Here is a 70,039-nt window from a genome sequence, read left to right as displayed (position 1 = left end):
GGGTTTTTCAGGGTGCAGACGCTAAGAATGCAGAAGAGAATGAAGCATGAGAACCAAAACAGGTGTGATGTCCACTTTCAGAAATCCTTCTGGGTCAGCTACTGCCACGTGTTCGTCAGTTTTCCAGGCTGAGGATATCTCTTTTGCACTGGTTGTTAAACCTTTCTTATTCTAAAAACTTCGCCACAACCATTACCTTTTGAGTAACAGTGCATGGAAAAGTGAATAGTGCGAGTTTCTAACAGAAGTACTGCTGATCGCACGGGATTTAACCCATCCCAATGGCACGGTGGCCAATGTAGTCATAAATAAGGGCAACTGAGAAGTACAGCAAGGGCTAGAGGAAAGATGGGGTGACAACAGAAGAAGAATAATAATAAAAATGAAAAAACACCGTGCTCTGCCTGAGGAAGGCCCGGTGAGCCCGCCTGCAGGACCGTGGCACACGCAGTGCTTTGCAGCAGGTCGTGTGTGCTGAAGAAAGCCAGCCTCTGGCTGCCCTGGAGAGGCAGGAGTGACAAGTCACCGGTCAGCACCACGGTGCAGGAAAGGAGTCATCGCACCTGGCCTGCCGATGTGTAAACAGCCCAGCGTGGAGACGCGGCATTGCTGGTCACCTGTGGAGTCCTCCCTGCTCTGTGCCGATCTCCGACACAGGCGAGCAGAGAGCTGGTGCACGCTGTGAACAGCATGTCACCTGCTGGGAGGTCCCCGAGACGGCTCGTGTGGCTGGGACAGGCAGGAAGGGCCTCGGGAGGATTCCGGAGCTCCCACCCACAAGCCGACTTTCAGCTGAATGGACGCTGCCACGGCTCCCGCTCGGTTTTCATCTGGATCACCTCACCAGCGGTTCTGGAGTGGGCAGCCGTGAGAGCAGAAAGTGGCACAGGGATCCGTGAAGGGAGAGAAACGGGAGTGGGTGACGACACGGCGACGGCGACTAAGAGAAACAAAGTCTGTTTAAACTCATCCAGCTGCTGGGCTGCTCAGTGCCTGTCCTGGGGCCACGTTTATCCCATAATGGATTCTCCTGTCGGGTCCCTCCAGAGCCTTCTTAACGGTGCTGAGGGGCTTGTGTGTTTTCATTCTCCTTTCTCCTGAACTTCCTGTCACATGATTATCTCCTACAATGTGGTATCACTGGGTTTTTTGCTTTTTTAAAATTATTTAGGGGCCAGTGCCGTGGCGCAGTAGGTTAATCCTCCATCTGCAGTGCTGGCATCCCATATGGGCGCCGGTTCTAGTCCCGGCTGCTCCACTTCTGATCCAGCTCTCTGCTATGGCCTGGGAAAGCAGTGGAAGATGGCCCAATGGGAGACCTGGAAGAAGCTCCTGGCTCCTGGCTTCAGGTCAGTGCAGCTCCGGCTGTTGCGGCCACCTGGGGAGTGAACCACCGGAAGCAAGGTTAAATAAATTATTCATTTATTTATTTGAGGGGCAGAGAGTAAGAGTTCCTATCCACTGGTTCATTTCCCAAATGCCTGCTACAGCTTGGGGGCTGGGCCAGACTTGAATCAAGAACTTGGAACTCAATCCACGTCTCCCATGCAGGTGGCAGGGACCCAATGTTTGAATCATCGTTGCTGCCTCTCAGGGTGCCCATTAGCAGGAAGCTGGACGTGGGAGCAGGGCTGGGGCTCCCAGGACACCGTTAGGAACATAAGTGCACCTGACTCATCTCAGAGCACTCCGATGTGGGCATCCCAAAGGGCGCCTTAACCACCAGCCCCAACAACTGTTTAAGGCTTCTTTTGTATTTGGTATACATATATGCTGTGTAAGGATCAGCACGCCATGCTGTAATGAGATCCCCAGAACTTGTTCATCTTATAAGGGAAAGTGTCTCTTTGATCAGCCTCTCCCGAGCCCCCAGCAGTCACCATTCTACTCTGTTCCTCCTTAGATGCTGCACATGAGTGCTGTAGGATCTTTCTGCCTGGTTTATTTCACTTGTCATAGTGCCCTCCGGCTCACCGGGGGCTGCCACACGTGGCAAGATTCCTCTCCTTTTCATCAATAACACGCATTTTCTGCATCCATGCATTCATCAGTGGGCCCTTGAGCCATTTCCGGATGTCGGTATCGTGAACAATGCTGTTCGAGGTGCCGATTCATTTTCTTTGGGAATATTCCCGGAAGAGGGATTGCTGACTCAGCTGGTAGTTCATTTTTTTTTTTTCTTCAAAGAGTTTTTCACCCTTCTCATGGGTCCCTCTGAGAAAGAAATTAATGATGTGTATTAAAGACACCTAAACAGAAACACATTTTTAACAAAAAAAGCATTTTTTAAGGTAATCAAAATCTGCTTAAATGTGTTATTGATCTTTTGAGCTCTTCTTTTCTCAGTTTAAAATTCCGATCAATTCCCTGGAAGTTTTAACTGCTAATGCCAGGTTGAAGGAGGATGCCTGAATTAGGGCAGGTGTGTTTGGCAAAGATCTGAGGTGTGTCTCTCTCAGGGATATGAAGCTCCAGCCAAGACATGTTAGAGGCTGTTTAAGGATCATTATGATATCCAGGTGATGCTGGATTGTAAGTACCTGCTGTTAGCCATTAGGTAGGTGAGGACGGTGCTATTTATAAATGGCAGGTGTAAAAGAGTGAGACTGAGTTCTTTCCAACAACGAGCTTGGTCCCAAATTGGCAAATGGGTGTTCTTAAAGCTGTGCTAAATGAAAGGAATTCCACTATCTCACTAGCACATGGGTGCAGGGAGGCTCTGTGGGGGCCCAGAGAGTTCTATACATAAACTGGGTTTAATTGCTCAAAGAGTTACTGGAGCTGTCTTTAATCAGAATGGAAATAGGATAAGGTGAGGCCTTACAGATGCTAGTACTTAAGGGAGAGAATGAACAGCGTGTCTCAGAGCTGTTAGCTGGTAGAGAGAAAGGCAGGCTGGAGCTGCGGAACTTGCTGGTTAAATTCTTTGGGCCTCCTTCCTGCCTTCTGTGGCTTCACAGCGTTTCCTTCCATCAGTCCTGCTGCCTGTGTTGTAAAGCTCTGTGGCTGAGATGGATGACAAGGGGAGTGACCAAGAGCCAGTTCAGAGATTAAGCTTTTCCCTTGGTGAAGAAGAGACTGAGAACAAGGAGCAGAAGGAAGCGGGAGAGAGCAAGGAGGCCCAGAGCCAGACGCCAGAGAAGAGCGGGGGTCGGGACTCAGAGTCTCCCAGGACACCCGTTAGGAACGTAAGCGAACTTGACACATCGCAGGAAAAGGACAAATCAAGTCCAGATCCGGTTTTGTGCACTCCAAAGTCGGCCCCTCCCAAATGTCTTGTGACACCCGCGCAGTCGGACAAGAGGAGCAAGATGCAGTCTGGCGGCAGCCCCTCTACTCCCAAAGTAAGTTGTGCGGAAGTGGGACTCGGTGGCCAAGACCTGTTTCTCTTTGATTCAGTGGATAGAGAGGACTTAGTTGTTTACACATAGGCTGTGGATATCTTCAATGACATCAGTGTCTACTGGTGAAAATGATGTTTGAAGTTACCAGAAAACATATAAAGTTAGATATCTTCCCATTGTCTTCTCAAACCCACTGGCACCAGTAACTATTTGGTACTGGTGAAAATGATGTTTAAAGTTACCAGAAAACATATAAAGTTAGATATCTTCCCATTGTCTTCTCAAACCCACTGGCACCAGTAACTATTTGGTACTGGTGAAAATGATGTTTAAAGTTACCAGAAAACATATAAAGTTAGATATCTTCCCATTGTCTTCTCAAACCCGCTGGCACCAGTAACTATTTGGTACTGGCCGCAAATAAATCTTGGGTGGGAAAAGGTTCCTAGTTAAAGAATGATAGAACTAGAAGGAATACTGAGATCCGGAGCCCAACCTAGAACTTTAAGTATGAGAAAATGGAGGTTCCAAGAGAAACTGGCTTCCAGCTCGGGGAACTCCTGTTCCCTCCCCGGTCTGGTGGAGCACAGGCTCCTCTGGCCCATGAGGAGTCTTCTAAACTGAAGACGGCAAGTGAACAAAGGTCCCCTAAGAGCGTATTCTCTTATCCTTACTGCGGCTAGGGTCCGGTCACATTGTTCACGGCATTGAAGCCAGGGTGGGGCAGGCTCTTGCTGTGTGATCCTCTGCTTCCTGCTGGCTCTGCTGGAGGTACTTAAGATCATCCTAATTACATCTGTAATCCTGCCTGCAGCACAGCCTCTCTCAGCGGGTTGCTTTGGTACCTGCTGGGTGTGTGTACCACGTCCACCAGGAAACCTTGAGCTGCTCTTCTGAACTGCAGGCACGTGAACATGGCTGGATGTCCAGCTGTGGGTTTCTCAACGGTCCCAGTAACAACCAATCACTCTGAGTACTTTTGAGTACACTGTGCATAAGGAACATAACAGTGTTTGCCTTCAAAGAGCTTACAGTCTAGCTGAGAGAGAGATTTTGACTGATTGTGCCATTAGACGCTATGTGATAAGTGCTTCAAGAATGGCCAGTGCTCTGGGAAGATTGTTCTTAGTGGTGTGATCAAGGAAGAAATAAAGGTGAAGGAAGCATTGACGGGCAGTGGAAGTTTATAGGTTTTTAAGAAGTTAGGCGGCTTGACCCACTGTACCAAGCCCTGACCTCAGGTCATACTGTTGTGCTATGATGGAGAATGTGACTGAGCAGGAGCGACAGGCAAGAAAATGACACGTTTCCGGGGGCAATAAATCCCCTGTGATTCAAGGCACTGAACACTAGTTGGGATCACATGGAAGGAGCGTTAGAGAAGGGACTCGGGGGTTGGGACTAACTGGACCCAACTGGACCTTCAAGTCCTTCCCTGTGATGCTGTATCTTTATGGGGGCTGCCTTCTCACTTCTTCAGAAGCCGGGGAGTTCCTCTCATTTCCCTTAACTGCCCAGAGCTCTTACAGACCCACTTTGTGTCAGCTTTCCAGACACTTGCACCCTGCTTTGTTTCCAGGAAGAATTTCCCAAGACTTGTCTTAAGCTATATTCTTCGAGATTTCAGAAGGATAACACAATTATTTCATTCTGGCAAGAACATCCATATTAGTGGATGTTACTAAGAGCCTTCCCTACATTGTAGGTGAAGCTCATAGAATCTATTGGCCTTCATATTACCAAGCTAAAAGTTCTGAAAATTCTGTGCTGATATGAATGCTTTTTTTTCACCTGAACATTTAAATTTTTTAAAAAACATTCATTTGCAAGAGTTAGAGTGAGAGGGAGAGGCAGAAGGAGAGGGAGATCTTCCATCTGCTGGTTCACTGTCTAAATGGCTTAATAGCCAGGGCTGGGCCAGGCCAACACCAAAAGCCTGGAACTCCATCCAGGTCTCCCACGTGGGCAGTGGGGACCCAAGTACTTGGGCCGTCTTCCACTGCTTTCCTAGGTACATTGGCAGGGAGCTGGATCAGAAGTGCAGCAGCCAGGAATGAGACTGGTGCTCATGTGGGATGCTGGCAATGTAGTTGCTGGCTCAGTCTGCTGCAACACAACGCTGACCCCTAAGCATGTTTATAACTCATAGAATGGTGACTAGCACATTGCCCAATGTGTCTTCTGAGCAGAGTTGAAATTAATTTCTGGTTCACTTTATTTTTTAAAGATTTATTTATTTGAAAGAGTTAGAGGAGAGGCAGAGAGAGACAGAGGTCTTCTACCCAATGGTTCACTCCCCAGTGGGCTGCAATGGCTGGAGCTGTGCTGATCTGAAGCCAGGAGTTTCCTCCAGGTCTCCCATGCAGGTGGGAATCAGACAGCAATTATCTCTCCAGGTTGACAGTTCCATCCTGTGAGATTTCCAGGAGTCCAAGTGGAAATCTCAAAGTCGAAATACTCCTTTCAGACCCTTAAGTCTAATGAATTGTCAGATGTTCAAACCCTTTGGTCAAAATAAAAGTAGTAATTTATGTAATCTAGGCATCTTGACCAAAGCTGTGGGCCAGATCTAATCAGAGTTGAGCTGATCACTCAAACATTTTTAAAAGCGGCAAATAATGTTAACTCCTTTAGACTCACTTCTCCCCAAGCAATCAAGACTCAATGAAAGCAACAGAAAACATAAGAAACTTTCTCCCCAAGACACATAAAATTCTTGCTACGTAGGGTCGGTTACAAAAACGGAAAAATCTTGAGTGAAAGGATTAGCATGTGACATCAACATTTGAACCCATTACTTAGGACAGTTAAATACGGTATGGAACAAAGAAGTAAGAATCGGGTAATACTGATATGTGGACTTCTAAGATATAGGAGCTAACTTTAAAATAATTTTCCTTCTAACCTCATCTCAACTAATTTTTCACAAGCCTTTTACAAAGTACTTCCTTCAGTTCCTCTTATTGAAATTCTGTTCTCAACCTTTGTCACCAAAAACACATTCTCATGCTCATGCCTCCCTCTACATCTTTCTTTCCTACCTACGGTTTCCTTCAGTTCACATCCTGAAACAATTGTCAGTACCTCTAAATGAAAAAGAAAACCATCCTTTAATAAAAGGACACACAGAATTTTCACCCATAATTACACTTTCTCTTTGTTTACACAAACCCTAGAAATCTCTGGAAAAATCTTCAAACCTATAGGACAAAACATCACCTTTATAAATATAACTGCAAATATTTTCAGAGACTCACAATGGTCACAATGACAAGCTGGCAGTGTAAAGCGGTTCAGGACGCACAGCAGGGGTTCACAGGCGGTTTCCTGCTTTCGGCTCAGGACTGATGGGAGAGGCAGTGGCTACTGGCTAGTTGAGTTTAACGAGGCATATATTGGCACCAACTGTACACAGAGGGATCTTAAATAGGTGGGCAGAGAAACTTCCATAATTTAGCGAGGAAGAAAATGGGAACCCTTTGTGTAAGAGGGACCAGGGTCCTGCTCTTGTTAGCCTGGAAAAAACATGGCCCTGCCAGGGGCCTGCGCTGGTGGTAAAAATAGTAGCTTAAGGGAAACTATCGTAAGACCAGTTCTTGCTAGAGCTTCTTAAAACGGTGGCAAAGCAGAGTGGGGAAATGGGGCACGTGGCATCCTTCAGTAGGGAGGGCTGACTGGGACCAGGCGTTGGGCCTTGCCTGGACACGCACAACATTCCCCCTACTTCACGACATCTGGGCGAAGGAAGGGGCTACAGAACAGATGCTGAGCAGGTCAGGCAAGACAAGAGTGCCAGGAGGGCCCAGGTGGAGTTTGCAACAGTAAATAGGTTTGTGTCTCTTGCAGGATACTTCTCCTGCATGAGTATGGTAAAGAATCTTCGAGAGAGACAGGGCAGGGGAGGCCGAGGTGGCTAGGTTAAGAGAATGGGCAAGCCTCTGTGTCCACGGAACACTGGCCTCCCTCCGGTAGACCTGGCAGGGGAAGGACAGAAGGGGGGAGACGTGGGGCTTCCAGAGAATAAGGCCGCTGAGTCCACCACTACTCTCATCCTCTCCTGGCTGGCTCTGTGAAACCTGTTAGAGATGGCTGCTCAGGGGATCTTGTCTTCGTGTAGGGATTTCTGATGTGGGACAGAGTATGGCAAGCCAAGTACCAAAGTTTAATGAGAAGAAGTGTACCTGGTAGACCACGCAGGTGTCTTAGGAAGCAGCTAAGTCAGTTGTGCTTATTTTGAACCAAAACTCAATCTTCATCCTAAATTCACAAGAAAATCATGAGGTTTCCCAGTGATGGCTTTGTCTGGCCACAGCCCCCAGGATTATTCACTCTATGATCTCTAAGACATACAAAAAACTCTCGATTTGGTAATATTTTCCTCATTTAAGAAAAAGGGGCCGGTGCTGTGGTGCAGCCGGTTAAGCCATGGCCTGTAGCACCAGCATAACATACAGGCCCCAGTCTGAGTCCCTGCTGCTCCACTCCTGATCCAGCTCCCTGCTAATTGCCTGGGAAAGCAGAGGATGGCCCACATCCTGGGGCCCCTGCATTCATGTGGGAGACCCAGAGGAAGCTCCTGGCTTTGGCCTGGCCCAGCTCTGGTTGTTGCAGCCATTTGGGGAATGAACCAGCAGAGGGAAGATAACTCTCCTCTCTGTCTCTCCTCCTCTCTCTGTAACTATTCCTTTCAAATAAATAAATCTTTAAAAAACTAAAGGCCATGTGTATACTGCAGCTTGCTCCATATCTGCTTATTCGATGCTTTATTACTAAGTCCAATATTCATTCTGTGTAACTCATTCTTTCATGTGTGGTCTGCTTTCTGCTTTTACGATGAGAAGTCACGGGCAGTGACTACTGCAAAGGTAGAAAGTTTGTGGAAGATCCTCAGTGCAATGGCAACCTGAGGCTCCATCATGACCCCAGGTACGCTACTGGACACTTGGATCCATGATGCAGGATTGCTCTGGCCCCTACACTCAAGGGCATGATGGCATTCTGCTCTCTGACAACTCTTTGCCCTGTGGTGTAGTTCTGGTCAGGTTTAGACCTGTTTCCTCTTAGGATTCCCAACATGGAGTGGTTCATCCTGCATATTTTCCTGCTTACTGGCACCTAATCATAAGGCCCTGAATCTTAAGGGTTTTATTTTATTTTTTTTACACTTAAAAAGATTTATTTATTTGAAAGGAAGAGGGAGACAGGCAGAGACAGAGCGCTTCCATCTGCTGGTTCACTGCCCAGATGGCTGCCAGGGCTGGACCACACCAGGCTAGGCTGAAGTCGGGAGCCTGGAACTTCATCTGGGTCTCCCAGGTGTGTGGCAGGCAGGGGCTGGGTAATTGGGCCATCTTCCGCCGCCCTCCCAGGTGCATTAGCAGGGAGCTGGACTGGAAGGAAGTGTGACTGCAGGGAACCACAGCTTAACTGGTTTGAATGGGTTCCCTTTATCTCAAGGGTCCTTACTATCTAATTAGATGATAATTCTGAATATCAGCTCGAATCAAACAGGCAACATGACGTGGCTTTAGCATTTATTTAGTGAGAAATATACAGGAAAGTGAGGGCTTTTTTTAAGTGAGAAAGGAGTTTAAAAGCGTGAGCTGAGGAGTCCACACTGGCAGAGAGCAGGCTGTGAGCCACGTGGGAGAATCCACGGGCCATAGCCATGTGCAGCAAAGTGTGTAGTTAGGAGTAGCCACAGGTAGCATAGCAAACAGGCAGGAAAGAGGTGACCAGAAGGCCGTGAGCCCAGGACAACACTCCTCCACATCTTTTATCTGCTTCCAAAAGGGGCGCAGTTATGTAATGCAATCAACAGGTGGGCATATACAGGTAGGAGCATGAGATCATGAAAGGGGGCAGGGGGCGTGGTTTTCCAGCTCATGAATCTAATTTAATCCTATCTGCCTGCCCAGACCAGTTGTACCACAGTACCAGCCCCAAAGGACTTATTTTAGAGTACTGGTCTTCGGTCACTTTACTCCATTCACAGAGCTCCGAGAGGAGTGAAATTGAACACTTATTTTTTCATGTTTAGTTTGAAATCTTTCTGAAACACTGAACTGCTGATTAATAATGCTGTATGCCTTAAAAGCTAGAATTCATCTCTGTACCCATCCTTATCTCGTCCAGAAAAATGGTACTTAGCAGGCACCAAACACACACATGGAATGAGTAATTGAGAAGTTAATGTACAAACCACGAAAGCACGAGACAAGGTATTTGCGTGGTCCTTTTGAAGTCCTCATCTTCGAAAACTGGAAGGAGGACTAAAATTCTTTTCTTTTCATAGCCAGTTAACTGAACATCCCAGGAAAAAGGGGAGAATTAATAAAAGTAGAGATTCTTGGGGTGATCTCTTGAGTGAGAACATTTAGAGGTAGACACTGGGATTCTGTATCTTTTGTGACAGCACCAGTTACAATGCAGCTAGTTTGCAGGGAACCAGATAATCTCTAGAGCCCCTTTCAGGGAAACATTGTTTGGTTCAAGTATTAGCTGGCTAACCTCTGCAACTCTTCTTGACTGTTCTGCCTCCCTCTTGTCCTCTTCACTCAGAACCTGCAGAGCCAGCCTCCGGTGATCTCCTCCACGGGCAAGCTCTCCTCTCGAAGCTCTAAGAGGCTCACACCTGTTTCCTTCAGGGATGAGATGACCTCACTGGCTCTGGTCAATATTAATCCCTTCACCCCCGAGTCTTACAGAAAGTTATTCCTTAAAAACAATGGCAAGAGAAAAACCCGAGGAGATCTGTAAGTACATAGATAACTACAATTTTGAACTGACTTTCCTTAGTTGATGGGTAACAAGAGTGTTAAAGTAGGAACAAGAATTCTATCTGGATGGAACTGAGATAATGTTTACACATTCCCCCTCCCTGAATGCCAATGTTGGTTTTAATCTGCTTGTCACAGAGATTCTAGAATCTTCCCATTCTGAAGTGCACTGTAGATACCTTCTCTTTAAAAGAGCAGGGCAGAGTAAGCAATAGATCTTGGATTTCCATTAGGAAGTTGAAATGGCTAAGGAATTGCATTCAAAGGGTGCATCTCTGACTTCCATTAGGAGGAAGTTGAATTGGCTATGGAATTGCATTCAAAGGGTCTCTTCAGGTTAATACAAGGCTAGCTGTTGGGGAAGGCATAGCTACACTTCGGAGAGCATATTGCGGCCTTGGCTGGAGCTTGTGTGACAGATAGTGAGGGTCACAGAAAGGATTTGGATTTTTCTGCAGGTAATGGAAGATTGAAGAGAAAGATAAGTGTTGCTTTCAGAGGTGCTACAAAGTGGAAAGCCAAACTTCGCTGATTCACAATGGCCACTTAATGTTAGAAATCCAAATAGATCGTATATGTTACTCAGAGACATTTCTTTCTTGAATACTTTTTAATGGAAGAGAAGTGCTTCTAAAAGATGGCAATCTTTTGGCTCACAAAATAAATGCGCGGCTACCAGCACAACATTTGCAGATCACTTAATGTGTGGGCTGTTTCTTTGGAATCGGTGACTCTATTAATATGAGATTGGAGGCCAGAATGTTTGCTCATCACCATCTTCTGAATCTCAAGTGAACATCAGCACAGCTACATTCAGCCTACTTGGTTTCCAAAACTTCTATTGGTTTTAGCTCTTTGGGAATCTTTGTAAACCACCAAGAAGAAAAGACAGCTCACTCGAATTCCTGGCAATTAAAGTGGTGACAGTTTAGTAATGTTTAACACTTCAGAGAAGGTATTTTTATCCCTCATTTTATAGAAGTATTACAACGTAGCATTAAAGTAACAAGTGTCCCCCTTTTCTAACCGCCTTTCCTTCCCTCTCCCCCCCCTCTCCTTTTCTGTTCCTCTCCCTCCCTCCCTCCATCTCTCCCCTCCACCCCATCACTCAATAGATTCTCTTTTTAAAAGAAAGATGGTTGTCACTGACTTGAGCTCTTTGAAAAGCAATTGAAAATATCTTAGCTAGGGTTAGAGGTCATTTTGTTCTACTTACTATCTGAGTGAATAAGGCCCAGGAAGGAAAGGGTGCTGGAAAGACAGAGCAGTGTGGCCGTTAGCGGTAAATTCTCTGGGTTAGACTGGTTTCAATTCCCAGTTACGCCACGTACCAATTACAGTACCCAAAGTTATCTTACCTCTCTGTGCCTTGGTTTCCTCATTTGGGGATAAAAATATCCACTCCATAGCTGCATATATGTTCTATGCTATTTCTTCCTGTTCTAAGTGTATAGGGTTCTACTTGCCTAAAACCCCATTCCTTTCATTCTTTATCTCCGCTTACAAATCTCTGTTCTAGGAAAGGTTTTAACTCTCTGACTTACGGGGTGCTGTCCATGGTGTCTCTTAATGCCTTGTTCTAATCCTTCCCTAGATTCTTATATTAAATTCTTGATGATCCCTGCCCCCAAGTATAAGTTGAAGAGGGGGGAGGAATTCCCTACAACCTAGAATAGAAACAAGTTCGTAGTTCATAAGTGCTAATCATACATTGATATAACTTTTTTTTTTTTTTTAAAGTGAGGAAGCTGGTCCGGAGGAAGCCAAGTTAGAGCAAGGGTTACCTGCCAAGGTGAGCATTGTTCTTCGGCCCTGCTGTCATAACAGATACTTAATCATGTTTTCCTCTCTCCCATCCTCTTTATTTCCTCTTGCCAAGCATTTATAGCTTTGTAAATGTGCATTGCAGATGAACTTATCTGGACTCTAGTCAAGGTCTATATTCTTAGCCAGTTCTTACTCTGCCAGGCAATGTCTGATATATATTGCTGAATCATTACCTTAAAGCATTTTTAAATTAATGGCTTCTGCTTGTATCTTTTTAAGTAAAAACTTTGTGTGGTATAGAAGTGAGGGTATGATCCACATATGGAAAATGGAGAAACATTGCATAGAGCTGCGTATTTACATGTAAAACTTTAGCTCTTAAATATCCATATTTATTGGCTTTTATAATATTTACCATCTTTGATCTAGTATCCTTCACCTGATAATCTAAGAAAACAGTATTGTAAATATTTCCCCTAGAGATGTTCATTGCATCATAACTGCAATCTCTAAAAAAAGGGTGGGAAGTGTTGAATGCCTAGTAATAGAGCGATAGCTAAGGTCATTATGGCTTTAAGTCAGTGTAAATTTAAAATTTAAGTCAGTGAATTGCCATTATAATGTTAATAAAATGAAAATATGCCTATGTTCCATTTCAATGTTTATTAAACTAAAAATTTAATATGTTGAATGATTACAATGATGTACTTCACATGAAGCATAGTATAACTACTGTTTCTTCAACAACTTGAATGCTGGGAATTTGGTGGTTTTGCCTTTTAGCTTCTGAAGTTTTTTGAAGCAAGTTTTATTTTATTTGAATAAATAAAATTGGTTAAACTTAAATATCTGCATTTGGCTTCTTTTTTTGTAAAGATTTATTTTATTTGAAAGACAGTTACAGAAAGAGGTAGAGCCAGAGAGAGAGGTCTTCCATCCCCTGGTTCACTCCCCAAATGACCACAATGGCCAGAGCTGAGCTGATCTGAAGCCAGGAGCCAGAGCTTCTTCCAGGTCTCCCACATGGGTTCAGAGGCCCAAGGACTTGGGCATCTTCTACTGCTTTCCCAGACTGTAGCAGAGAGCTGGGCCACCAGAGGAGCAGCCAGGACTTGAACCGGCGCCCATAGAGGATGCTGGCGCTGCAGGCCGGGGCTTTCACCTGCTGCGCCACAGCACCAGCAGCATTTGGCTTCTATGATTACCACTGATATAGAGGCCAGGGCGGGGCAGTTTTCCTTCATACACAAATGTTTGACTCATGGCTTCACTCCTTTACCCTTGAATTTTATTCCTAACTTATAAGTTGTCTCCTGGTTTTAGATAGAAATGCCAACAATATTTATTGAACATTCAGTTGTTCAAAGCATTGATTGTGTTTAGGTCCTTTAAGGTAAAAAAATTACACAAAAGTAATTAAGAACTTTATAATTTCAACATAATCTATACATAAATATGAAGCTAAAAGATGTGTACATGTGTATGTATATTTGGGCAAACATGATGTATATATACATACTCATACATGTATATTTAAAACATAATGGTTCTAGTGAAAAGAAAGATGTGGGTAGAAAAGATAGTATCTTAATATAGTTCTAGGCAAAGGAAGTAAGTGACTTAATGCTATGAAGGCAGGGAATAGTTTACGCATGTGAAAAGGGTGGGGTAGGTGGGTAAGTGGTTGGAGTTGGATTATTTGGTATCAGAGATAAAGGTGGTAGGTGGTGGATGTGCAACTGGTAGAAGGTCTTGAGTTCTGTTGCCATAAGTTTGAATTTTTCATGGGAAACAATTATGTGTCTGTGAAACTATGGTATAATTTTGCAAAAATAATTCGTACTGTTAAAGGAATTTGAGAGAAGACTAATAGCTGTGGCAAGTCCATACGTGGAGGGAAAAGAGACTTTCTAAGGGTAATGAAAATTACAGATCTTGCTGATGAAGTGATTATATTTGGATGCTGAAAATGAAGAACTAGTTAGTATCAAGGTTTTAAACTCTTACAGAAAAATTCTTGCTAATTAGAACATTGGGAGAATAAGAGTTTGGAAGATAAGTCAGCATGGATTTAGATTCATATAAATTTTGGAGATTTTGGTCAGATTTGTTTAAGAACTTCCTATGTGGTGGACATTACACTAAGATGTATAACATAATGTGTAATACATAATTATAATATACTTTACAAACATATTTATCCTCATGTAAGATTTTAAAGTATCTGGAGGCATAGCTGCTAATGAGAAAACTGATGGGAGGTCAGTGATTTGCCTGGGTTATTTCCATTCGGGGAGAAGAATGAGGTTGCTAGTTGGCCAGTATGGGGAGTGGCTGCTATGCTTCAGCACACGCTGAGTTAACCAGTTCAACGATTCTCTTCCACACACTCAGATTTTATTTCTTGAACCAGTAAGTTTATTAAGCTTGAGGTGGAAAAGCATCTCGACCTTGAAACGGGCGGGTAAGTGTCAAACAGGCAGAGAAGAGGTGGTCTTTGGTCTTAAACCTGACTCGCCCTGCTCCCTGCCATTCTTTCAGAGGGCATAAACTGCGTGTGAGAGGCATCCCTGTGGGAACGCACAGGAAAGAATAGTATGGCCAGAGGAAGATGCAAAGAAAATGTGAGAAATGCCATACAGAGTTGTGCGTAAGGTTACGAAGAACACACAGTGGTCAGCGATTAGACGGTGCTGCCATGGATGTTGACTCTACATTTGCCTCAAGAGTCTGAATTTAGAAACATTTAGGAGTGTAATTTGTTTCATGTTATTGCTCACAACACGTTTGGAAGAATTAAACTTCCTTTTTATTAAAATGTTTTAGAGATGCGTCCTGCGAGAAACCAACATGGATGCCCGTTATGAAAAGGAGTTCTTGGAGGTAGAAAAAATTGGGGTTGGGGCATTCGGTACAGTCTACAAATGTATTAAGAGGCTGGATGGATGTGTGTATGCAATAAAGCGTGCTACAAAACCATCTGCAGCATCTTCAAATGAGTGAGTACCTTTGAAATGTGTCAGAAATACAGACTTGGATTTGGAGAGATGTTTCTTGTCAAGATATTTAAAATAACACTGATATTAAAACATGACATTGCTTCTTTCTAAAAGTTTCCTGCTCTTTCCCACTACATGATGTTTCACTTTCATAACCTTTGAGTTTTTCAGATCAAAGTTGGTATTTTCTGAAATGTAGCATTTCAGATCATGTTTCATTTTGGGTGATTTCTTTGGCTTTTGCTCTGTATCACTTGGATTTTATTGCTTTGTAAATACAGATTTGCAGAATGAACTTCTGGTGCCTGTAGAGTTCACCAGGGATATTGCCAAATGGGAAGTTATTATTTATTTTGACAGAGTTAGAAAGACAGAAAGGTCTTCCTTCCGTTGGTTCGCCCCCCAAATGGCCACTACAGACAGCGTGCTGCACCGATCCGAAGCCAGGAACCAGGTGCTTCCTCCTGGTCTCCTATGTGGGTGCAGGGCCCAAGCACTTGGGCCATCCTCCACTGCCCTCCCGGGTCACAGCAGAGAGCTGGCCTTCAAGAGGAGCAGCCGGGACAGAACCGGCGCCCCAACCAGGACTAGAACCCGGGGTGCTGGCGCCTCAGAGGATTAGCCTGGTGAGCCGTGGCGCCGGCCTGGAAGTTATTGTTAAATCACTGGTCTTTCTCTACTTTGCATAAATAATAAATTCAATAGTTAAGTTTCAGAGGCAAGAGCAATTATTAGTGGAAGTTTTTATATCATTCCCAGAATTAAATGTTCAAAAGTTCTTTGTTGTAAGGATTCAGCCAATGCTTTTTATGAACTGACGTAATATTGAGCATGTTGAATCTGAAATTACATTATAGCTTTGGAATTCATTTTTATACTGAAATTCATCCAGTACTATATTTTACCTTTCTCTGGGGCTTTCCTAATCCATACTCGATTTCTCTACTTAATGTTGTTCCTGTGACTACATTTTGTTTAATAGTGAACCTCATGACTGTATAACCCTCACAGAAGAGACACAGACCCTGTTACACAATGTCCACAATCATGCTTGTTATGCCCATTAAGGTTTTTTGATTATTTTATAGTGAAATTAAGACCCAAAGTTTGCTTGCCATTGAGGCAGTGACCACTCAAGGCTTCTCTACATATGTTAGAGTCAGAAGAATGGTACACTTTGGTACCAGCTCAACCAAGGTTCTGGTCATTGATGCAATGTTAGCAGTGTGACTTTGGGCTGGTCACTTACTTTCTACAAACCTCATTTTTTCCATGGTTTTAAAATAGATAGCTATGAAGACTAGAGAGTAAGCAAGCAGTAAGCACTTGATGAATGTTCTGCCATTGTTAGTAATGCCCCACAGATTGTCCTTTAAAACATTTAATGTGTATTATCTTGCTTGGTTTTCTCAGTGCTTTTCTGTCTCCTAGGAATTCGGATCTGCGGGAAGTGTATGCCCATGCAGTGCTTGGGCATCACCCCCATGTGGTGCGCTACTACTCTGCATGGTCAGAAGATGACCACATGATCATTCAGAACGAATACTGCAATGGTGAGTATGGTGACCCTCTATCAACAAAGAGGGAGATGAGCTTCCCAGGTCTTCAGAGATAAGCTTTGCCTCCCCCAAATCTTATGACAAGTATAGCAGAGTCATACCTTAAAGTCTGTGCTACAATCTTGAGTGGACAGCTGGAGAAAATCTGAGTTGAAAAGGAATTTCCAGGCTTATACTCTTATCAAATTTCTTTCAGATATATGAAGCTGAAGAATAATATCACTCTTTTCACACTTAATACTTAGAAAACTTCTTATGCTAGTATTTAAATGGCAAATCTTTTTTTAACCATTTGCTGCATATTCTGAGTGATACACACATAGGTACATTGAAGGTAAACTGCCTTCATCATGCTTTGGTTTGCACAGAAAGCTTTTGAATAATTTTCAGATAGACTCTTAAATAGGAGGATTCTTCCTGGTTCTTACCTTTGAGCTCTGGTGTTCCCACCAGAGTAGGTGCACGGGCTGGGAAGCTGGAGAAGACTTCATATATTCTGTCCTTGAGAGACACGCATACCGAGTACCTGGTAACCCTTTTCTCTCTACTTGGATCATAAAGAGCAGTCCTTCGGTTTATCACATTTATAATTTGTTAAACAGTCAATACAACAGTAGAATAGAAAGTGCTACAAACTGAGTAGAAGTGTGCTCTTGTTCTAGAAGGAGCAACGCATACTCTGGCCACAGTAATATTTCATCACCACACCCCTCTCCCCCAGGCACATTCACACGGTTCCTTTCATGATGCAGTTTGTTTTAGCAACTGCTGTAACCACCAGGTGATCTGAATTTCCAGCCTGGCTTGTGAGGACACTGATTACAGTTCATTACACAAATGAAGTAAGTTACTGAATAATACTGTACAATGCTAGAAACATGGAGAATAGTGCATACGTTCTACATAATCTGGAATTTTTCTTATTCCTTATTCTCTTGTAGCCTTGTAATTTTATAGTATTTTTTCTTATAAGCATACCAAAAATTCCTTTTGCTTATGATAGTCTCTCTGAGGAAACATGGATCACTTATGCTGATGATTGGAAATTTGAGACTTTTCTTAATCTCTTCGTAATTCCTACTTATTGCAACCTGAGATTGCTCTTTTTTCCCCTCCCCTCTCTATGGGCAAGATCGATTTCCGTACCTTTTAGCTATTAACAACTATTGCATGAAATAAAAATTAATGAAGAGAATTGATTTTTAACCTGATCTGGGACAATGTTTCAATATTTTCCAAAAGAATAAGATGGGGTGATTGCTACTACTGAAATCACCTCTTCATCCATTTGGGCGTTTGAGGCGCATCTATAGGCTTGACTCTGTATGAGACCGAAAGGTAAACACTCTGGAAGGGAGACAAGTCCAGGGACGTTTACTTGTTCTGCAACAGCAAGTACACAAGGGACAATGTGGTGCAAAGCTGGCTGGCATGAGTGGATAAAAAGCAGAAGACACTGGGAGCAGGAGGTGGTGCGGCGAGCTGCAAGCAGCTGGGCTACACTCCAAGTCCAGCAGACCTTGCTTCAAAGCCCAGCTGTGCCACTTACTAGTTGTGTATCTGCTGAGACCCCACTTAACTCCACTGAGCTATGGGACAGCCATACTTACCTAAGGGAATAGTTTCAGGGGTAGTCTAGGCCAAATGTCAGCACAGTGTCAGTATCTCATACATAGTAAAAACTCAGTAACAGTTGTTATTAGAGGAGCCTAAGAAAGCTACATAAATGAGGCAAGACTTGATCTACACTTGGCAGAAGGATTTCTATTCATTTTATTAAAAATGGCAAGATCTTGGCCAGCACTGTGGCTCATTAGGCTAATCCTTCGCCTGCGGCGCCGGCACTCCAGGTTCTAGTCCCAATTGGGGCGCCGGTTCTGTCCCGGTTGCTCCTCTTCCAGTCCAGCTCTCTGCTGTGGCCTGGGAAGGCAGTGGAGGATGGGAGACCAGGAGGAAGCACCTGGCTCCTGACTTTGGATCGGCGCAGTACACTGGCCGTAGCAGCCATTTGAGGGGTGAACCAACGGAAGGAAGACCTTTCTCTTTCTCATTGTCTAACTCTGCCTGTCAAAAGAAAAAAAAGACAAGATCTCGCCCCATTTGCAGCTGAATAGTATTCCACTGTGTTAATGTACCACAGTATTTTTCCTCCACTCATCAGCTGATGGACACTTGGGTAGTTTCCATTTTTTGGCTATCATGAACAGTGTTAAAAAACATGGGCATATAGATAGCTTCAAGTATGACTTTTCATTTCCTTTTTTTTAAGATTTATTATTTGAGAGGTAGAATTAGAGGGAGAGACAGATCTTCTGTCTGCTGGTTCACTCCCCAAATGGCCGCAATGGCTGGAACTGGGCCAATCTAAAACCAGGAGCCAGGAGCTTCTTCCGGGTTTCCCAAGGGTGTGTACAGGCCCAAGCACTTGGGCCATCTACTTTCCCAGGCCATATCAGAGAGCTGGACTGGAGCAGAAGCTGGAACTTGAACTGGCACCCATCTGGGATGCCAGCGCCACAGGCAGCAGCTTTATCCACTAGGCCACAGCACTGGCCCCTGATGTCCATTTTTGGCTGCAGCATATAGTAGTTCTAGTTTTTTTTTTTTTTTTTTTTTTTTTTAAGGGAAACTCCATGTTTTCCGCAATGACTATGCCAATTTACAATCCCATCAACAGTGTAAAAGGGCTCCCTTTCCTATACATCCTCTCCACCTACTGTTAGCTTCACTCCAGTTAGATTGGCTCTTAGGAAAAAGATATATCCATTGTTCTTCCTGATTTGCATTTCTGATTAATGATTTTCTTTTTTTTAAAGATTTATTTATTTGAAAGCATTACAGAGGCAGAGAGGGGAGAGAGGCAGAGGCAGGGGGGGAGAGGCGGAGAGGTTGGTTCACCCTCCAATGGCCGCCGCGCTGATCCGATGGCAGGAGCCAGGTGCTTTTCCTGGTCTCCCATGGGGTGCAGGGCCCAAGCACCTGGGCCATCCTCCACTGCACTCCTGGGCCACAGCAGAGAGCTGGCCTGGAAGAGGGGCAACCGGGACAGAATCCGGCGCCCTGACCGGGACTAGAACCCGGTGTGCCGGTGCCGCAAGGTGGAGGATTAGCCTAGTGAGCTGTGGCGCCTGCCCCATGTTATGTTCTTAATGGAATTAGACTTAGAATCAATTTTACTATAATTACTAACGACCTATAACTACTAGCTTGACACGGAAATGGAAATAATCACCATTACAATATTAGCTATACAATAGGGCTTATTGGCCATCTGGTTAATATTAGGTAAAACTTGAAATGTTAGTTGGTACATCCTCAAGGTAGAACAGCCACTTACTGGATACTTGAGATACTCATTTTCTTTTCCTTTTTAAAAGCCCTTTAATTCTTCATATTTGTAATACAGACAGCAGATAATATCATGCTTTGTAATAACACTGAAGTAATCTAGTTTCAAGACTTCAGTCCAATTAATAAGGAATTTGAATATTTGTCATGTTTTCACCTGTAAGACTTATGTGTTTTTTTTTCATTTCGTGGGTCTCTTTTTTTTTTTTTTCCCCAGGTGGGAGTTTGCAGTCTGCCATATCTGAAAATGCTAAGTCTGGTAATCATTTCCAAGAGCCAAATCTCAGAGACATTCTTCTACAGGTTTCTATGGGACTCAGATACATCCATAACTCTGGCATGGTACACCTGGACATCAAACCTAGTGAGTGTGGTCCCTTCTGCTCTTCCTGTCACATTTTTTTTAAAGATTTTTTATTTGAAAGGCACAGTTAGAGACGAGATGGGACAAGAAGAGACGACACAGATCTTCCACGGCTCCAATGGCCAGGGCTGTGCCAGGCTGAAGCCAGTATCCCAGAGCTGCTTCTGGGTCACCCACATGGGTGCAGGGGTTCAACCACCTGGGCCATCTTCTGCTTTCCCAGGGACACTAGCAGGGACATGGATCAGAAGTGGAGCAACCAGGACTTGAACTGGCATCACAGGTGGTGGCTGAACCTGCTACACCACAACGCCGGCCCCTATTTTGTTCTTGCCCATCATCAACACCTGTGCCTGAGGGTCTGTTGATTGTCACAGGTAGTATCTGCTGGCAGAACCCCTTTCTTCCATTTGTGTCCCTTACAGAAATCCAGTCAAACAGCTATTAACAAGTCCCTGTTTGGGCCTAGAGGTCAGAGAGGGAAAGACTGTTTCCTATGTAGTGAGGCAAAAATCAGAAAATGGATACGTCATGTACTACATAGATAACAGATTGAATGTTGTGTTGATGACTAGTGCTATACTTTCTGATTTCAATGATCAAAGTAAGCAGAAACGAGTGGTTTTGTCATTTGCTGATTTGAGACTACAGTGCCCTGCTACCAGCCTGTTAGGGTGGGGAACCTTTGCAGTTCAGCGTAAACAGATGTTATATTAACCACTTGCTGTTCTGCAGTGATACAAGAAAAAAGAATCTTAGGGGTGTAAAACCTGAGGAATCATTACTTTTTGTCTATTCTGTATTTTCAGGTAACATCTTCATTTGTCATAAGGCGCAAAGTGACTCCACTGAAGTCCCAGAGGAGGTTGAAAACGAAGCTGACTGGTTTCTCTCTGCCAGTGTGATATATAAAATTGGTGGGTTTGCCTTATACCCCACCAGTAACTGTCAACACTTACTCCAATTCTAAGAAAGACGTGCTTTTAAAGAACTCTTTTCTTTTTCTTGTTAGGTGACCTGGGCCATGTAACATCCATAAGTGAACCGAAAGTGGAAGAAGGAGATATCCGCTTCCTGGCTAATGAGATTTTACAAGAGGTACAGATGAGGGGAATGGAGAGGAGTTTGTAGTCCACTGACACTTTTGACTCTAAAACCAAGGCTCACAGTGCAAAACATGAAAAGTATACATCCACCACTTCAACTTGTAACATAGACCAGACAGGAGAGAGATTCCCAAGTCGAGGGGAAATCTGACTCAGTCAAGGATGAAACAGTATCTGTGCAGTGCTTTCTAAGAGTCCTTTGCTGCTTCTACTTTTTCTGGGAGTTGCTAACCCCGTGGATTGCCTACATGAACAAAGCCTGTCCTTCAAGTCCACGCTGTCCCAGCCCATCTTTAGTCACTGTCCTTCTCCTGGGATGTCTGTTCAATCACACTGTGAAAGATTAACTTCCTCGTAGGTGATAATTAGGAAAAGAAACGAGTCTGTTCTTTCTGTGATCAACCAATTTATGCATCAAGCCTTTTCACGTCTGACGGAGCAAGACAGTGCTAGGATTCTGCCTTGGACTCTCCGAGCACGTCAGTGTTAATTGGGTAGATCTGTGCTCCCTCTCTTTTCTATAAATAAACCACCAAGTACAGTGAATGTAACCTTCTCCGCAGTATTTGCTTAGAGCTTATAAACATTCAAGTGGACCTCTCCTACCAGGTATATTTTAGTTTAGGCTCGCTCTGCTTGGAAAACTAACTGGCCTTCCTATCTTCTGTTTTGAAGGATTATAAAAACCTCCCCAAAGCAGACATATTTGCCTTGGGATTAACGATCGCAGTCGCTGCAGGAGCAGAGTCGCTGCCTGCCAACGGAGCTGCGTGGCATCACATCCGCGAGGGTAACCTTCCAGACATCCCTCAGAAACTCTCTGAAGACTTCCAAGATCTGCTTAAGGTGACAGCTCGTGAGATGGAGACGAGGAAACGCCTCTTTTTTTTTTTTTTTTTTAATTGTGCCAGCAAGTAGTCAGAGAAAGGAAAAAGGAGATGTTGCTAGTATCATTAATGGAAGGAATAAAGAGGCAAGACCATGACTAGGAATACCAGAAGATACAGGATGGATTTTTAAAAACTTAAGGAAACAATGTAACAAAGTCCTTCATGTTAGACTAAAAATCTTGCTGTGTTTTCTCCTTTTCCCTATCTAACTACCCTGTGAAATGGGAAGCTGACATGTCATTCTGCAGTTGAGGAAATCAAGGCTTAGTCACTCCTTGACTCTTGCATTTGCTTAACTCCAAAATCAAAAGTACTACTCCAGAGTTCTAGCTACTGCCAATGGTACTGGCCACTATATTTCTAAAAGAATGAGTTTTGAGTGTATATAGGAAAGTGTAAGCTTCTTTGTTGGTAACTGACAATGCCACCAATTATTTCTTCCTGAAAGAAAGGCATAATGTCAATTCAGAAATATGTATGCTATTTGTACATATTTGAGTATCTGTAGGGACAAAATGGGAGGGTATTATGTGGAAACAAAGATTATCAAAGCTAATACTGTCAAGAAGCTGAGAATCATACCAAGAAAGTAAAATATGACTTACTTCCTAACTTAGGGAATAGGATTGGTTAGGATGCCTAAAATCTTATATCTACTGACTTGAATTTCACTGTTTAGTGGAACACTTCAAATGCAGCTATGACCTTGTTTTCCTTCCTGTTTCTGTTTGCTTTCCTGGAAGAAGGAAAGCCTCTCCTTACAGTCATCTTTGGTTCATAATTTTTCATCTACTCCTACGTGGAGCTGCTCATAGAATGAGCTGGTACCTACTGAGTACCTGTATGCTGGCCCTGTGCTAGACAACACTGTACATATATTAATTCATTTAATTCTCACCATCATCCCAGAAGGTAAACATAACTGTCACAAATTTCAGGAAAGGGAAACTGAACTTCAGCAAAGTTTAGAAATTAAAGGGCAGAGCTGGCTCTAAACTTGGTCACCAAAACAAAGATTTTTCTCATGTGACATTATTAATTGCTATACATAGTGAGATTTTCTACATTCAAATCATCGTGGGTTACAGACATCTGATACCATGAGGTAAATGCTTTAGGAATATTGCCATGGTAGGTGTGAAAAAGGAGCATGAGGTAGCAGAAAATGGGTTGAAATAAGAGTTGGGAAAAGAAGGGTTTGGTTTTGGTCCTTCCAATAACTTGGATAAGTCACTTTCTACCTCAGGCCTCAGTTTCTTCCCCTGTTAAAATTAAAGCATTAGAATAGTTATACAGCCATTCAGCTCTAAAACAGGATACTTAGAGACAAGTTAAAGATGTAGACAACTGATGCTACCAGACACGGAATATCCTCTTGTCCAAGGTAGAGCTAAATTTTCATCTGTTTCCTCTGCCTATTTCTCCCACAAAATCCACTCACAGAACCTGGGTTGGAATGGGCTTGAGTGGGAAGGCTTTCCCAGTAATGAAGCTTCTGTGTTCTTTTTGGCCACCTGACATCAGGAAATGATCCATCCTGATCCAGAAAAGAGACCTTCTGCGGCCGTTCTGGTCAAAAACCGAGTTCTGCGGCCGTCCCTGGGGAAAGCGGAAGAGCTCCAGAAGCAGCTGAACTTGGAAAAGTTCAAGATAGCCACACTGGAAAGGTAGTCTCGGTGTTCAGTCTCAGGTCTGCTGTGCCTTCTCTAGGGACCCGAGCTTGCATGCAAGGGGACCTCAACAGTTGTGTGGAATTAGAAGATAAGTTAGGGGTGGGCATTTGGTGCAGCAGTTAAGACATCACTTGGGATGGCTGCATGGCTGTATCCCATGTCAGTACTTATGTTCTAGTCCTGGCTGCATTCCCAATTCTAGCTTCCTGCTGCTGTGCACCCTGGGATGCAGCCAGGGATGGCCCAAGTAGCTGAGTCCCTGCTACTCCTGTGGGAGAGCTGGACTGGGTTTCCCTGTCAGCCTGGCCCAGCCCTGGCTACTGAGGGAATTTAAGGAGCGGGCCAGCAGGTGATAGCAGTCCCTGTGTTTGTCTGCTTCTCTGCCTTTTAAGTACATTTTTCAAATAAATTAAATTTTTTTTTTTTTTTTTTTTTTTTTTTTTTTTTTTGACAGGCAGAGTGGACAGTGAGAGAGAGAGACAGAGAAAGGTCTTCCTTTGCCGTTGGTTCACCCTCCAATGGCCGCCGCTGCAGCCGGCGCACCGCGCTGATCCGATGGCAGGAGCCAGGATCCAGGTGCTTTTCCTGGTCTCCCATGGGGTGCAGGGCCCAAGCACCTGGGCCATCCTCCACTGTACTCCCTGGCCATAGCAGAGAGCTGGCCTGGAAGAGGGGCAACCGGGACAGAATCCGGCGCCCCGACCGGGACTAGAACCCGGTGTGCCGGCGCCGCAAGGTGGAGGATTAGCCTATTGAGCCACGGCGCCGGCTCAAATAAATTAAATTTTAAAATTTAAAAAGATAAGTTTATTGTGATCAACTTTGAAATCTATGCATAGATTTTTCATGACACCTATATTCCATGCACTTAAAATGTTTTAAAGAAACATTTATTTGAGAGGCAGAGTGAGAGAGTGAGTTCCTATCCACTGGTTAACTTCCCAAATGTTGGCAGTGGCTAAGACCGGGCCAGTCTGAAGCTAGGAGCCTGGAACCCAACCACCCGAGCCATTACTGCTGCCTACCAGAGTCTTGCGTTAGCAGGAAGCTGGAGCCAGCTACTGAATCTACATATTCTGATATTGGGTGTGGTTGTCTTAATTCCTAGGCTAAATGTTTTTGCCTCCATGAATTTTTTTTTAAAAATTCTTGTATTTATTTGAAAGAGTTAGAGAGGAGTGGGGGCCTGGGGGAGAGAAGGAGAGAATTTCCCATCTGCTGGTTCACTCCCCAAATGGCTGCAAAGCCAGGGCTGGGCCAGACCAAAGCCAGGAGCCAGGAGCTTCTTTCAGGTCTCCCACATGGGTGCAGGGGCCCAAGCACTTGCACCATCTTCTTCTGATTTTCCCAGGGCATTATCAGGGAGCTGGATCAGAAGTGGAGCAGCTGGGGCTCAAAGCAGTGCCCATATGGGATGCTACAGGCAGTGACTTTACCTGCTACACCACAGTGCCAGCCCCTCCTCCATGAATTCTTTGAAGATCCTTTATGCATGGATTTCAAAATCCTTTTGCACCAAAACAAGCTTATTTTAATTCCATTTCCCACAGACCTTCTGGAAAGACCCTCATATTCAGCTCTATAATACATAGGTCCCTGCTCATGAGGAGGCTGGCAGCACAAGACTCTTTAAGTATGAGACTAGGAGGCTCTGTGACTAAGCTGCTTGAGAGAGAATCCCAGCTGACGCACAGGAAGCAAAGTGAGGACTACAAAGAACTTTGACTATAACTGGTAGAGAAAAACTAGGATTCTGAGTGACAGCAGGTAACATAATGTAGGAGAACCAAAGGATAGGTGGATAGACCCCCGTTAGAAACCTGTTACATTTCAGGGGTGAGCAGGATAGACCCCTGTTAGGAACCTGTAACATTTCAGGGGTGAGCAGACAGATACTGTCCTGGCACACAGTTAGAGAAAAAGAACTTCTGAGCAAAGAAAGCAAGTCAATCTCTTATTCACGGAGGCTTGTTTTTATGCATGCCTCCATTGATTAATCCAGTCCTCCATTAAACCACTGGGTATCAATTAAATGGGGTGAGGTTGGGGAAAAGGTACAGGTAGTGATGTCTGAGCAGCATCTGAAGGAAAGTTTACAAGATCATATTTTCAGTAATGTACAGTATGTAATAAAAGGAGGGAAAGAAAAACGGTCTTTGCTTAAATTAAGCTTTGAGGTACAACTTACTATGGGTACGTAACCCACCTTGGAAAAGTTAGCATGAAGAGTCCCAAGCTGCTTGGCTGGCCATAAGGCTGCTGAGATTCTGGGCATCCAGTGAGGTCTTGCTAGTAAGCCAGAGGCAATGTTTTTGCTCCAGGTTTGAGTCCTACTCTCCCATGTAATAAGGTATGGTTGTATGCACATATACTTGTGTGCAAAGAATGTAAGCTCCTCTTAATGTCTGGCATGTACATCCTGTGAAGCCAGCTACGGAGGCACAGGTGCTGTCAGCCAGTGCCAGTGCTGGGCCTATGGCACTTTGAGGTTGTGTGAATCGTGGGTTGACACTTATTCTGGAAGGGGCTGGCTAGTAAAATTGTTCTTGTAGGCCATACGATCTAATGTAATGACTCAGCTTTGTAGTTGAGTTTGCTGTTTTAGTGTGCATGTGCTGTTCTAATGTGAAAACAGCCATTGACAATATATATCTGATTATATATAAGAACCAATGGCAGGCCAGATTTGACCTGCAGCCTGTGGTTTGTTGATTGCTGTAGCTTCTCAGTTAGCCTGAGGAGTTGTTCACTTAAAGACCACTTATGCTGCAATCAGTGAGATCTGGAAACGGAACCCAGCATGTGTCATGACATGGGTGAGCCCGCCTTTCTATGAAGCTTGCATTCAGAACTGAATTTTATACAGCTCAGACTTCCTTCTACAATACTGAAATAAGAACATCTATGTGCTAGTTTTGGTCTGTGGTTGGATGTGAAGTAACATATGCTTTCCCACTTTCACGGCAGGGAACTGAGAGAAGTGCAACAAGTCCAGTCCCCCCAGGGAAACAGCTCCCACAGTGACCCTGAGGTCTCTGGGACGCCTACAGGATCAAGAAGCACAAAACGCCTGGTGGGAAGAAACAGTGCCAAGTCTTCAAGCTTTACCCTAGGGGAATCTTCCCCATAGGAGCTCCTTCAATACCAACCATATAGCCTCCAGTAGATAGATGCTGACCATCTCAGCCTTCCTCTCACACGTGGAAAAACTAATCAACTTGAATGCCCAAAGATCACGGAAGTCATCCTAGTTTACCACTTGTAGCCAAGATCTTTAAGCTTTTAAGGCTTCCTATTACTCATGGTCCCTGGGGCTATAATTGGTAGCCATTTGCCTTATCTACTGCCATATTCCAAACACCACTTATCAACTTATTTGGTTCTCAAATTTTTTGGATGAGCAATGGGAAACATGGGCTTTGAGTTGCAAAACGAAAAGGAAATGGCTCTTGAGGCTGGCTTATGGACGACTAAACGGTTGTTGTTGCTCATTCCCCCCACATCCCAGGATGTGGTTTTGGTTTGCAGGGATGGGGTACAGGAAAACGTGCCTGGGTTTCAACAGTGCTTCCCGGTTATGTGATACTGCTTCTGAAAGAATTCCTAGTCCCTTCGAGCAAGTAGTCCTGATATTTTCTGGGTGGAGAGAAATCCCTTTCTCTGATACTGTATTTACTAAACGAAGGCCTCACCGTTGTGTGAGGTGGTAGAAGTCAAACTCCTTGAGCTGGTGGCTGTGGACAAGAGCCGGCAGGCAGAGCTTCCGTGGTTTACCGTGGCTGTTACCCCTCACTGTCTGCCCTGACCCTCCCCTGGGTGTTCTTAGTGGCTCTGACTTTCTAGGTGTGACCAATGCCTCCTGGTTTTATCAGAATTTGACTTTTTTCCCCTGTAATTTTATCATTTTATTCAGATTCTTTTCTGTTTTTAAAGAAATAGGGTACTTGTAAATAAAGGTTTTTATCTTGTTCAAAGCGGAACATGGGTAAAAGACTTTTCTTGGTAATACATAACAAGAGACTGAAAGTTTATATTGGCAAATGCTCTGGGAGTGAATTGGAGTGAGAATCAAGTAGGTCAGCAGTAACATGTCTGGCAGCAATGCAGCTTCAGAGGGGCCAAAGCAAGTGGTGGTCAGGCTTTGCCATAAAAAATGTTGGTCATAAAAGTACTCTAATTCCTCTTTGTCATCTTTCAAATTTTATTTTTTGAAAAGGGATGGGGAGGGGGGTGAGATCTCATCTGCTGTTGTATTCCCCAAATGCTTGCCACAACTGGGATTGGACTGACACCAGAAGACGGGAACTCAATCCAGGTCTTTTTTTAAGATTTTATTTATTTACTTGAGAGGTAGAGTTACAGTGAGAGGGAGAGACAAAGGTCTTCTGTCCACTGGTTTACTCCCCAAGTGGCCACAATGGCCGGAGCTATGCTGATCCAAAGCCAGGAGCCAGGAACTTCCTCCCGGCCTCCCACGAGGGTACAGGGGCCCAAGGACTTGGGCCATCTTCCACTGCTTTCCCAGGCCACAGCAGAGAGCTGGATTGGAAGAGGAGCAGCTGAGACCAGAACCAGCCCCCATATGGGATGCCGGCACTGCAGGCGTAGGATTAACCCACTGCATCATGGTGCTGGCCCTTCAATCCAGGTCTAGTGTGTGGCACGGACCCGACCACTTAAGCCACTACCTGATGCCTTCCAAGGGGGCACAGCATCAGGAAGCCGGACTTGGAGTAGAGCCAGGACTCAAACGCAGGTGTAGCAACAGGGGATCTGGGTGTCCCATTACTGCTGTGCCATCTTAACTGAGGTAATCTTTTAGTGATTAAGAGCTTTTCTGCTACCTTATTTCTCTTCCCTTCACTTTTAAAGATGGTTTCCAAAAACTGAATAATCATATAAATTGTCAGAACAGCAATTTTTTCCATGCAACTAAGTGTAATATGGCTCCACAGCCCATTCTTGTTTACTGCTATTTCTGTTTACTGGACGTCATTCGAGTTTTAAAATGAGTTTAGTGTGGAGTGAGCGTTTGGTGTTAGATGCCCCTGGCCCATACTGGAGTGTCTAGGTTTGACAAGGAGCTCTAGCTCCTGCCTCCAGCTTCCTGCCAGTGCAGACCCTGCAAAAGTAGTGATGATGGCTCAAGAAACTGGGTTCTTGCCACCCACGTGGCAGATCCGAATTGCACTCTCGGCTCCAGCCCTGGCTGTTGTGAGCATTGGAGAGAGAATTAGTGGTGCTGGAGTATCCTCCTCTCTCACACACCCTTTCAGCTCTTACCAGCCCCCTAGCTCACATACCCAGGCCATTTCTTCTACAGTAGAGTGAAAGGTCAACCACGAAGTCTAAGCTGGAAAATGCACATTATTGGCCGGCGCCACTGGCGCCGCCATAGCTCACTAGGCTAATCCTCCACCTGCGGTACCGGCACCCCGGGTTCTAGTCCCGGTCGGGGCGCTGGATTCTGTCCCGGTTGCCCCTCTTCCAGGCCAGCTCTCTGCTGTGGCCAGGGAGTGCAGTGGAGGATGGCCCAAGTGCTTGGGCCCTGCACCCCATGGGAGACCAGGAGAAGCACCTGGCTCCTGCCATCGGATCAGCGCGGTGCGCCGGCCGCGGCGGCCACCGGGAGGGCGAACCAACGGCAAAGGAAGACCTTTCTCTCTGTCTCTCTCTCTCACTGTCCACTCTGCCTGTCAAAAAAAAAAAAAAAAAAAAAAAAAAAAAAAAAACCCACAATGAGCAAACTACCAGCATGTTAAGGTCACTAAGCTCAATTTGTAGTATTTGACTGTCGCTTGGCCACGGAAAGTCAGACACGGCAGCTCTCAGCGGAAACGCGAAGGGACCACGACTGGACTGCAGGCCTCTGCGTGTTCTGCAACGTCGCGGGTTTCTCTAGGTGGCCAGCCCTCGGCCCTGGCTCATCCCGGCAGCATTAGGAGGCCGGGGCGGGGCTACGCTCGCATTCGCGTTCTCCGCCGCCTCCTGGCGTTGTGCTGGGAACGCTATCGCAATTGCATTAAACACTTGAAGTCGGCCGAACTCGCCACCGGGCGGCGTCGATCCAGCGCCCGGAACGCCCGAGTTCCGGAAACGCGTTTGCAGCGGTTGTGGCCGGCACCATTTCCACGGAGCACGCCTGTGACTTCCTGTTTCCTCTTTCGCGAGCAGAGCTTCCTGCGTGCACCGGAAGTAATCCTAGGGCTGGAGGCCGTCGGCTGGAGCGCCGGGTGAGGGCGGGCGGAAGCGAGGACGCGCGCCGTGTGCGGGGCCGGGTGCGGGGCCGCGTCCGTGTCTGGCTGTTCCCGCGCGGGCGGACGCGCGTGCGGGGTGTTCCCAGCCCACGTGCGTTGCTGGGTGGGAGCGCAGCCCTCGGGAGAGCGCGCGGGCACCGTGGTGGGGCGCCCGGGGTCCCCGCGGCGCCTTGCCCTGTGCTGACGGGAATGGACCGGACTTGAGTCTGATGACAGCAGCAGCCGTCGCGTCTCGCTGTGCACGGGCGACGGCCTCGGGGCTGGGGAGGCTCGGCAGTGAGTGGGTGGGGTCTCGTCTCTGCCCCGAGCTCGCGTGTTAGTGGGATTTGAGAAGCCCGCGGGTTGAGGTGGAACTGACCACTTTTTGGACGGGTTGGAGGAAAAGGAAGTTAAGTGGGCTCAGAGAGACTCGCAGGTGTGTATGTTAGTGGGGGGGGGCGCTGCCGGACGCGCGGGATGGCGCGCGGGTGCGGGGTGCGGGTGCGGGCGGGGATGACGCGCGGGTGCGGGGTGCAGGCGGGGATGGGGCACCGGGCAGGGATGGGGCTCCGGGCAGCGCGGGAGGGGGGGGGGGTGGAGCGCCGGGCAGCGCGGGGTGGGGGGGAGGGTTGGGGCACCAGGCAGGGATGGGGCACCCGGCAGGGGTGGCGCCCCGGGCGGCGCGGGGACAGGGGTGGAGCACTGGGCAGTGCGGGGTGGGGGGGATGGCGCCCCGGTCAGGGATGGCGCCCCGGGCAGGGATGGGGCACCCGGCAGGGGTGGCGGCGCGGGGAAAGGGGTGGAGCGCCGGGCAGCGCGCGGGGGGGGGGGGGGGGGCGGGGATGGCGCCCCAGGCAGTGCGGGGACAGGGGTGGAGCACCGGGCAGGGATGGCGCCCCGGGCGGCGCGGGGACAGGGGTGGAGCACCGGACAGTGCGGGGACAGGGGTGGAGCGCCGGGCAGCGCGGGGTGGGGGGGATGGCACCCCGGGCAGGGATGGCGCCCCGGGCAGGGATGGGGCACGGGCAGCGCGGGGGCGAGGATGGCGCGCGGTTGCGGGGTGCGGGCAGGGGTGGGGCACCGGGCAGGGGTGGCGTCCCGGGCAGGGATGGGGCACCGGGCAGCGCGGGGGCGGGGTGCGGGCAGGGGTGGAGCGCCGGGCAGCGCGGGGGCGGGGTGCGGGCAGGGATGGGGCACCGGGCAGCGTGGGGGCGGGGATGGCGCGCGGGGGCGGGGTGCGGGCGGGGATGGCACCCCGGGCGGGGCGGGGACAGGGGTGGAGCACCGGGCAGTGCGGGCAGGGATGGGGCACGGGCAGCGCGGGGGGGGGGGGGGATGGCGCCCCGGGCAGGGATGGGGCACGGGCAGGGGTGGCGTCCCGGGCGGCGCGGTTGCGGGGTGCGGGCAGGGATGGGGCACAGGCAGCGCGGGGTGCGGGCAGGGGTGGCGCCCCGGGCGGCGCGGCCCTTGCCCTTGCCGTGGGATGTAATGCGCGCTCTTCTTTCCCTTCAGGACCGGCAGAGGTAGACTGAGAAGAGCAGCCATGTTTCGGAGGCCTGCGTTACAGGTAGCCGCTGCCGTCGCCCGGCGCGGAGATGGTCCTTGTCAGCGCTGGGGGAGGCCCCGGGAGCTCACTGTCCCCTCCTGACGGGGCGCGGAGGGACTTGGCCGCAGGTGTTGCAGTCTGTCCGCGATATGGGGATCCGTGTGTAAGACGTGTGCTTGCGCCCGCGTCAGCGACCGGCGTCCTGTGAGGGCGGTGGGTCCCGCCCCGACCCGTCCTCCTTAGCGATGCGCCCTCATCTCCCTGGGCGAGGCGCTCGCTGTGTCCACTTCCCTCTCGGCACCGCCGGCCCCGTCAGCAGCCATGCGGCCAGCCTGTGCCGGCCTGTGCCGGCCACACTGCAGGCCCGTGGTCTCCCTCACAGCACCTCCTGACGAAGAACCCGCCTTCCGTGGAATTGTTGTCACCTTGTACCCACTTCTCACCCACTCTCGTGGGCTGAACGTGAAACACAGAAAGTCACTGTTGTCAGTAGTGGTGCAACTACGAAGTCCTTAGCTCCAAATAGGAGTTAACACTTCAATGTAAAAAGTATCGGGTTCAATAATGCTTGCCCTAGTTTTGTTTTTCTAATAGGCCTTGATTTTTATGTGCACAAAATAAGACTTTTCTATTTTATGAGACTTACAAACTTGGGCTTGTTAGAACAAATCAGTACGTTTCTGAAATTACGGCACAGGTACTGGTGACAGTTTGATTCTGTAGTATGCCATAACCTGCATCTTTTTTCTTTTTTCTTACCCATCCTTCACCCCTCATGTTGAATGACAGCATTGTACGGAGTCAGCAGTGCCCAGAACAGCTGTGTATTCCTGCCTCTGCGTAACCGTTTCTCTGGTGAAGTGGTTGGCTCTGAGTTCTGAGTGCAGATATGTGTCCTCGTATTGACAGTTCTGGAACGCAGTGTCCCTGAAGAGGCAGCAGAGGGCAGGGGGAAAACAGCTCGCAGTGTCAGGCAGCCAGGTTTCCAGTCATGGCTTCCTGCTGTTTCCTGCAAGCTCACGGGCAGGCTTTCCCTCTCTGAACTTCAGTGTCTTTAGCTTTAGAGTGGGTGATTTCATATCCCTTCTAGGTTTAGTCTGAGGATTAGTTGTTAACAGATACAGCACTTAGCAGCTGCTTAGTGATGATAGCTGATTAAGTGCTGTTATTATGAGGCCGTGACAGCCACATCTTTGTACTGAAAGGACCACATTTATTTATGGTAGACTATTATTCATTGATCCTTTGAAAGCACAGAATTCCCCATCAAATAATTATGGAACTCTACTGGGCTAAACTCAATACAGAGGCTCTTTAATTTTTTGCAATAGCCTTGTCTAGAGTATATGTTACTCAACACTTTTACTCATTTTGCTTTTTTTAAAGATTTATGTATGTATTTGAAAGGCAGAGAAAGATCTTCCCATCCACTGGTTCCCTCCCAAAATGGAAACAACAGCTGGGGCTGGGCCAGGCCAAAGCCACAAGCCAGGAGCTTCTAGGTCTCCCACAAGAGTTCAAGGGACCAAGCGCTTGGACCATCTCCCACTGCTTTTCTCAGGCACATTAGCAGAGAATTGGATTGGAAGTTAAGCTGCTGGGTCTTGAACCAGTGCCAGTATGGGGTGCCAGCCCTAGAGGTGGAGGCTTAACCTACATCACAGCCCTGGCCCTTCTTTTTTATTTATTTATTTTTTAAAATATTTATTTATTTGAAAGAGTGACAGAGAGAGGGAGAGACATCTGCTGGTTTACTTCCCAGATGGCCACAATGGCCAGGCCTGGGCCAGACCAAAGCCAGGATCCAAATTCCTTTCTAGTCTCCCATGTTGGGGGGCAAGGGCCCGAGTACTGGGACCATCATCTGCTGCTTTCCTGGGTTCATTGTTGGGTAGCTGGACTGGAAGTAGGGCAGCTAGGACTTTAATTGGAACTCAGATTTGGGATGTCGGCCTTGCAGGAAGTTGCTTAACCTGCTTTGCCTCAAGTCCAGCCAGTACTCATTTTTAGATGAAATGGGTTAATCATATTTGAGGTATCCCTAATTCCTTGTGAGCTCAAAAGGAGCAACCAGGGGAAGGGAGCCTCTTAGACTCTGCAGGTTTTACCCATAGGGACTCTGACTTTGGTATCTGTGTCGGAAAAGTTGTTTATGTAATGAATATAAGGAATGTGTTTTCCTTGGAATTTAGCCCATTTCTCATTCTCTGTCACGTATGACTGAGAGGGAGGCTTAAGCAGTGGCTTTGCATTTATTCTATATATTCTAACAGTTGTTTGATCGTTGTTCTTTATGTTAGTGAATGTGTTTAACATTGTTCTAATGATGGACTGAATGTGTACACACCTTAGGTAAATCTAAATTTCTTAATTTTTAAAGTCTCCTATAACTGAAATATAGTAGTAAGATATCAGCTGTTTATGTTTAGAATAAGATAGCAGCTTGTCTGTTCTACTGAATGTGTGTAGTCCTTGCTTCTTCCTGTGTCTTGGGCTAATGAAAACTGTATTTTTTAATCCTTGGCAGCAGTTCTTAAGCGCAGTGGTTTAAATGCACTGTCATATACTCTATTGTAAAGCTAGTACCATTTTGATTTTACCTTTTGTGTGCAAATATAAAAATGTCGTAATTGGAAGCGGAGCAAGAGAAAACTGTTCCTTTGTTCCTTGTTCCACAAAGGGAACAAGAGAAAATGGTAGATTATCTCTTGTGCTTGTTCCTTAATACTTCTTGTACCTTTGGGCCTCTGCAGTAGGCTACTTCTAAAGCGTTTTCCTGGTTGTCCAGGCACTGTGTGCTGGGAGAACTTGGGGAGGGTTTTGCTCCTCTGGAGCCCAGGGGAACTACCGACTGAATGCTGCATGAATAACAGAAGGGCTTCACTTGCGTTTGCCTTTGCTAAACAGTTAAAGCCATGATGATCATGTGTTCTCTTCTAGGTGCTTCGTCAGTTTGTAAGACATGAGTCGGAAATAGCTAGCAGTTTGGTTCTTGAAAGATGTAAGTATCTAATTTCCAAGTTTGAAATGTTACTTTTAGTAATGTGCTATGCTCTCAGGTGTGCTGGAGCAGAGGTGTTCTGGTTTAATCGTGTTAGACGTCGTGTCTTTGGCTTGTCTTGGCCTCGCTGCAGTAGGCTGCAGGTCCTAGTATAAATGAGGCCTTTCTCCTCATTAGCCAGACACTGCTCATTCTTCTCCTTGAACCATTTCTGATATTAGAATCTTTCCAGGTTATGTTATGTGAGGCTGAGATTGTGAAAAATATTGTTGCACAGAGATATTTCAATAGTCTTAAAAAGATTTTTGGAGCTCATATTTGTTGTTATAGTTTCACAGACATTGTTAAAAAAGATATTGTGAAAAATAATTTAAGATAGGGGCTGGCATTGTCGTGTAGCTGCCTGTGATGCCAGCATCCCACACAGGTGCTGGTTCTTGTCCTAGCTGCTCTACTTCCGATCCAGCTCCTTGGGATGGCCTGGGGAAGCAGTGGAAGATGGCCCAAGTGTTTGGCACCCTGCTACCCATGTGGGAGATCCACGTGGAACTCCTGGCTTCAGCCTGTTTCAGCCCTGGCTTTTGTGGTCATCTGAGGTATGAACCAGGAGATGGAAGATTTCTCTCTCCCCCATCTTCTCTGTAACTCTGACTTTCAAATAAATAAACCTTAGAAAATTTTAGATAACATAATAAGTTTGTTTTGTGGGGCTCCTTTCTTATGACTGTTTCCTCCTTTCTTGGTAACCCTCATTTTTCCTCCCAATCTCCATTTATTTACCCCATTTACTTATTTCTGATTTTATAGAATTTTTTCTGATTTTATAGAACTGGCTTTTGCTTAACACAGAGGTTAAAGTTGAAGTAGTGTTTGTAGCTATTCCTTTTCTGGATGTTTCTCTGAATCTCGGGTATGGATTTTTTTTCTTTATGATTTATTTGAAAGGCAGAGTGACAGAGAGAGGGAAAGACAAAGATCTTCCATCTGTTCCTTTACTCCCTGAATCACTAATGATCGGGGCTGGGCAAGCCGGATGGCAGGAGCCAGGAACTTCATCCTAGTCTCCCACGTGGGTGGCAGGGACGCAAGTACTTGCCACTTCCCAGGTACATTAACAGGAAGCTGGATTGGAAGTGGAGCAGCTGGGACTCGAACCATCACTCAAGGGATTCTGGTGTCACAGGCATCAGCTTAACCCACCACAGCACAACACCGGCCCCATCAAATGTGAATTTCTTAAATAGGCAATATGAGCTGCTGTAACAAAATGCCATAAACTGGGTGGCTTAAATAGCAGACGTTTGTTTCTCATAGTTCTAGAGGCTAAGACCAAGACGTGAGAGTCAGCGTTGGGCTCTTGGGCAGGGCTCTCTTCCTGATATCTTACTGTGTCTTCACATGGAGAAAAACCTGGCCTCCTCCTCTTGTTACAAGACACCAATTCCAACATAGGGCCCTCGGGACCTCATCCAAACTCAGCACCCCTGAAGGCCCCATGTCACATTAGAGCTTAGGGATTTTCAGGGGATAGCTAGTTCATAGCAGGTCCTCAGTCTCATTGTATCTTCACATTGCATTTCAGCTCTGAATCGTGTGCAGTTACTGGGGCGAGTGGGTCAGGACCCTGTCATGAGACAGGTGGAAGGAAAAAATCCAGTCACAATATTTTCCCTAGCAACAAATGAGATGTGGCGATCCGGGGATAATGAAACATACCAGATGGGTGAGTATAAACGGCTGGGGTCTTAATTTTATCAGCAGGGACTAGACATTGTTGCCAGTTATCTGAGTAAAGATAAACCACTTTTGGACAGGTCTGTCCTCTTAGAAATTACGATACTGGTTTTTGCTCGGCATGTCACCTGCTGCATTTGTGACCATGTCTCCTATTCTTGTGATTTAGGTGATGTTAGTCAAAAAACAACATGGCACAGGATATCAGTATTCCGGCCAGGCCTCAGAGATGTGGCGTATCAGTATGTGAAAAAGGGGTAAGTTGAAGGGAGTCCTTGCGATTGAACGATCGAAAGGACTGATACCAGTGTTCTCATAGCAAGGGCCGTGTGCCTACTCCTTTGTCCCTCAGCACTGCCAGTTATATTCAGAGGGACACTAAGTTTACAGTAACAAACGCGTGACCTGTTGCTGTGTGTGTGACTGATTCAAAGATGTATAAGACAAGGCAAGAAGTTGTAATTTAGTTTGAGTAACCTGTGTGCATATAGAAGTAGGTGAGGCACGAAGGAAGGCCGTGTGTGCTAAGTACCATTTGAGCAAGGAGAACACATGCGTCTCCGGAGTTCTGTGCCTCCTTGACCAGGAACTTGTCCTCCATGTCGCGCCCTTATCAGTGGATCTGGAATGTTTGAAACCTGCTACGCTGAGTTATGGTAAAATCCATAGTAGAGCTCGTTCGCTTTGGGAATATTTGGATGGCTCATGAGTAAAGGTGTCTTTTCCAGACTCCTAGAAGGGCAACAGTGTGTGTTTAACAGCACTTGCATTAATAGTTACACATTTAGAACTGTGATATTTTGTAGAAATAATCAAAGGCCGGTGCTGTGGTGTAGTGGGTTAAAGCCCCGGACTACAGCGTAGGTATCCCATGTGGGCGCCAGTTCCACTCCCGACTGCTCCATTTTCTTTTCTCTTTTTTTTAAAATATTTATTTATTTGAAAGAGTCACACACACACCCACACACACACACAAGGGGGGAGGTATTCCATCTGCTGGTTCAGTCCCCAATTGGCTGCAACGTCCGGAGCTGTGCTGATCTGGAGCCAGGAGCTTCTTCCGGGTCTCCCATGTGGGTGCAGGGTTCAAGGACTTGGGCCATCTTCTACTGCTTTCCCAGGGCATAGCAGAGAGCTGGATCAGAAGTGGAGCAGCTGGAACTGGCGACCATATGGGATGCCGGCACTGCAGGCGGTGGCTTAACTCGCTGCGCCACAGCACCTGCCCCCTGCTCCACTTTCAGTCCAACTCTCTGCTATGGCTTGGGAAAGCAGAAGATGCCCAAGTCCTTGGGCCCCTGAACCTGTGTGGGAGACCTAGGGGAAGCTCCTGGCTCCTGGATTCACATTGGCCCAGCTCCAGCCATTGCAGCCACTTGGGAAATGAACCAGCAGATGGAAGATCTTTCTCTCTCTGCCTCTACTCTCTGTAGCCTTGCCTTTCAAATAAATAAATAAATCTTTAAAAAAATCCAAACAGTTCATTAAATATAATTTCCACAATGACTAAAATTTCTATTTCTTTTCAATATCTCCATACGTTTTTTCAGATATATCCCGATTACCTTTTGCATATGAGTATGTTCGTATATGAGGGGGTCTTCATTTTTGGAAAATGCATATTATGAAAAACTAATGTATGTATTTCAGAAATGCACCAAAGTAAACATTTGAATTCCATTTTCCATGAACCTTTTTGAGATAGACTGGTATAATCTATTGATTGATCTGTATGTTTTCTTAGTACCTGATCATTTCATTAGTTTGTATTTTTTTAAAGATTTATAAAAATTTATTTCTTTGAAAGGCAGTTTCGAAGACAGAGGAGGAGAGAGTGAGATCTTACATCTGCTGGTTCACCCCTAGATGGCTACAATGACTAGGGGACCCCAGAACACCATCATGGTCTCCCACATGTGTGGCAGGGATACCACTGCTTTCTGGGAGCACATTAGCAGGGAGCTGGATCAGAAGTGGAGCAGCCAGGATTCAAACTGGCACTCATATGGGATGTCACTGTCCGGGGCAGCAGCTTAACCTGTTGCACCACAACACTGGCCCAGTTTGTCTTCTCTTGTCTCCCCTCCCTTCCCCTCCCTTCCCCTCCCTTCCCCTCCTTTCCCTTCCCCTCCCTTCCCCTCCTTTCCCTTCCCCTCCTTTCCCCTCCCCTCCCTTCCCCTCCCCTCCCCTCCCTTCCCCTCCTTTCCCTTCCCCTCCCTTCCCCTCCTTTCCCTTCCCCTCCCTTCCCCTCCTTTCCCTTCCCCTCCCTTCCCCTCCCCTCCCTTCCCCTCCCTTCCCCTCCCATCCCCGACAGGCAGAGTTAGACAGAGAGAAAGGTCTTCCTTCCGTTGGTTCACCCCCAAAATGGCCGCTGTGGCTGGCACATCGCGCTGATCAGAAGCCAGGAGCCAGGTGCTTCCTCCTGGTCTCCCATGCGGGTGCAGAGCCCAAACACTTGGGCCACAGCAGAGAGCTGGACTGGAAGAGGAGCAGCCGGGTCAGAACCGGTGCCCCGACCGGGACTAGAACCCGGGGTGCCGGCGCCGCAGGCGGAGGATTAGCCTAGTGAGCCGTGGCACCAGCCCAGTTTGTCTGTCTTTATTGTGCTCTACTGGTGGACTCTGCAAATTGATGCCATTGTGGCCATTTTCTACCCTTTGAAGTCGTAGTTAGAATTGTCATGTAGTTCAGCTTTCTAACTAGTCTGGAAATAGGCCTGGTAATTAGCTCTGAGCAATAAGCTGAAAACTTTAATTTATAATTTTAATTAAGTCACTTGAGAATAAGATCATGAACATCACTGTTTAGAAGGGAGTCAGTAAATGAATGAAATCAAATCTGTTAGGGATTCCAAAATTGAAGGTCAAGGAAACTGACACTTTGGAAATCATTCTTAGAGTTAAAATTTCTACTTTGTTGTCCTTCCAACTCTGTGGTCCTAAAGGTTACTTTTCTAAGTTTTAGCTTAAGATTTTGAACATCTTTTTAAACATATATAAATAAAACAACTGAGAGGTGGAAAAGTTGTCGTTTTTACCTAGATGTGCCAAGTTTCTTTATACATTCTGTTTCAGTACTTTTTTTTTTTTTTAAGATTTTATTTATTTGAGAGAGTTACACACAGAGAGAGGAGAGGCAGAGAGAGGAGAGGCAGAGAGAGAGAGAGAGGTCTTCCACCTGATGGTTCACTCCCCAGTTGGCCGCAACGGCTGGAGCTGTGCCGATCTGAAACCAGGAGCCAGGAGCTTCTTCCGGGTCCCCGATGTGGGTGCAGGGCCCAAGGACTTGGGCCATCTTCTACTGCTTTCCCAGGCCATAGCAGAGAGCTGGATTGGAAGCGGAGCAGCTGGCTGGAACTGGCGCCCACGTGGGATGCTGGTGCTTCAGGCCAGGGTGTTAACCTGCTGCACCACAGCGCTGGCCCCTTGTTTCAGTACTTCTAATTCTGAATTTTGAGAAATGGTAGCAAAAATGAGGTATGATTACAAATGTCCTTTGTAGTGTGTACTTCTTACTGCCCTGACCTGATTCTGTTCTGTCAAGCATATAGAATCTCCACACTGACAACAGTACATTTTCTTTATGTCAGGTCTCGAATTTACGTGGAAGGGAAGGTAGACTATGGTGAATACATGGATAAAAATAACGTGCGGCGACAAGCAACCACCATCATCGCTGGTAAGGCGCCTTCTGTTCTTCACTTCTTTCTCTTTCTTTTGAAGCTCGACTGTGTTGTGAGTAACTTTGAGCCTGTTGCCCTATGCTGTCAAGATTGTAAGGCAGCTCATCAGAATTATGACTCGGGTTTTTCTGTTTACGAAAAATTTGGACCTTAATGTGTTTTTGTAGAAAAGCGTCTTCATACTCAATTTTAGTGCATAAGTAGCTTCGGAGTAGAGTATGACATCAAATGTCTGTGTGAATCCCTGTTGTTGAAAATCAGAAAAACTTACAGTATCTTGTTGAATGACCTAAGCAGAGGGAGCAGTGTGTGCCAAGATAAGAGTTACGCTGATGTGAGTGGTATTAGAGATGGGTGAGCTCCCAGCATTTAGCTTCATCATTTGTCAGCTGGTGGCCAGTGTTGGTTCGTTTATGCCCCCAACCACTAGTCTTCCTCCTGTATTATTTTGAAATGAGTTCCAGATACTATGTCATTTCACTGGTAAATTCAGGTAGGTATCTCTGAAGGATGAGATACCTTTTTAAAAATATAACTATATGCTATTACCACATTTAATTTTATGAAATGATTCTTATATTTTTCCAAATATAAAAGTGTTTAAAGTTCCTTGATTACTTCATAAATAAGTGTTCCTACATTATTGCAAACATACAGTCATTACTGTTTTCTTTTTATTTCTCCTTTAGCCTTATACTCACCCTGCTACGTTGATAAATTATAATTTGTTGTAAATGATACACTTTCTTTCTGGTGAATTTCTTTGGAAGTTAATTGACCTTGAAGACTAATGTAGATCATTTCCTACCCTAGTGTATGTTCCGCTCTAAACCGAGTTCGCAGGCAAACTTTGGCTTGTTGGGATTGTTAGGGTCTTATGTACCAAGCCAAACAGAAGCATTTCAGATTTGCTACCAGTCTGATTTTTTTCTTGTCACAGTTTTCACTGGTGTGGCAAGTTAACTGTAGGTTTGTGACTGATAGTAAAGCTACATACATTTGAATGGAAAGAAACAGACTTTAACTTGGTTGATCTGTTTTACAGGATTTTTCTTTCCTAGGTATCATAGTGTAACTTTAAATAGGCACCAGTGGATGGCACTCTTGGCTTTATACATAGTGATGTAAATTTCAGTACTTAGTAACCATTCTGCACCAGAATACTGTTTTTGGAAGAGTACAGTCATGAACAAATAGAGATTATCTATTAACTACTTTGTAGTTCTACTTACCTCTTTGCTTGTCCTTAGGTAAATTTCTGGAACAATATTTTAATAGCAATATCTATTTTTTTGGGTAAAAATCCTTGTTCTGTAATATATATACCAAAATGTATATACCAAAAATGGGTATATAAAAGTTACTGTTTTATAACATAAAAAAGAAAGTTCTTCTATGTGAGTTTTTAAACTTACTTAAAACTGATAAATCTGCCTTTACAAATAGGGCCGTTTATGGGCCCTGTCCTTCCTCCATGGCGTCCGCGTGTGGAATGATTGTGCGAGGCCGTGCTGCCTGGTGTCAGGACATCGGCCTGGGCATTGCAGGCATCCACATTGCTGACAGTTCTGCGGGAGGCTGCCGTTGAGAAGACTTTAGCTGAACTGTTTCCAAGGACAACAAGAACGATCTCCTCTTCCCATAGTGTCTTAATTGTTGGACAAGCAGCCAAAACCAAGCTTGCAGCTCCATTTATGCCTACTGTATGCGGCTCTCATGAGGGAACAAAACTTGCGGAATACTTGAACATTCATCTAAATTAGTATTAGTATTAGTATTAATTAGTGATAGTATGATAGTAATTAGCATTAGTATGAGGGGAATTATTAAAGGAGGTCATGCAAGAGTTCTGGAAATAATACTTCTGCTTGCTTCTTTGCAGATAACATTATCTTTCTGAGTGACCAGACGAAAGAGAAGGCATAGAACGGATGATTCTTCTTTGGCCGTTGTTTGGTATAGTCTCATTTCCAAATCATGTATAGTCTTTATAGTCCCCAAGGACAAGAATTAAAACACTGTTTTGTATAAAATGAGTGATAATGTTTTTCCTGGCTGTCGTTCCCTGTCCCCTTTCTGTAGCATAAACCTAGGTAGCTCACATGTATCCGGCATTTGTAGTTGTCCTTTATGGGTGGTTTCTTTGTATGGGTATGTGAAATAGGGTACATGTGCATCTGTGGTGTCATGGCAGAGGGATACATGTCCTTAGGAAGTTCTCCTGACTCGTGCATGCTTGTAATGCAGTATTGATTCACCCACTCGGTGTTTATTGAGCGTCACTGTATGTCAGGCATTTTACCCTGTGGTTGTGATTATTGATTTTCTAATCTCTTTCCCTGTAGCATTGAAGGCAAGTACTGAACCTTCTCTGTGAACTTGTACCTTAACCGGTGCTTTCCTCAGAATAGCTGCCCAATAAATGTTGACAGATGAATGATCCCAATGGGATGTTAAGCTTTATCCCAAATTGAAGGGAGTAGCTGTACAGTGGTTAGTGTCTAACCTAAGTGGCCTCAGGCTAACCTACCTCTTCACTTCTTTTGTTTTTGGATAGTTTTATTAGTAGCATTTATGAGTCATAGTTTACCAGTAGTCACATTCAGAAATAAATCTCCTGATGTCTGGTTCCATTTTCCTCTTATCTTTCTAAGCTCTTCTTCTCTGTCCTTTGAAAGTCTTGTCCAGAGTGCTCTGAAGGTGAGGATGGGGTCCTTACTAACAGTAGCCTTTGACATTGCCTCCTTAAGATATTGCATTTTCTGTTTATTTTTCACATGATCTCTTGTTACACACACACAGGTCATTATGTATACACAGTTACTGTTTATGTTGCTTTGTTCAGATTGTAGAAGTCCCTTACTTTGCATAGGCCATCTGCTCCAGCTTGGCTGCTACTACTGTTTGCTCAGGCTATGTGTGCCATCCTCTGTGCCTGAGTGTGGTACTGACTGTGACTTAGGTCCTGTTGGACTTCACCATTTTCAGAATTCATGTGCTATATTGGCCCCTGACTTTTGTTTTCCTTAGCATTGTCTACATACCTGAGCACCTGTTTTGTGTTTACTGTGCACTTTGGTGAGGAAGGATGGAGTACCTCAACTTCTTCCTGTCCTTACTTCGGCCTAATAGAAGATTAATGCCTGTGCCTGTGTCAGCAGTCTTCAGCAGCTGGGACTACTGATGAGCATGTCAGCCTTGCTGAGTTCACACGCTGTAACTGTCTGGTGATGAAGTTCCCATTCCTATGCAAAATTTATGTCTTCCTTTAGCAAAGCAGCTTTTATACTTAAATGCTGCAAGAGGTATGCACATTAGCATTCCAGTGAAAATAGGGTGACAAAATCTGTGCTTTGGGAAAACCGCATGGTGAACAAAAGTGCTTGGTTCCTGACCCACACAGTTCTGAGTCCAGGAGACGTGGACAGAAAGAGTGTGTCCGGCTCCTTTCCAGACCCTCCCACTGGACGTTGCCTCTCAGCTCTGTGACCCTGAAGGGCCGGGAGGCTGCGACAGCCGACTTTCAGAGTCCGGTGGAGTCCCCAGCAGGTGTGTGATTTTTGACAAACCTAATGGCCCTAAACCAGCAGATCTGCTGGAGCATAAACTCTGGCCTCCCTACATAAGCAGCCCCACCTGCCTGAGCTCCCCGGCTGGTTTAGGCACAGAATAGACTTGTGGAACCCGATAATAGCAGTCCATTGTAGTGCTCTTCTAATCCAGCTTTTGGGTCTTGCATTTCCCTTTTTGATGTGGTGGTGTCAGGAATCACTCTGTAGAAAACTGCCACGTGGCTTTGATTTCTGGATCCTTTGTCACATGGAAAGATGAGTATGACACACAGAGAAGTGGGAGAAAAAGTATCAACTAGATGTGTGGTGTTACAGTATTTCTGAAAACAAATTATAATTAATGTAAATGTGTGCTTAGAAAAGTCTGGAGGAGAGGCTGTGCTCCTCTCTGAATGGGGGTATTATGTGTATTTTCCTTATTTCTTTACACTTTAGTTTTTTATGCAGCACTGAGCATGTATTACTTGTATAATAATTAAAAACCTTTTCATTTTGGAAAAAATACCTTTTCATTATTTCTGAACTAGGCTGGCTTTACTTATTGACTTTCAGCCAGCAGTGTTTGATGTAGTGGAAGTAAGCAAAAAAATCCTTCCTATCTTTTTCCCAGCCAACAGCATTTTAGCATTTAGCAGCTTGTGCTTGTATACTCCATTAATTTCTTAGTGCTTTAAAGACCTGCCTTTGTAAGGTCCACTGAGTGCTGCCAGTATAGTTCCCAGTCATTGATTTTTCAGACAGTTGCTGGAGGATTAGTCCCGAGACACCACTGTAGACATGCGTCTGTGTCTGTCTGGGGAAGTGTGTCTTTTGCAGGGATTATTGTCATTGGAAACTGGGCCACACTGGCCTGTACAGCTCGTAAAGGAGAATGTGTTGGCAGTTTCGCTCTGTGCCCAGTGGTGATCATTGCATTTCTTGAAGGTTAATTATGCTCTATTCAAATTACCCTTTTGTCCCCATCCAGCTCCACTGAGCACACCGACACTATTGGTCTTTGCAAATGTTTGTTGGTCAGTTGGATTAGACTGAAACTTTGGTAGGAAAATGAGGGCAGGATCTGGAATATATGCTCTCAATACTGGTGGGAGTAACAGCAAGAAAATTATTGCAGAAAAAGAAATAATCCCAGGTTAATGAATTATAGGAAAATCTCTTGAGAGGTGACTAATGGCTGACACTCCTTGTGTGCTTACTGTGTGTCAGGCACTAGGCTGAGTAATTTTAATTATTTCTATTAACTATTACCCTAAGAAGGAGGTCCTGTTATTGTCATTTTACAGGTGAGGTAAACCAAAGCTGAGAGATTATCTAACTTGTCAAAGTCGTGTGGCTTGTGAGATGCACACCTGGAGTTTGAATTCAGGTGTGAAGTTTGCATTTTGCTTTCTGCCCACTGCTTGCTTCCAGTTGCACTCATATTTCTCCCCGCCTTGTTTGTCCACTGTGATGTTAACCATGCAGAGTGCGTCAGAACCACGCCAGGACTTGGCTTGAACACATACTGGATACTTGGTAGGAGGAGAGTTGTGAGTGAGGAGAAATGTGTCCCTCGGGCACTGAGAGTTCGGGGAAGCAGGTGCAGCACTGAGGCCCCTCACTGCTGGTCTGCCTCTGCCCACCCAGCCCACAGTCCACTACACTCAGGGCAGCGCGTAGCTTCTCAGCTTGTTGCTAGCATGCAGCCAGCAGTAGTGAGACTTCCGTGTTCTTACTCTTCATCCATTGGCTCTTTGCCCCGTTCTGGGGGTGGGGTGTTTTACAGGCATCCCCTGTTCATATTCAGTTTCTCTGCCCCACCTGTCATTTGGGAAAAAAGTGATGTATAAAAATATGTCAGAGTTCAAGCTTTCAATTCAGACAGCCTGGATTTGAGTCCCTGCTGTTCCTTCACCAGCCCAGTGTCTCTGGTGGGTTATTTTTCTCTGCCCCAGCTTTTTCTGGTTTTGTTTCCCTCGAGTTCAGCATGGATGATGGTACCTACCTTACAGGCCTACTGTGAAAGCACAGTAAACAGTACTGTAACTTAGTTCACGCTTAGGAACAAGTACCCAATACATGTTGGCTGTTATTATTGTGGTAGTCGCTATTTTCCAAGATGCATCTTCAGTCACTGTGCCCATCTTACCAGACTTCATGGGGTATATCTGAGAGCATGCTCATCGTAGAATAGTTTATTGTATTTTACGGTTGGATTGAGGTCTGTGGATGCCTGAGTACTTCACATTGGTGGTGTTTTTAGTCTTCCATATATATGATTATCTGGGTGCCTTTTTGAAGTTCAAAGTCAGTGGGGTAGCTGCTGTGTTGTACGCCCATGCGGAACCTGCATTTGGGGATGTGGTGCTGAAGGATTTCGCCGTTCAGGACGACGGAGGTTGGGTGGGAGGCTAAGCAGAAGCCTCTTGGTGTGATGTGTGAGGATAGCACAGACGAGAGCGGCTAGTTTTCACCAGAGGGAGTACGTGAAGGAAGACCCAGAACCAAGTATGTGAAGCAGAGAGAGGATGTGAAAGATGAATCTGGGCCAGAGAGCTTGCAGAGGGTCTTGGCAGTGAGGAGCCACAGACGGGTGGAAAACAGGGCTGTCTCATCAGAACGGTGCCTTCTCTGTAGGAGAGCGAGAGTGACAGGTCGGGAGAGGGAAGGCCTAAAGACAGGGAGCTGCTGTGAAAGTCCTCGAAGGTCAACAGCATGGGGATGAGAGGGGCCGTGAGGGGCACTTGGTATTCAAGTTGATCCGTCAGATTTTGTTTTTATTTGTTTGAGAAGCAGAGAGAGATCTCTGTTGGTTCACTCCTCAAATGCCTGTAAAGACTGGAGCTAGAAGCTGGGAGTCCAGTCCAGGTGTTATGTGTGGGTGACAGGGACCCAGCTACTTGAACTGCAACCTGCTGTTTCCCAGGATCTGCAGGAAACGAATCCGGAGTGGAGCCTGGACTCAAACCCAGGCCTCTGGTATGGGCTGCAGGTATCCCAGGCAGTCCTAACTGCGGGGCCAAATGTCCTCAACATGGGTTAATTATAAACTTTCTGGCTGGTATTTGGCAGAATGCTGACCTTATTTGAAGTCAAAGAGAAGTTAAAAGAGGTGTTTTTTTTTTCTCCCTGCAAAATGCATACTAAACAGGTTTTGTGAGATAATTCTCAAATTTTGTTAGGATTCCAGCTTTCTGTTGTGGAAATCGTATTAGGGGACAGATTTCCAGTTGCCTGCCTGACTTAGGATGTCCCTGGGATTTGTTATGATCACAGAGGATTAGATGACAGACATGGACGCAATACTGGCAGTTCCTAGGAGGAGGGCGTGTCATGCAGGGCCATGTGGGGAGGCAGCAAGGTGGGTCGGGAAGCAGAAGGACAGGGGGAAGCAGAGGCCAGAGCGTGTGTTGGGATTTTCCCAGCAAGCTGAGCAAGTTTGGCATGCTCTGGGCGATGGGGTTGAGTCCTGGTGCTCAGTGCCAGCCTGGGGCTGACAGATTGCAAAAAGAGTGGCTAGGAGATGGACTCAGGGTTGGTGGGTTTGCATGTCAAAGGTGTGCTCTCAGACAGGTTGTTGACTAACCAGGAATTCACTAACATTGGGAGGGGCAGGCCTTTCCTTGGTCCCCAAGATGACAAAGCGTCACACACTATGAAAAATAAAAATGGAGGTCTGGGCCTGCTGTGTGGGGCTCGCTGGACACGGGGCCTCGCTCCTGCTCTGCGTCCTCTGGCTGCCAGCTTCTGCCACACGGCAGCCCCAGTGGCTGGGTGCAGGGGAGACCTGCCGGCACATGGAGGACGAGCTGTTCCGCGCCTGCTAGAGGTGGACAGGATGGTGAAGAAGAACGTGGCTGGAGCATTGGATTCGCTGGAGGAACTGAAAGTATTCCTGTGACCCTGGAATTAGAGTCCGTGAGAGTCCGAGTAGGAAGTTACATCTTCAGCACAGTCTGTCATCGAATCCTGGAAAAAGCTGTTCAATGAGCCATCAACAGAAAAAGACCTTGAAGAGAAGAAAAAAGACTGTAGCTACTCACAGGAGAGCCCTGAGGCAGGAGAGTGACTCCAGTGGCAGCCTGCGCAGCAGAAACGGTGGGAAATGCTCCAGACACCGGCGGGCACCAGGTGCTTCTGGTCCGTGCAGTGGAAGTTGGGGCGTGCTGGCCGGAGCGCTCCGAACAGGAGACGACATGTTGCTGTTGGAGCTGAGGAGAACAGTTGGGTCTGAAATTGAGGAAGCTGTAAACCCAGAAAGAGGAATACAGACAGGAAATTCAAAATAGAGTGCAAAATAGGATACCCAGTCTTTTTAAAGATGCAGGAAATCCAAATTTAAGGGAGAATGCATTGTGTGGTAATACTCCTCCTGACTTATTTGCTAGAATGGTGGCAGAGAAATTGGCTAGGGACGAGCTCAAGGAGATGCAGAAAACCTTGGCCAAAGAAGTCATCAGAGGACCTCAGGTGGCCGAGACAGGTGGGACCCAGACTGGCTTGTTCACATGTGGCAGATGTAACAAGAACTGCACCTGCACTCAGGTGCAAACCCATAGTACTGATGAACAGGTGACCAGATTTGTTGTCTGCAACGAATGTGAAAATCTATGGACATTATGTTAAGTTGGAAGAATTGGCAAAACATCTGGACCATTGAGAAAACGGATTTTGTAATTAGCTTTAAAACTAGGCCAAACTGTGGTGCAGTGGGTTAATCCTCTGCCTGAGGTGCCAGCATCCCATATGGGCGCCAGTTCTAGTCTCGGCTGCTCCTCTTCCGATCCAGCTCTGTGCTGTGGCTTGGGAGGGCAGTGGAGGATGGCCCGGCTGATTGGGTACCTGCACCCACGTGGGAGACCAGGAAGAACCACCCGGATCGGCACAGCTCCGGCCGTTGCGGCGATTTGGGGAGTGAACCAATGGAGGGAGGACCTTTCTCTGTCTCTCCCTCTCACTTCTGTAACTCTACCTCTCAAATAAATAAAAAATCTTAAATAACAAAACAAAACAAAACAAACTAGGCCAAGCAACTAGTGTTTACCTGCAAAGCAGATTTTTAAAGCAGCACTCATCTCTGATTTCCACAGAACATCGCTCCCTTACTGCCTTTGTAGTCAGATCAGTAGGGTCCCCGTATAATAATTGTATGGCATCTGTTTTAGAACTTTGTTTTTCTTCTTTATAAGTAAATTGATATTAAACTTTCATCAATTAAACTTTTGGCAATTTAAGTTTTTTTCCTCCTTAAAAAATCCTTTAACTTCTGTAGTAGACATTTTCTGTCACTCTGTTAACCCATAAATGAAAATGACATTGTTTTGTGTTTTGGCATGTACTTACAAGAACTATTAAAGGAAGATAAAAGGTAATATAAGTTTACCAAATATGGTGTGCATTCAAATGATACTTGATTGGCTTATCTAAATTACACATATTTTTACTAGCATATGAATTTGATCTTAATTATTCATAAGCCTGGGATAATTAGATATTTTGCTTCTGTAACTAAGCGTGATCATCATTTCTTGTAATTTTTTGTACATGTATATTACTTGTTCTTAATGGATTTTACTTTCAGAAATATGACTTGACTTTGTTGAAATCGCTTTGATTTTGTTGTTTATTTACCTGTTTGACCTTGTAGTGTATCTTAGTTTTGTAGAAACTGCTGTTGTAGTTTAGTGGGATTTTCATGAATGCCCTCACAGGCAAAGAACAAAGGCTTCTGATGAATTTTTCCCCTTCATAGGAAGACATACTGAGAAGAAAATGTTATTATGTTGGTATAGTAAACAGCTCATGACTTAATTTTGATTTGGACATTTATACTGACCGAGGATTAAACATAAGGATGGTATAAATCAATAAAGCTGTGATCTTTCGATATAGAAGTTGCTACAAAATATTTTTGTCCTGAGTCTTATTTACTTTTTGTTACATGATGATGAATAAGGTTGTTGAACAAACTGAAAATAAGGACTATTGCAAGTAGTTTTATGATACAGATCTTAAAATTAAGTGTTACGTTCTGTTTACGTGTGCACCATTTGTTCTGGTCGAAATAAGAAAAGTGTACCCTACGGTATGCTTGTTCTAGCACAAGTTAAGGCCACTGTGCCGGAGCTGCATTCTCTCAGACATGGGCAGAAAGACCTCGGTGTGTGCTTTGCACTCTCGTGTGCCCTATTTTCCCATTTCCCTAAGTACAGATCATTTTGATGTGTTACAGAAAACATGGAAAGGGCCCACCAGGGCATCCCTGCTCTGTCAGATCGTAGGTGAATCTTTTGTTTTATTATTTTAAAAACAAGGTTTTGGCTGGCGCCGCGGCTCACTTGGCTAATCCTCCACCTGCAGCGCCGGCACCCCGGTTCTAGTCCTGGTTGGGGCGCTGGATTCTCTCCTGGTTGCTCCTCTTCCAGGCCAGCTCTCTGCTGTGGCCCGGGAAGGCAGTGGAGGATGGCCTAAGTGCTTGGGCCCTGCACCCGCATGGGAGACCAGGAGAAGCACCTGGCTCCTGGCTTCGGATCGGCGCCGTGCTGGCCTTAGCTGCCATTAGGGGAGTGAACCAATGGAAGGAAGATCTTCCTTTCTCTTTCTCTCTCTGTCTATAACTCTACCTGTCATGAAAACACAAAACAAAGTTTTGACAGAATGAATTTAAAAATAATAAAGTAAAAATAGTCCCACTTTTAAGTGATTCATTTAAAAATTTTGTAATTCAATGAAGATTCTTGTTATTAATAAATAGGGGCGGGCACTGTGGCATAGTGGGTAAAGCTGCCACCTACAGTGCTGGCATCCCGTGTGGGCACTGGTTCAAATCCTGGCTGCTACTCTTCTGATCCAGCTCTCTGCTATGGCCTGGGAAAAGCAGAAGAAGATGGTGCAAGTGATTGGGTCCCTGCACCCATGTGGGAGACCCAGAAGAAGCTCCTGGCTGCTGGCTTCGGGTCAGAGCAGCTCCAGCCATTGTGGCCAACTGGGGAGTGAATCAGCGGCTGGAAGACCTCTTTCTCTCTCTGCCCTCTCCTTCTCTCTCGTCATAACTCTGACTTTCAAATAACTAAATACATTTTTAAAAAAAAATAAGATCATGACTATTTCACCACCTAGTAGCCTCTGTTATTTCTGTATTTAAGAACCTGTATTTTATTGGGGTGATGGTGTGTCTCCTCCTCTGTTATCTGTATTTAAGAACCTGTATTTTATTGGGGTGATGGTGTGTCTCCTGTTATCTCTATTTAAGAACCTGTGTTTTATTGGGGTGATGGTGTGTCTCCTCTTCTGTTATCTCTGTATTTAAGACCTGTGTTTATTGGGGTGATGGTGTGTCTTCTCCTCTGTTATCTCTGTATTTAAGAACCTGTGTTTTATTGGGATGATGGTGTGTCTCCTGTTATCTTTGTATTTAAGAACCTGTATTTTATTGGGGTGACAGTGTATCTCCTCTTCTGTTATTTCTGTATTTAAGAACCTGTGTTTTATTGGGGTGACGGTGTGTCTCCTGTTATCTCTGTATTTAAGAACCTGTGTTTTTTGAGGTGATGGTGTGTCTCCTCCTCTGTTTTCTCCGTATTTAAGAACCTGTGTTTTTTGGGGTGACAGTGTGTCTCCTCTTCTGTTAGGGCTTTACCAGGAGTCTGTGGGCAGGAGTCATTTGGTGATGTTTCAGGAGGGTTCTTCTGGGAGCTGTCCATTGGGAGACTCAGCGTTTGTGCGTCTCCAGGCCTTCGTCTGCTGGTTTTGTTCTTTGTTGAAATGTGTACGTGATGACTGAGACTAGTTAACCATCGTGGAGCAAGAGCCAGTCTTGAGGATGGAAGAAGCTGGGGTCCATGGCCACCTGGAGCTTTCGGGCCAGTTGTGGGCATTCTACCTCTGGATTTCTCTGAAGGACACAAATAAACAGCTTCCTTGTTTAAGCCACTTACTCGTGTTTTGTTGTAAACCTAATCTGTAGAACTTCACCCATTATCTTACATTATCTCCATGTACACATCAACTTTCTACACTATTCCTTACATGACCTTTTACTTCCAGTTGAAGCCAAGTCTTATGTCTACTCAGTGTTTCAGATTTTTAAACCAGGTCTCATACATTTGGAGAGGGGACTGAGACTTTAAAAATAGATAAAACCTTGGCCGGCGCTGCAGCTCACTTGGCTAATCCTCCGCCTGCAGCGCTGGCCCCCGGGTTCTAGTCCCGGTTGGGGCACTGGATTCTGTCCTGGTTGCTCCTCTTCCAGGCCAGCTCTCTGCTGTGGCCAGGGAGTGCAGTGGAGGATGGCCCAAGTGCTTGGGCCCTGCACCTCATGGGAGACCAGGAGAAATACCTGGCTCCTGGCTTCGGATCAGCGCGGTGCGCCGGCCACAGCGCGGCAGCCATTGGAGGGTGAACCAATGGCAAAGGAAGACCTTTCTCTCTGTCTCTCTCTGTCCACTCTGCCTGTAAAAAAAAAAAAAAAAAAAAAAAAAAAAAAAGAGAGAGAACAATAATAGAATCTACCTCCTGTGCTGAAAATGAAATGAATTGGTACAGAAACCTTAAGATGGTGCCCAGCACATAATCACCATGTTACTTTCTAGCCTAAACAGTGTTAACATCACAGATAAATCATGACCATTGTCCCTTGGATTTTTGTAGTGTAGGGAATTCCCTTTACTTGCCAGTGTGAGTGCACTCAATTTCAAAGACCTGTCTCAGGAGTAGCTACTTCGTCCAGTGGTTTTGCTCTCCACATCTCACGTTGGAGTATGTGGGTTTGATTCCTGGTTCTGACTCCTGACTCCAGCTTCTTGCCAAGACAGACCTTGGGGTAGTGGGCAGTAGGTGATGGCCAGTTTCCTGCCACCTGTATGGGAGAACTGAGTTGAGTCTCTGGCTTCCAGCTTCATCCTGCCTCAGCCTGGCCCTGGTCATTATAGACTTTCGGGGAGAGAGCCAACAGATGAGATCATATCCCCCCACCCTTTCAAATAAATAAAAATATGTACATAAAGAAAAGATCCCAACAGCTCCTCTTTTAAGCTTATAATTACTCCAGACGGAATTTGTTTCCTTCTCTTTGCAAACACTAAGTTTTAGCATTGGTCACATCGTTATGCCTGTGCGTGTGGCTTACAAGACCTTGATTTCCTGCACCTTGCACAGTGCCTGTCAGTAGATGCTCAAGAAATTATATGAATAAATGGCAGATATAAGAATAGATCTAGCTTCTAGGTGCCTTATTTTTTCCATTGTTAAATTACCTGAAACCTAATGGTACAAAATTAAGACTTCAGTTGAACACAAAAATGAAGCAATTCTGGATTTCAAATTTCCTAGGAAATTTGTATATTCAATATATACATTTCAAAATAGATTCTACCATGTCCCCAGGACAGAGCCTAGGACTTGAATATCCAGTGAATAAAGTAACACACTTTGGAGAATGAGAGGGGCACTATTACTGATTACTTGAAGTGACAAGCGCGTATCAGGACTACCCTGGAAAACTGGGAAGTAACGATTCAGATAGGAAATTGCTGCATTGAGAAACGTACAAAATGACCCTAGTAGTTCAGTGTAGGTTCCCTGGACAATGCGCTAGGTGAGAGGAGAAGATTTCTTCCAACAAAAAGTGCTTCCCCTAAGCTCAGTTTCCCATAGAATTTGTGACTCCTTGCAGTGGGAATTGTAACGTCCCTTGGGTTCCATGGTCTGAGTTGTTGGTGATATTCCAGACAACTGTTATTTTGTGGCAGTAAGTGAATTGTGTCCTTACATGGTTGCTTTTACACTTCAAAAAAGGACAGCGGGGAGGATGGAGTACTTCCATTAGTACCCACCAGTGCACTGCCAACCCAGCAGTACCCTGGTCCTTGTGTGTAGCAGGATGAGGAAGAACCATTCCTTCATACTGTTGACTGACCTAAGCTTCCTCGACTCACTTACAGATTATTCCTTAGCATAATCCATCCATGTGATATCATAAAATTTACCTTAAATCCTGGTACACAATAGGAGGATACCTAGAGGAGACTTTCAGGACACAATTTAAGAAGTTTGTATTATTTTGGAGTAGGAAGCTGTTGAAGTATCCTAAGTAGCAAAGTGAGATGGTCAAATGTACATTTGAAAAGTTTATTATTATTTGAAACGCAGACCTATAGGGAAAACGAGATATCCTCTATCTGCTGGTTCCAAATGCTCTCAAGAGCCCAGGCTGGACCAGGCTGAAGCCAGGACCCCAGAACTCCCTCAGGGTTTCCTGTGTGGGTGGCAGGGACCCAAATACTTCAGCCATCGCTTGCTACCTTCCAGAGTACACGTTTTTAAGAGGCTGGATCAGATTTGGAGCCAGGACTCAAACCCAGGTACTCTGATGTGGGATGCAGCTATCCCAACCAGCAGCTTACCTCTTGTGCTATAGCACCTGAATTAACATTTTAAGATCTTTCTTGTGGTATATAAGGCTTTTTGTTATGGAGGAAAAGATTAGAAGTGGAGAAATGGGAAGTCATCAAGTAGATCAAATAAAAGATGATGGGCAGCTTGGATCAGGATGCAGGCAGTGGAAATGGGAAATGGAAGACGTATTTTGTACTTAGAGTGAATCAGTCACTGATGAATTGATGTAGGTGAATGAGAAAGAGAATAATCAAGGTAATAGGTGATGGTGATGCCAGATTTTAGCAACTAGATCTGGTTGCCATTTGGTGAAATGGAAGATTCAAGGTGAGAAGGGGTAATATGTATTTTTAAATGAGAATAAATTGAGATGCTTGTTTGGGACATGGTAACTCTGAGATGGAAGGAGAAAAATAATAGGGCTAGTAAAAAGGATCAAACATGAAATGGTATGTGAATTACATTCTGATGTGCTGTATGTTCTTAACTTTCTCCTAATATAGAGATAGAAGTGTCTTATTGTATTTGTTCTCATAAGGGATATAAAGGGTATTAGGAGATGAGAAAACATTTCAGTCCATAGAATGAGGCCAAGATACAGGGTGAAAGGTAGATTGTGGGGTATACCCTGATGTCCAGTTACTATTTTTTTTAATTTATTTGACAGGTAGAGTTTACACACACACACACACACACACACACACACACACACACAGAGAGAGAGAGAGAGGGAGGGAGGGAGAGAGAGAGAGAGAGAGAAAGGTCTTCTCTCCTTTGGTTTACTCTCCAAATGGCTGCAATGGCTGGATTTACGCCGATCCGAAGCTAGGAGCCAGGAGTCTCTTCCTGGTCTCCCATGTGGGTGTAGGGGCCCAAGCACTTGAGCCATTCTCTACCGCTATCGCCACAGCAGAGAGCTGGATTGGAAGAGGAGCAACCGAGACTAGAACCCGGCGCCCATATGGGATGCCAGCGCTGCAGGTGGAGGATTAACCAAGTGCACCACGGTGCCAGACCCTCCGATTACTATTGTAATTCTACAGCACGGGGTCAGGAAGCATATGGGTCAAGTGGTTAACCAGGCCTGGGAAAAGCTGAGGGTCATTAATACAGACTGTGTTTATTCCTGAGTGTAGTCCACAGTGCTCCATAATCATCTTGCACGCTACACAATGCCAAGATCACTAAGGTTCACCTGGTTCAGTTGAGACTAAATCTCACTCTTCAGATTCACCCTCTGTCACTCATGAATTTTTAAGGACCTAAATATATATCCTCTGTCTCTGTCATGGATAATGTTTCTGAAGTGACTACCTTTCTTTCTTTTTTTTTTTTTTTTTTTTGACAGGCAGAGTGGACAGTGAGAGAGAGAGACAGAGAGAAAGGTCTTCCTTTTTCGTTGGTTCACCCTCCAATGGCCGCCGCGGCCAGCGCACCGCGCTGATCCAAAGCTAGTAGCCAGGTGCTTCCTCCTGGTCTCCCATGGGGTGCAGGGCCCAAGCACTTGGGCCATCCTCCACTGCACTCCCTGGCCACAGCAGAGAGCTGGCCTGGAAGAGGGGCAACCGGGACAGAATCCAGCGCCCTGACCGGGACTAGAACCCGGTGTGCCGGCACCACAAGGCGGAGGATTAGCCTAGTGAGCCGCGGCGCCGGCCGGAAGTGACTACCTTTCTATCTTGATGACATTGATTTCTTTCTCCCTCTCCCTCCTTCAGGTCAATTTGTTGTTGTTGTTGTTGTTGTTGTTTTTTTGACAGGCAGAGTTAGTGAGAGAGAGAGAGACAGAGAAAGGTCTTCCTTCCACTGGTTTACCCCCCAAATGGCCGCTACAGCCGGCACGCTGCACTGATCTGAAGCCAGGAGCCAGGTGCTTCCTCCCAGTCTCCCATGCAGGTACAGGGACCCAAGCACTTGGGCCATCCTTCACTGCCCTCCCGGACCACAGCAGAGAGCTAGACTGGAAGAGGAGCAACCGGGACAGAATCCGGCGCCCTGACCAGGACTAGAACCTGGGGTGCTGGCACTGCAGGTGGAGGATTAGCCTAGTGAGCTGCGGCGCTGGCCCAGGTCAATGTTTTAAAATGGTATTTATTATAAGTCATTGTTGGGTTATAAAATCAGTTATATATGATGTGATGCAAGCAGTATTGAAAATATAGAATAGGATAGAAAATGTTAGAGTAGCACTCATGTAGAAAGGGGACACACAGTTTTATGAAACCTTTGTGTTCTCAGAATACATTTATATATAATGTATATAGAATCTATATATGCATCCATTCAGATTCTGACACACACACATGCATGCATACACATGCACATAGCCTTGTAAAAAGTATTGTTGGTCATTACCCTTAGGTAAACAAGGCTTTTTAAATCAATAGATCTGTATGTGATCTCTGTCAGTCTGAACTACTATTGATTTATCATTACAGTGGTCATGTACCTGGAAAGTCCGCAGTTTGATTAGCTTATTTGCTGTCTTCCTTATCGATACTGCATATATTCTGATAATTCATCATTTCTGATGATATGATTCACTAGTGAAGAATTATTTGGAGCCTCTGCATGTAACACTTTTAGGCTTATGCCTTCTAATTTTAATCCTGGACGAGTGGCATTGCATTTTTAAAAATTTTACCATTTAAGCTTCTCTCAAGGTGATGGCTTGTCTTTCATGGTGGAATTCTGATATTTTCCCTTTTCTGTTTAAATCTCTGAGTTGTCCCTCCCAAAGAACAGAGCTTCTAGCTCTTCTGAGTGACCCTGTCCTTCTTCCTTTTAGTTCCAGCCACCTGTCTGTTCTGGGTGACTCCATGCCCTACTCCTTTGGAAATGGACTCCAAGTCCACCATTTTTGTGACTCAGATCTCCAGTCTCAGTGTGAAACTGGACACTACTCTATTTGCATGTTAGCAAAGAGCGGCTGATCGTAGAGGAAACGTGACAATCCGTGTCATCTGTGAAGAGGACAGACAAAGAGCTGAAGAAGATTCATTGAACTGTACTGCGACAGACTAAGTTGGGCGGAGACAAGAGACAGGTACTGTGAAACAGCAGGGTGAAGAGACTCAAAAGTTTCAAGTCAGCCAGGAGATTACGTCTATCAACAGAGAGGACCAAGAGCAGGGCAGCCTAGCTGCTGACATGCTGGGAGTCGTTGAGAGGCTGTCCCTGGTTCTGTCGGTCACCCAGTTCATTGTGGGGATTCTTGCCAATGGTTTCATCGGGTTGGTCAACAGCAGCAAGTGGGTCAAGAGCAAGAGCATTTCTTTGTCTGATTTCCTCATCACCAACCTGGCCTTTTCCAGGGTCATTCTGCTGTGGATTTTCTTGACCGATGGTCTTTTACTAGTGTTCTCTTACGGGACACATGACTCAGGGATAATGATGAAAGTTATTGATATTTTCTGGACATTTACAAACCATTTGAGCATTTGGCTTGCCACCTGTCTTGGTGTCCTCTACTGCCTGAAAATTGCCAGTTTCTCCCACGCCGCATTCCTCTGGCTCAAGTGGAGAGTGTCCAGGGTGGTGGTGTGGATGCTCCTGGGGGCACTGCTCTTTGCCGGCAGCAGCACCGTGTCTCTGGTCAATGAATTCAAGATACATTCTGTCCTCGAAGAAGCTGGTGACTCAGAGAATGCAACTGAGCTCACCAGAAAGAAGAAAGGAGAATATGAACTGATGCACGTTCTTATGGCTCTTTGGTACTCCCCTCCTTTGATTCTGTCCCTGGCCTCCTACGTTTTGCTCATTCTCTCTTTGGGGAGGCACACACGGCAGATGCAGCAGAATGGCGTCAGCCCCAGAGACCAAAGCACTGAGGCCCACAAGAAGGCCATCAGGATCATCCTCTCCTTCCTCTTCCTCTTTCTGCTCTACTTTCTTGCCTTTTTAACTTTATCCTCCAGTGATTTCTTACCAGGAACCAAGGTGGTTAAGATGATTGGTGAAGTGATTACTATGTCTTGTCCTACTGTCCATTCATGTATCCTCATTCTAGGGAACGACAAGCTGAAGCAGACATTTGTGGGGATGCTCCGGTGTAAGTCTTGTCATCTGAAGCCTGGATCTAAGGGATTCTGTTTCCCTTAGAGGGCATAGGGTGGAGCCCAGGAGTCCTGTGGCCTGGCTCAAGTCTTTGGGATCCTCCTGACATTCCCGTGGTACCAGTTCTGTGACATCAGTAGGAGAGAGACACAGCTGGTTCTGAAATGGTTGCTTTGGAAGCGGTAAAACAGTCTTCGGGAATGTCAAGGTAATGAGAACCCTGGAGCTGTAGTTCAGTCACCATCAGGTTAGCTTAATGAATCTGAGTACATTTCAGCTTAAGTTTGGCACTGCTGTAAATAAAATAGAGACTTCAGTTACAAAAGCTTTGTACCGCTCTAGATGTGGGTTTGAATTCTGGTTGTGTCAATTTCCCAAGGTTTTGGCCTCGTGTGGATTAGTTTAATTACTTGTCTGATTTTTTTCTTCCATGATTTTAATATAACATCAACTTCATAGAATAATAGAGAGTCAGGAGATAATATTTTAGGACAGTGTGTTGTGTAAAATGCTTAGTAAGTGAAGGCTATTATAACTAACAGTCATAGAGCAAGAGCAGTTCCCGTATAATACCAGTTTCTGCAGCCCATTGTGTGATGAAGAAGGCACTGGAATGAAAATCAAGACCTTTGGATTCGAGGTTCTAATCTGCTCTTGGGTTTTATGGTCATCTTGTTAAAGTAAATTTACATTTTCTAAACTGGGCAAAAACACCCAACCACTTCTTCTTTTTTAAACTGAGATGCTTATTTGTTTTTAATTTACAGAATCTTATTGAATTTAATGTGAGCAGTTTCATAAGTTTGATTAATCTTATTTAAATTGAAGTACATTAAACGCTGATTCACTTCCTGTCATTGAGCAGTTTTGATGTTAGTGGGAATATTTTTATTTTACATTAAATATTTTTATTTTACATTAAAATTCTCAAACTTGTGTATATGTTCAGTTAGCACAGATGGTATTTCTGTGTTTGTAACAATATTTTGGCTCTCGAATGTGGAGTATTATGGCTGAGAATGTGTTCACTGACGCCAGACACCCTGGGCTCGCTCCCGGCCATGCACCTTGGGAGCCGGTTCCTTAACCCCTCTCTATTGCCCTTCTTTGTTTTTAAAGTGGTAATAGTAATGGCGTTTTTTATGGGGTTGTTGGAAGGAATGAGTGCGTTAGCACATGAATGGTGCTCAGAGCCCTACATGAAGTAAACACTCAGTAAACATTTTATTATTGAAAGGGGTATATTTTGACATAGCCTGAAGGATTGTCACATTGCTTGACATTTAGTCATATGTAACCAAAAATCAATTTGGGGATTATTCTGAAATTTTATGTATTAATTTTTGAGATTGTAGGAGTAAAATGGCTTTTGATGTGCATATTTGCTTGTAATTTTATTCCTGCCTAATGAAGAAACATCTGTGAATATTCCTAATTAAGAATAATTTGTGATTCATTTACAATTCACTAAAATATAAAAATTTAAAAGTTACTATTTTTCTCCATCTGCAATTTCTGCAATTAGTAGAAATCTGGGCTTCTTTTTGGTACAGAGGGGTTTCACTGGGTAAATTCGTGCTGCTTTGCTTGGCATCTTTGTCCATCTGACCTGCTCTTTAATTCAGCCTCACCCACTCTGGAACTCTGCTGCGATGTCTTGAACAATTTCTCTGCCTTGCTCTGACTTTATAGTTCCTTAGTCCTTGCCTGAACTCCTGATTCTGCCAGCTGACCTGGCTGTTGGGATTCCCTTTCTCTTGGTTGAAATCAACATCGCTCTGGAGGTTTTGACTTAGCTGTTCTTTGGCTCTTGGTGCTTTCAGCTGACTTTTGTAGGAATCCTCCCCTTATTTTTCTACCACGGCCCCATGAAATTCTACAGTGACCTAACACATTCAGGCATAGTAAACATGTTGGTATTACTGCCGCTGTTAGCTTCACGGGTGCCTGTAGTGTGACTGGAAAGTGCAGAATGCCAGGTGGGGAGTCTGATTTGGTTCCCCAAGAAAAAACGTGGCATTTCCATTTCACTCCAAACTTCCTCTTTCGGAGTAATTAGTCCGAGGTGACTTCTGGAAGACCTCTGACTTTGTTCTATGATTTCAGCTCTGTGTGGACTGCGTTTAAGTTGGTAGTGAGACTGGGGCATAGGTCTAGGTTGTGGGTGAGTTTCTGGGAAGAGAAGTCTCACCTATTGCAAGCGGCACCATGATGGAATTTTGGCTAATTTGGAGAGGATTTGGTCTCCGATTCTATCACAGGAAATGCTTTCCGCCAACTCCACACTGAATCCCAGGGCGTGGGTGAGAATTACCTGGTATCTTAGTCCCTGGATTGAGAAACCCTGAAAGATGCCACCTTGTTTGTTTTGTTTTGCTTTTGATTAATTACCTTTGGTTGTTAACCCCTTAAGACTCTTACATTGAGTTGCTTCACGCACAAGGGAACAGATTCCTCTTCAGAATGGAATGTAGGTGGTCTCTGCATTCGGAGCCGGCTGCATGCGGAGCTGGTTCTGAAGGTGCACGTCCCGGCTGGCGCCGCGGCTCACTAGGCTAATCCTCTGCCTTGCGGCGCCAGCACACCGGGTTCTAGTCCCGGTCGGGGCACTGGATTCTGTCCCGGTTGCCCCCCTTCCAGGCCAGCTCTCTGCTGTGGCCAGGGAGTACAGTGGAGGATGGCCCAAGTGCTTGGGCCCTGCACCCCATGGGAGACCAGGAGAAGCACCTGGCTCCTGGCTCCTGCCATCGGATCAGCGCGGTGCGCCGACCGCAGCGCGCCAGCCGTGGCGGCCATTGGAGGGTGAACCAACAGCAAAGGAAGACCTTTCTCTCTGTCTCTCTCTCTCACTGTCCACTCTGCCTGTCAAAAAAAAAAAAAAAAGAAGGTGCACGTCCCCTCCTGACACACCTCTCTGGTATATTCTGGGGGTTTTGACACACGGAGCAGCAGTAGCTCATGAGACTTCCACTTTCCAGTTTTCTGTCAGGGATTCCTGTGTCCTACGTCCTCTGAGGCTCCTTCTCATGAGTTAATACTCCGATTCCTGGACCACTTCATAGACCCTGACTCTTAATGACCTGGAACTGTAGTTTGGGTCCAGGAGAATTTTAAATGAAAACAAACCAGAAAACCCCCAAAAATACTTTTCAACATTTTCCAAACAATTTCAGTGCCTGCAAGTGTTCTTTACATTGTGAAATTTATCTTATATTTTCCAAAAGTACATGAACATGGCCACCTCCAGGGTCTTAAATTGTGTTTGTAATTTTTTTTTGCCTTGGGATAGGTAGAAAGTGTTATTTATTCAATTCTGTATGAGATTCTGTTTTAAAAATGCAAAAGTGACATTATAAACTTCCAGCAACTGCTGATGACAATTATATTTTATTTTCTGATGTTTCTACATTTTGGTGGGCTAGAAAATGCGTAGCATGAAGGTAAGAGTGTCAGAGTGTTACTCAGACGCATTCGTGTGCAAATCCTGAGCCCCACCGTTCTTGCGTGATCTTTGGTAAGTTCCTGACCCTCCCTGGACTTCACTCTGAAAGAGGCATACTTGATAGACCTGATGTGAGGGTTAAACAGAGCAATGTATGTGAAGTATTTAAGTAATAAATGAACAGTGAATATGAGCTACTGCTGTTTTGCCCTCTCAAGGATTGAGCCTGAAGTGTCCACCTCTAGACTCCTTCTCCTGCCACACTGAATCCCCGAGGCTTGGTGGTGGTGGTTAGGGGGACATGTAAGTGGAAACCCGCTCCTCCCAGCCTCCGGATGGCAGGAAGGAGAAGAGTGAGAGAGAAAAGGGATTGCAGGTAGTCAGGCGAGGGTCCTGATGCTGTCCCACTTTGAGAGTTGGCTAAAACTCCCCGTGTGTAGTCAGTGGGAGCAAAGCATAGGTGCAGACTCAGCCTTGAATGCAGCAGTGCAAACCGGAACCAGGACCTCTTCCTGGAAGCCGGATGAGACAAGGACACTGAAGCCGAGGACCGGACACTTCTCTGGAACCATGAGCAGAGCTGATCTCACCCAGCTTCCTGTGTGTCTTCAGTAAAGGACAGAAGCACAGCAGGGAGAGGATGTTTTTGTTTGCAGATACGGAGACCAAGCATTTTCTAAAGACACTCTCCCATTGGGTTAAAAACTTCCACCAACCAGCAGGGGGAACTCAGGAGGAAACTCCTGTTACAGGCAAAATAAAGAACATGATTTTTTTTCTCAGCACATCTGTGTGGAGTAAATTTTATTGACTCCATTACAATTGTCAGTGTGACATGGTGCGGCTGGACTGATGGCCAGAATCACATTTCCAGGTGAAAAACATGGTTTCAGAAGTTCATGAGGAGAGTTTCTCAGCCATGTCCATCTGGCCTGTTGGCAAACAGTATTTACAGCTACAGTGTGAAGGTTTTTGAATTTTTTTTCTTGCTTTCTCAGGCTTGTACCTTGATTGTCTCAGAAAGGAATGGGATTTGGACAGTTGCTGGTCGTTGTTATAATATTCCAGGAATAAACACATTTCTCATTCCGATGGCATTCTGGCTTACCTGGACGCCATTCTACCCCATTCCTATCACAGACATTGACATCACACTCACTGTGCACTAAGCACCGTGCAGCTCTGTTCTCCAGATCATCATCACATCATAGAAACAAATATTTCACCTCTGCTTTGGGCGTGAGGAAGGGATCCTCCTGTCATAAGAGGGTCCTGCACAGGTTACCTTTTGATCTTTGTCTCTAGCCACCCCTCCCCAGTGCCCTGCCTTTTTAAAGATTTTATTTATTTGGAGGGCAGAGTTACAGAGAGAGGGAGAGACAGAGATCTTCTCTCTGCTGATTCATGCCCAGGTGCATTAATAGGGAGCTTGATCAGAAGTGGAGCAGCCAGGACTTGAAATGATGCTCATATGAGGTGCTGGTGCTACAGGCAGCAGCTTAACTCACTGGATCACAACCCTGGCCCTGCTAACCCCGTTTTGCGGCAGCCATGAAGACTCACTGCTCAGATCTCTGCTGTTGGGGAGGGTACTTGGCTGATGACTCCCACTGCTGGGTCCATCCCTATGAGGCCACACCTTCTGCATGCTTCCCCAGCCAGAGACCATGCAGTGCAAAGTTAGGTCTGTTCTGCTGAAACACGGGACTCTTCCACCAGACAGTTTTGGCCCAGGGACTCTAACAGTGTTGTCGAAGCTTTCTTGGATCTGTGTTTCTGTTTAGGGCTTTATCAGTTCTTTCTTCCTGCCTTTTTACAGCTCTCAGACCTATCTTGGTGTCTGAACACCCTACTCACCTCCTCTGACTGCCTCCCATCTAAAGTATCTTGCAATCTAATCTAATTTCAGTCTCTACTTCTGGAATTGACACACTTTCCTGTATAAATAAGCTTGTTACTAAATTGGTAGAGCAGATTGTAAAGATCCTGAAAGACATGCATTTGTGTACGTATGCGCACCTGTGTGTTCTAAGTACACTAGAATTCTGGAGGCCGGTGCTGTGGCTCACTAGGCTAATCCTCTGCCTTGTGGCGCCAGCTCACCGGGTTCTAGTCCCAGTCGGGGTGCCAAATTCTGTCCCGGTTGCCCCTCTTCCAGGCCAGCTCTCTGCTGTGGCCCGGGAGTGCAGTGGAGGATGGCCCAGGTCCTTGGGTCCTGCACCCCATGGGAGACCAGGAGAAGCACCTGCCTCCTGCCATCGGATCAGCGCGGTGTGCCAGCCGCAGCGCGGTGGCTGCGGCAGCCATTGGAGGGTGAACCAACGGTAAAAGGAAGACCTTTCTCTCTGTCTCTCTCTCACTGTCCACTCTGCCTGTCAAAAAAAAAAAAAAAAAAAAAAAAAAAAGAATTCTGGAAACCATTTCAGAATTTTCCTTCCTCTAAAGCTTCACTATTCATTTGTCACAAGATTCCTTTGGTTATAATCTAAAAATCTTTCTTTCTAATTTCCATTGCTCTTCATTTCCACTCTTCCCAACCCATCAGAATGACTGCAACAGTGTTCTCATTTCCTCTGTCCAACTCCATCGCTTTCCAGCAAGCATTGCCACATTACTTGATTCGTGTTCTTCCTGAGGGAAAATACAACCATAATGCTGCCCTCTGAAAGCCCTGCAGTGGTTCTTCATTGCTTTGCATAGAATGCACTCCTTAGCTCTGAGCACTAAGCATTATTTAACTCCTCCCTATTCGTTCAAGTTGCATCTTCCCATTCCTTACTCCTCCAAGAGAACTCTGAACCGTGTCTGGTTCCAAATATGCATACTCTTCTTGCTTTATTTTTGTATATGCTTCTGCTTTTGCCTAACATTGCTTTTCTCACTCAACAGCTGTGCTAACTCCTCTTTCTTATCCTTCAACAGCTGTCTCCTTTAACTCTGAAGTTGAGCACTTACTCTGTGTCTTATCCTAGAATGTTGTACAGAACTCTGATCACATTGCTGTAATCATGTCCCAGCTGTGTATCTAGCATGGTGTAGGTGCTTGGGGACCTACTTCATTTCCTGACTCCTCCTCTCCTTGCTCCCCTACACTCCTCTGTCTCCTGCACCTGCCATTTGTCTCCTCTGAGTCTGCATGTAGAGTTCTCCCTCTGTTTCCAACATCCTTCTTCCTCTCACTCTGGACATTTGCTCGGATAACTCCTTTGCATCCTTCAAGACTTGATTTATATGCTTCCTCAGGAAAGCCTTTTTCTGAACCCCAGAAGGCTGGTTAAGTGTGCCTCCCGAAACACTCTGATTGCATTCTTTGTTTCTTCTTGTTACAGCACTGGAAACACTGATCTCTAATGGTCTGCCCCCACTGTTGTGCATGTCCTTTGAAGGTATGCTGCGGTGTGCTGCAGGTGATTCTTGCCTGCTTCTTTAGCACCCAACGTAGTGCCTGGCTGATAGAAACATTTATTTTTGGAATGAAAGAACCTTGGGGGCTAGTGCTGTGTAGTAGGCTAAGCCTCTGCCTGCAGTGCTGGTATCCCATATGGGTGCCGGTTTGTGTCCCGGTTGCTCCTCTTCTGATCAAGCTCTCTGCTAATGGCCTGGGAAAGCAGTGGAAGCAGGCCCAAATGCTTGGGCCCCTGCACCCACATGGGAGACTGGGAAGAAGCTCCTGGCTCTTGGCTTTGTATTGGCCCAGCTCTGTCCATTGCAGCCACTGGAGTGATCCAATGGATGGAAGACCTTTCTCTCTGCCTCACTCTCTGTGACTCTACCTCTCAAATAAATAAATAAATCTTAAAAATAAAAGAACCAATGAGGGCCAGTCTAGTGTAGTGGAAAGAGCTTAGCCTCAGAAAGATCTTTGCTGTAATTAGGCAGTCATATACTTTCTCTCATTTTTATTTTCCTCATCTGTGACTAGTAATGTTCATATCTTTTTTCTAGACTGTTTTATGGAATAACTGACATTGAAAATCCACTGTGTACTGCTGGGAAATTAGTAAACATTTCAAAAATCCCAAGAAATGAAAGTTCCTTTTATTTTTTTCTTAAACTCCCTGTGTATTCCTTTGAAAAAATTTCAAACTCTGAAGTTCTTGTTTACTCTTAGTGGACCTCATTTTTTGGAGTCATCATCAAATCAGCTAAGTCGTCCTTTCACTGCAGCTGGTTGCCTTAAAGCTTTCTCCAGAGACCTGTCAATAGCACAGTTTGGTTCCAGGGCTGCCCTGGCCACCAACCGATCTTTTCAGGCTCTGGTAAGCATCCAGACTCACAAGACTATCTCAGGCCGGTTTATCTCCAACCTTCTCCGTTGGATAGAGTTCAGGGACCCAGCTAAAAGTGTTATAGGTATCTCCTATCTGTGTACCTTGTTTGACAGCTAAATGCCTGTGAAGAGATAGCCACATGCAGTCTGAACATAAACCAACATTTATAAACACGTGAAGAGGTTGACTTTTTTATGAGCATAAACAAAATGCAGAAAATGATTATGGCACAAATCTGTGCATACAGCTAGTGAGGGAAAACTAAGTAAAGGCATCATCATGGAAGGATGGGATTAGTTGAGAAGGCTAAGGTCCTCGAACTTGATCTATTAACTGTAGAGCACTGTTGGTGCTGAGATAAAGGAGTGGCTTGGCATGGTCAGGGCGGTTGAAGACGCATCACCAGAACAGAGCGATGGGAGGTTGGATGGGAAGAACCAGGCACCGGAATTCTCACCACATTCTGAGATTTCTGTGAAGAAAAGCAATGTTTGTGGTGAAACAGTGATAGAAGCAATGCTGACCTGGAACTCTAATTTGAATTTGAAATCTTTGGAGCCAGCTGTGACTCCGCTTGATAGCCCTTCTGCTGTTGGAGGAGAGAGATTCCAGGTTCAGCTAGGCTTGTTTTAACAAGGCATTTCTAAGAAGAGGATATGATTGAAGAAACAGTAATGCAATCCTCAGAGGATTTGCATCTTAGTAAAAGCAGCTGGCTCTTAGACCACCACTGGCTCATTTGCCATGCTGGGGAAAAAAATAAAAAAGCAGACATCCCTCCTGGCTGGATACTGGTGCCTGCTTGGCCATTTCATTATTTCTCCTAGCCCCCACCATCAGCACCACAACTGAATCCTCGATACGTAACGATGTATCTAGGTTTCTATTTCTTTGTTATTGCCTTTTTTGTTCTTATTTTTGTAGGGACCTTTACAAGTCTATTTATCACAGTGGTCAGTTACAAGAGCTGGGCCAAAAGCAACAGAAACTCCTCTTCCGATAGGATCCTATTCAGCTTGGGCATCACCAGATTTCTAACGCTGGGACTGTTTCTACTGAATATTATCTACCACACTGTTGCCAATGTTGAAAGGTCAGTGTACGTATCCATCTTTTTGCTAGCGTGTTTGATGTTTTTGGACTCCGTCAGCGTCTGGTTTGTGACCCTGCTCAACATCTTGTACTGTGTGAAGATTGCTAACTTCCAAACCTCGGTGTTTCGCCTGCTGAAACGGAATATTTCTCCCACGACCCCGAGGCTGCTGGGGGCCTGTGTGCTGGTTTCTGCCTTCACCACTGTCCTGCATGTTGTGCTCAGAGAGACGCTCCCCTTTTCCAACTTTGTTTCCAGGAGAAATGGCACCATGTTTGGCACCAGTGAGGACATCTCGTCTTTGGTGATCTCTTCCGTCTTGAACTCGTTTGTCCAGTTGACCATCAATGTGACTTGTGCTTCCTTGCTAATACATTCCCTGAGAAGACACATAAAGAAGATGCAGGGAAACGCCACTGGCCTCTGGAGTCCCCAGACGGAAGCTCACGTCGGTGCCATGAAGCTCATGATCTGCTTCCTCGTCCTCTACATCCCATACTCAGTTACTAGCCTCATCTGTTTTCTCCCTTATGTGAAGGTAGATTTGAGAATCAGATGTGTTTGTATAATTCTTTCCACTCTTTACCATCCAGGACATTCTGTTCTCATCATTTTCACTCATCCTAAGCTAAAAACCAAAGCAAAGAAGATTCTTTGTTTCAACAAATAGTAACATTTCAGTAGTAAAGAGGGACTGCAGTCACCTCATGGTTTGAGAGTAAGATTTCCTGTTAGCAGTTTTCCCGGTTTGTTTATGTGATTGCTGATTTGACAATTTAGGCCTCAAAGGGCTGTATTTCAGTTCTTCCATGTTTTTTTTTTTTTCTTTTGTTAATATTTTAAAGTAAGGAACATTCTCTAAGGAATTTGGTTGAAGCATTACTTACTGTGTGTTTTATATGGCCATTGCATCCCTAGATAAGGGAACTTACTACGTTGTTCCATGGGCTACTGAAGTGTAAGTGGGAAGTACCCCTGAGTTGATGTGTACATGATTGGTTAAATTTTTGTGGCTTAGCTGAGGAGCACTGGGTAAAGGCACAGCAATGGGTAAGTTAGTGATCACTGAGAGCCTTAGACTGGCTTACAGCGCAGCAAGGAGGTGAAAGAGAAAATGAATAAAAGGAAAGTACCAGAGAGAAACGGGAGGAAAAGAAAGATGGAAAGAAATAGATCCATGTGGGACAAGACAGAAAAGGGATCCTCACATCTGTGGGATGGCAGTGACCGAGTTGCTACCACCAAGAAACCCTGGGATTGAATTTCCAGACTCAGTCTGGAAGGTAGGAAAGAGCCAGCGTTGACAGGTGGAGGGCAGTGAACAGTATTAAAGGGTCAAAACCACGTGCCAAATAGTGAAATTAACATGTTTAATGCAAGTGCACAGGATATCGTGCCTGAGCCTATGAGAACTCAGTGGGAAGCCAAGAGGAGATGCTGAGCTCCCGTAGTGGAAGCTGTGGACTTTCGGTGGGTTTACCTCGCTCGTTTGTGAGTTTGTGAACAGTGCACATCTCTCCCAGGAGAAGGCTGTGTCTGGTTTGGGATAGCAGACAGTGGCTCCAGAGAAAGACTCTGAACGCAGGATGCTGACAAGTTTTGACATGGGAATTGGGAAATATTTATATTTATAAAACTTAAAATGGCTTATGTAATGTTTATAAAATACTTGTGTAATATCTAAACATCTCAAATAAATATATCTTCAGATTTTACATCTTACCCGACTTTTTCACTTGACTACCAGAATCTTGACTATAATACACAGTAGGGGCTACTCAAACCAATGCTTTATAACACAAAACCTGGAAGTGTTTGTCACATTAGAATCTTAAGAGGTAAGCAGCTGGCGCTGTGGCACAGTAGGTTAATCCTCTGCCTGCGGAGCCGGTATCCCATATTGGCACTGGTTCTAGTCCCGACTGCTCCTCTTCTGATCCAGCTCTCTGCTATGGCCTGGGAGGGCAGTGGAAGATGGCTCAGATGCTTGGGCCCCCCCGCATCCACGTTGGGGACCCAGAGTAGGCTCCTGCCTCCGGCCTTGGATCAGCCCATCTCTGGCTGTTGTGGCCATTTAAGGAGTGAACCAGTAGATGGAAGACCTTTCTTTCTGTCTTTCCTTCTCACTGTCTGTAACTCTACCTGCCAAATAATAAATAAAAAAACTTTCAAAAAAAAAAAAAAAGAATAAGAGGTAAAATGATTGCTGAAGTAATTAAGTGTACACCGTGGCATAAGAACTTTAAACGAGTGGCAGAAACCCTCATGGGACTCCTAATATCTAGCTGTTCTTTCTCCTCTACTCCACATTAATCAGATTATTAGCTGCCTAGAATTTTGGTAGCTAATTACATTCTACAGCTTCCTTTTGTAGGAAGGGATTGCCATGTGATCAAGTTCTGCCAATAGAGTATGACCAGAGATGATGTATCTAATTCCTAGGTGGTGCCCATAGAACAATCATGCCCTCTCTTTCCTTTTTCTTCTTTCCTTCTTCCCAGGGCTGGAATGCTGATGGGACAGTGGTCCATCTTGGACTATGAGCTAGGAAGGGATAGATGAGGTCATTGCTTGAGATGTTAGACTTACTGTCCACTCCAGAGTTGGCTCCGTGTTTCTTGCACTAGTTGCTGCAGCAGCTCTGGACTGCTCACGAGGCACATCTCCAGTCTTCAGGCACTGTGTTTTTTTCCTCTGTTACCTTATTTAAATATTTTATACTATACCATAAATATATTTAATGATATCTTTCTGATGAATTAGTATGTAGTTTTTTCTTATGATCAAAGAACATTTTTATATGACTGTAAATGACATAAAATTGTCTGAAGTATGATTTCCACTTTTGTTTAAAATCTATATATAAAGAAAAGTCTGGAAGGAAATGTGTAAAAATGCAAATAGCAATTATTTATAGGTAGAAAGTTTTGAGTGATTGTAAGATAGTTTCCAGTGATGAACAAAAATTGGTTTTGTAATCAGAATAAAACACATACTTTTTTTTTTTTTTTGACAGGCAGAGTGGATAGTGAGAGAGAGAAACAGAGAGAAAGGTCTTCCTTTTTGCCATTGGTTCACCCTCCAATGGCCACCATGGCTGGTGCGCTGCGGCCGGTGCACCGCGCTGATCCGAAGGCAGGAGCCAGGTGCTTCTCCTGGTCTCCCATGGGGTGCAGGGCCCAAGTACTTGGGTCATCCTCCGC

The 70,039-nt window shown here is 45.4% G+C and overlaps 4 protein-coding genes and 1 pseudogene across 6 annotated transcripts; all 5 read left to right on the top strand.

Moving 5' to 3' along the window:
• Positions 1-2,925: 2,925 nt before the first annotated feature.
• On the top strand, positions 2,926-27,809 carry WEE2 (WEE2 oocyte meiosis inhibiting kinase). The gene is made up of 11 exons (XM_002721833.4): positions 2,926-3,344; positions 9,906-10,099; positions 11,864-11,915; positions 14,717-14,889; positions 16,321-16,442; positions 20,014-20,160; positions 20,970-21,077; positions 21,173-21,258; positions 21,942-22,112; positions 23,681-23,823; positions 26,797-27,809. Exons 1-11 carry the CDS (start codon positions 3,012-3,014, stop codon positions 26,957-26,959), a joined length of 1,692 nt encoding a protein of 563 aa, XP_002721879.1. The 5' UTR covers positions 2,926-3,011; the 3' UTR covers positions 26,960-27,809.
• Positions 27,810-29,648: 1,839 nt separating this feature from the next.
• On the top strand, positions 29,649-42,061 carry SSBP1 (single stranded DNA binding protein 1). 3 transcript variants are annotated; one of them, XM_070069779.1, is made up of 7 exons: positions 29,649-30,062; positions 31,578-31,632; positions 34,552-34,612; positions 36,195-36,335; positions 36,516-36,603; positions 39,936-40,024; positions 41,911-42,061. In XM_070069779.1, exons 2-7 carry the CDS (start codon positions 31,609-31,611, stop codon positions 41,952-41,954), a joined length of 447 nt encoding a protein of 148 aa, XP_069925880.1. In that variant the 5' UTR covers positions 29,649-30,062; positions 31,578-31,608; the 3' UTR covers positions 41,955-42,061.
• Positions 42,062-43,344: 1,283 nt separating this feature from the next.
• LOC127487941 (transcription elongation factor A protein 1 pseudogene) lies at positions 43,345-49,485 on the top strand (annotated as a pseudogene).
• Positions 49,486-56,123: 6,638 nt separating this feature from the next.
• TAS2R3 (taste 2 receptor member 3) lies at positions 56,124-59,333 on the top strand. The gene has a single exon (XM_051835128.2). It carries the CDS (start codon positions 57,125-57,127, stop codon positions 58,073-58,075), a length of 951 nt encoding a protein of 316 aa, XP_051691088.1. The 5' UTR covers positions 56,124-57,124; the 3' UTR covers positions 58,076-59,333.
• Positions 59,334-65,489: 6,156 nt separating this feature from the next.
• On the top strand, positions 65,490-68,550 carry TAS2R4 (taste 2 receptor member 4). Its single transcript, XM_051835125.2, has one exon. It carries the CDS (start codon positions 66,613-66,615, stop codon positions 67,504-67,506), a length of 894 nt encoding a protein of 297 aa, XP_051691085.1. The 5' UTR covers positions 65,490-66,612; the 3' UTR covers positions 67,507-68,550.
• The last annotated feature ends 1,489 nt before the right edge of the window (positions 68,551-70,039 follow it).

This window comes from Oryctolagus cuniculus, chromosome 3 (genome assembly GCF_964237555.1).
Source record: "Oryctolagus cuniculus chromosome 3, mOryCun1.1, whole genome shotgun sequence".
In the NCBI taxonomy this organism is placed as follows: domain Eukaryota; kingdom Metazoa; phylum Chordata; class Mammalia; order Lagomorpha; family Leporidae; genus Oryctolagus; species Oryctolagus cuniculus.
Note: the sequence above shows the minus strand (reverse complement) of the source record. Positions and strands in the feature narration are given on the sequence as shown.

Excerpts from the sequence above, each read along its gene's own strand:
- WEE2 (XM_002721833.4), top strand. The coding sequence starts at position 3,012 with ATGGATGACAAGGGGAGTGACCAAGAGCCAGTTCAGAGATTAAGCTTT. Across the intron at positions 11,916-14,716 it reads AGCAAGGGTTACCTGCCAAG|AGATGCGTCCTGCGAGAAAC; the intron begins GTGAGCATTGTT and ends AAAATGTTTTAG. Across the intron at positions 21,259-21,941 it reads CTAATGAGATTTTACAAGAG|GATTATAAAAACCTCCCCAA; the intron begins GTACAGATGAGG and ends TCTGTTTTGAAG.
- SSBP1 (XM_070069779.1), top strand. The coding sequence starts at position 31,609 with ATGTTTCGGAGGCCTGCGTTACAG. Across the intron at positions 31,633-34,551 it reads TTCGGAGGCCTGCGTTACAG|GTGCTTCGTCAGTTTGTAAG; the intron begins GTAGCCGCTGCC and ends GTTCTCTTCTAG. Across the intron at positions 36,604-39,935 it reads TATCAGTATGTGAAAAAGGG|GTCTCGAATTTACGTGGAAG; the intron begins GTAAGTTGAAGG and ends TCTTTATGTCAG.
- TAS2R3 (XM_051835128.2), top strand. The coding sequence starts at position 57,125 with ATGCTGGGAGTCGTTGAGAGGCTGTCCCTGGTTCTGTCGGTCACCCAG.
- TAS2R4 (XM_051835125.2), top strand. The coding sequence starts at position 66,613 with ATGTATCTAGGTTTCTATTTCTTTGTTATTGCCTTTTTTGTTCTTATT.